Source organism: Globicephala melas, unplaced genomic scaffold (assembly GCF_963455315.2).
Source record: "Globicephala melas unplaced genomic scaffold, mGloMel1.2 SCAFFOLD_75, whole genome shotgun sequence".
Taxonomy (NCBI): Eukaryota; Metazoa; Chordata; class Mammalia; order Artiodactyla; family Delphinidae; genus Globicephala; species Globicephala melas.
Window position 1 is genome coordinate 694,044 of NW_027207251.1, and position 72,089 is coordinate 766,132.

General features: G+C 41.4%; 1 long non-coding RNA gene across 2 annotated transcripts; it reads right to left on the reverse strand.

Moving 5' to 3' along the window:
- Window positions 1-1,378: 1,378 nt before the first annotated feature.
- LOC115850592 (uncharacterized) lies at window positions 1,379-54,765 on the reverse strand. 2 transcript variants are annotated; one of them, XR_011377186.1, is made up of 4 exons: window positions 54,570-54,765; window positions 4,945-5,031; window positions 4,547-4,681; window positions 1,379-1,843 (listed from the first exon to the last, which is right to left on the reverse strand). It is a non-coding gene; the product is annotated as an uncharacterized lncRNA (long non-coding RNA). The 2 variants fall into 2 exon arrangements; XR_009561470.1 differs by lacking the exons at window positions 1,379-1,843; window positions 4,547-4,681; window positions 4,945-5,031 and adding an exon at window positions 53,330-53,815.
- Between the last annotated feature and the right edge of the window lie 17,324 nt (window positions 54,766-72,089).

The following is a 72,089-nucleotide window of genomic DNA, read 5'->3' on the forward strand; positions in this document are numbered from 1 at the left end:
ATGGATGGTCTAGAAAGTCATTTACTATTTTCTTGTCAACGTTTACCTCTTCCGGGTGGAAAAAGAAAAAGAGAAAGAAAGGAAGGAAGGCAGAAAAGAATGACAAGAGATGTCCCTAAGGGTTCACTGGTTCTCCTCCATAGGGACCTGGCAGGGACCTCAGCAGAATATGCCCTCAGGAGACCAGCACTGTACTTCATGGGGTCCCAGGGTGACTGCAGGTCGCAGGGCACTGCTTCCTTGTCCCAAGCACAACAACTTGCCTGGTGGCAGCTGCCCTCTTCACTAGAGTCTATCCATGTCCGGGGTTCTTTTTGCTACAATGAGGGGCACTAATAGTGGGGTCATGGTTATGATGGATGACGTTGGTGTTTCCAAGGAAGGGCAGCATGGCTGGGCTTGTGTCCTCTGGGCCTACTGGAAGCTCCAGGTGAGTGGGGGTATGTTGGGACCAGGCAGGGAAGCAGTACTTAATGTTAGTCAACTGTAGACTTTAAATGGTTAAAATTGAAAATATGGGGCTTCCCTGGTGGCGCAGTGGTTAGGAATCCGCCTGCCAATGCAGGGGACACGGGTTCGATCCCTGGTTCAGGAAGATCCCACATGCTGCGGAGCAGCTAGGCCCGTGTGCCACAACTACTGAGCCTGCACTCTAGAGCCGGTGCTCCGCGACGAGAGAGGCCACCGCAATGAGAGGTCCGCGCACGGCAATGAAGAGTAGCCCCCGCTCACCGCAACCAACAAAGAAACCCCTCGCGCATCCACGAAGACCCAATGCAGCCAAAAATAAATTAATAAATTAAAAAAAAATTGAAAATATATATTTTACAAAAAAAAAAAAAAAACTCCAAAAACCCTGGTGGCATGTGAATGTACGTAAAACCTTATGGCTTAAAAAGAAAAATTCTTAGGCCAAGCAAAGGAGTACATTACTGATACATTCTAAAGCATGAGCCTCAAAAGCATGATATTCAGTATAAGAAGCCAGACATAAAAGGCACATATTGTATGATTCCAGTCACATGAAATATTGAGAATAGGCATATCCGTAGAGACAGAAAGCAGATTTATGGTGGCCACGGCCTGAGCATAGGTGGAATAGAAGAGATTAATAGGGATGGGGTTTCTTTTTGAGGTGATTAAATGTTCTGGTATTAGTGCCGATGGTTGCACAACTTTGGGAATAGATTATAAGTCACTAAATTCTACACTTTTCAAAGGGTGAATTTTATGGTATGTGAATTATGTCTCACCTTAAAAAATGGTGATTAATAAATATGATTTTTAAAATAACATGGGAAACATTATCATGAGTTTTATTTGCTTCCTGCCATCCTAAGCTCTGTAGATATGAAAAAAGACACACACACACCCCAAATGAGAACAAGCACTATTTACTCAGAACTTGTCTATAGAGCACAGGAGTCAGCCACCACCACTCACATCAGGCTGAGACTCAGGGCACATAAGAGTGGGGACACTTTCTGGTGGCAAAAAAAGGAAGGCATGTGCTCCCCCGAGAGCTTGTGATGTGAGGAGGCTGGAGACAAGTTGATAGGAAGAGGGTCGTCCTAAGTGATTACTTAAGGGGACATATTTGGCTTTCCCCGCATTTGATTCTACATGGAAAGGACTGAAAATGATGAAGCTGTGAGTCACTGACCAAGTCCTGACCCTTGGGGTGCATTGTTGCGGTGGTTGGAGTCTGGTTTTCCAGATTGGTTGCTGCAGTGTGTGGGGCAGGGCCTTGTGGCTGGAGGGAGAGGTTCCCAAGCTTCCAGATGGATTTAGAAAATTCTGCATCCCAAAACCCTCCTTCATCATCTTCAAGCAATCAGATACTCTGTGGATAGAGAAACTTGAATCAATGTTTTTAAAATTAACTGCAGACAGAATTGTCAATGACTAATGGACAATATAATGACATACTAAAAGGCAAATATCAATAGAAGAATCAAACAGAATTTTATAAATTCCTTCCAAACAATGAATATGGTCAATTAAAATCACACACTCATGAACTTCAGTATTTGGTAGTACATATCTGTGTGAAAAGAATTTTCAAATATGAAACATATAAACCATGCAAAATCTCCTTATAAGTCAGCATTAACAATTGAAATTTTGATGATAGGAATCTGTAATAAGCTAAATGGCATCCCCCTTGCCAAAGAATTCCATTTTTCTCATTAGCAGATTTGTATCGCAAAAAAATGTACTAAATATATTTTAAATTTCATAGATAAACACTTTGTGAAAAAAAGCTGCAAACGATAGTAATTATTACAGTAATGTGGGTTTACTGTAAATCTGAGGATTTCTTATTTCACTAATGTTCACATTGGAGTGACTCTCACAACAAAAAGAATTTCAATTCATTGAAATTTCTTCTTGCCCCAATACCGAAATCTGGCCATCTGGTCGACCTTGCCGCTGCAGACGCCAAGTGACGTGCAACTGCTGTGAACTTCAACAGTAAGTATCCAGATCGCACACGGGCGAAGGCGCACCGCATCGTGCCTGACACCCATCCTCGACCCAGGCCACCATCGGTCTCATTTCTCCCCCTGGGTGGTCCTCCCCTGCGCCCACTCGTCTATAGGTCGTTTACTGTCTGCAGAGCTTCTTCAGAGAAGCTACCGACAACCGCGCCCACCCAGGACCGCGGCCTGGCTCGTATTTCCTCCCGACCATCACGGATGCCCCGGGCGGGCCCTGTTTCCCAAAGAGAAACGGCTACGACCTACGACCACGGAAGCCTAGGAAGAACTGCCGGCCCTCCATGAGCGCCCTACACGCTTGCCCTCGACAGTCCGCGGTGAGGGGACCTGAACATGTTGGAAACGCAAGCGCCACGCTGACGAGGCGACCAGAGTGGGGAAGGGAGCTCCCCGCGTAGACGTTGGTTCAATCTGCCGGGTGGATCCCGTCTGTTGACAAGCATCCCATGCCCCTGCCTCAGGGCGATACCAGCCCCCGTGACCGCATCGCGTGGAACCCGGAGAAACTGAAGTGGCCCCTGTTGAGCAGCCCCAACGCCAAGGCTGCAACAGTATGGACCTGGGCCCCCAAGTCGGCGAGGAGGCACCGACGGATCGTGACACACGGTGTACGACGCTGTTCACAGACAACCTCTCCTGGCCACACGTAACAGGACGTGAGGTCTCCGCGGGCCAAGGGGCACCAGGGAATGCTGGTCGACCGGCGCAGACCTCATCCACAACCTGCAAGAGAGCTCAGCCTCGGCCCCACAACATACATCTCTCCACATTCAATCTCTGGTGAGAACAGAAGGCGCCCACCACTCCGCAGCACCGGCATGGTCGCCGCCAGCGTCGCCGGCCTCCCGGAGCTCTGGCCCGCGCCTGGAGGGCGAGTCACATCCCTCGCGAAGGTCGCCAAAGCTCAGGAGGGAAGGGACAATATAAAAGCGGCCGCCAGATGGCTCCCGACAACGGGCTTGAACGTCAGCGCGATGGATTTTGATCGCTGGACGGCGACGGATCAGCTCCGACCGCCCAAACGCTCGAGTTCGTCTCGGCCCGTCCGCCTACGACCTACCGGCCCCCAGCAGCGGACGGGGCTGGGAAGATTTGGGCAGGAGGATGCCGCGAAGGAGATGCGCTCCTCACGCTAATGTGGAGAATTCTGCAGTCAGAACTCTGACTCTGAAGACTTGCGTTCCTTTAGTGCCCAGCCTCTTACCTCCTTACCAGGAGATCTTAGCAATTCACTTGGTTGCTCCAATTATCTCTGCCCACCCTACACCTGTGCAGCTCTTCTCTCCATGAGCCTAGAGCTGCTTTCCCAAGGAAGACAGCCCCATGCCATTGCAGGTAGGAGCCAAGGAGACAACTGAACATTTGCATCTGGACCTATGAGAGAAATTTTATGTATCCAACGCAGGAAGATACAAGACTGAGAGGGTCTTATAACTTTAGCACCACATGAGCATAGCTTTCATGAAACAGTGATGCACACTCGGCAAGTCCAGGGGTGTCCTGAAGAAGAAACACACACACACACGCACACACACAAGCACACACACACACACACATCCCCGGGTCTAATAGGAAAACTTACCAGGGCTGGCAATGGTGGGATCAGAAAGCCCATTGTTCCCACTTCTGGGGTTCCCTGGGCTAGAATCCCAGCTCATTCAGGCAGATCCTGGTTGTTTTACTGATGGATCTGTGTGGGAGTGAGGTCTTGGAGCTCCACAGACTGTCATTTGCTGTCCAGTGCTCTACACTTCGTTTTGTGTACTATGCCCCTTCTCGTCCATACACAGTCATAATTAAGAAAATAAGAATCTGCAGGCATTGAATTCAACTTTCTAATTTGAATGAAGGTTAAGAACACAAAGGAACAGAGTTATGTGAATAATTTTGCTAAGGAACTTACCTTTATCTTTTTGAAGCTATCAAAATGTTAATGAGTAGTCTGTAAAAGGTTAATCTTTTTAAAATTAGAAAAAATAAATGATCCTTTATTGCTGTCTCTCACCAAACCCCACTCACCCCAGCACCTATAACATAGGACTCACCTGATGAAACGTCTGCTCCCCACTGGCCTAGAGATTTCTGTTCTGAGTCATTCTCTATCCCCTGTGTTCACCGCATTCCTAAGTCCACTGCAGCCAGTAACATGATGAAGGAAGCCACTGAACCCAAGGGATGACCTTTCAAAAAAGAGAAGGAAAAAACCTCTCCTGTCTTCTGTGTGGTCACAGCCTTAATGGAGGCTGGAGCAAGTGAAAGTAAATGTTCGGAAAGAGAGTGTTTCTACATTGGTCCCTGACCTGCCATATCCCTAACAGGGTGGTGAACATAACTGGCGTTAATATTTCCTGGGTGCACTTAGAAGACCCGGACCCAAAGTAGAAACCTGACCATTTGGCAAAAGATGGATAAATACAGGAATCAAAGTAAGTTTTCTACTCACCTGTTGTTTCATTATCAGGAACTCTGCCACCATCTGCCCTCCTCTGCATCCTTATGCAGGGACAATGCGGAAATCAAGCAGATAAATCTGAGGAAAGAGAAAGCAGCCATGAGAACCCAGCCTTTCAGAGTATTGTTAGATATATCAGGCATCAATCCCCAACCACTCAGTTGGGAGTGACCCCTCCCACCTTACCCACAGGCATGCGCAGACAGAAGGAACGCTTTTTCCTCCCATGGTCAAGAACAGGGCTGCATTGGCTACTCGGCGTGTGGAGAGGATATAATATCCCCATTTTGCAGAAAACAATGCAAATTATGGGGTGTTATACTTTGATTCCACTTACTGTTCAGTTATTATTTTATTAATATTCAGTTCCTAGGATTAACACTTATTCCCAGGTAACCCTTACATGATCTCCTGGAGAGTCCTGTCTCCACATCAAGGACACCTCTTGCAAAGTTCTCATTTAATAATTCTTGGTGAAAGGCACCGTCATTTGTTCTCCAAAACCCATTCCAGGACTTTAGCGCCCCACCTTCCCTGTTGTGCCCCCCCACCACATTGGATACCCTTGCCCTCAGTCACCTTGGTTCCTCCCCATGTGGAAATCAGCAACATCAGAGACTCAACCTTAGCTCTGCCCTCCATGTCCTTGGACATGTGGCCAGGAGATTTTCTATCAATTTAATGGAGGATGGAACAATCTGAGGACCCATGTCTTTTGACATTACATGTCAAACACTAACCTGGGCTTCAATGAAAAGGTAATTGATTAAACATACCTCATGGATATAGTGTTTGAAACATAAAGAAGACCTAAATCTTAATCAGAAAGCTATGACAAGTGAGGGTTTACCAGATAGAAAATCTGTGTGAATTCAGCAAAGTAACATTACCTGTGAATGTAACTAACATGGGGAGATTTTCAATGAAGACCATCACTGAGGAAGCCGCCTAGAAGTCACATGTAGAGAAATGACTGAATGATTATTATGTGAGTAATTTTTAACAGCCTCTCTTTCCTTGTCAATAGCAGGGATTTCATGCTGGAGAAGAGCCCACTGAATGCAATGAATATGAGGACATGTCACATACAACAACCTTAACTCCACGTGTGTTACACTTTCAGCCCGAATGGAAGAGACTTCAGCCGTTATTCGTCACTGAATTAACATAAGCTAATTTTACTAGAGGGAAACCATGCAGATCTCAGAATGTGGAAGGTTTTTAGTCACCCTCCAACCTTAGACAACATGAGAGAGTGCACTCTGGAGTGACTCTTGCAAATGTGCTGAACGTGGGAAATAATTCAGCTGAAGCCTCGCATTTATACACCAACAGCTCACACTAGAGAAGACGAACCTTATCAAGGTAATGCAGAGACAGAGCTGACTTTTATTCACACCAATAAACTCACACGGGAGAGAAGCCCTATGTTTGGAATGACTGTGGAAGAGCTTTCAGTGACCATCCAACGCTTCAATAACATGAGCACATTCACACAGGAGAGAAACCACAAGGAATATCATTTATGTGAGAAAACACTTAGTCATAGCCATAACCTTAGTCATGGGGGAGAATTCACACTAATGAGAAAGCCTACAAATGCAATGAATGTGGAAAAGCCTTTAAACGCAGCTCTCATGCTTATACACACTAGAAAACTCACAGGAGAGCCACCCTATGTCTGGAATCCATGTGGTGCAGCCTTTACCCAGAGCTCCCACTTTTATCAACACCAGAGAATTCATACCGAGTAGACACCCTGTGTTTGTAATCAGTGATATTGAGCCTTCAGCCAGAAATTATCCCTTTTAAACCACAGGAAAGTCATGTGGAGAGAAACCCTGACCCTGTAATCATGGTGGAAGAGCCTTCAGTTGGAGCTCCAGCCTCAGAATACACAGAGAACTCAGAGTGGGCTGCATCCCTGACACAGTAGAGAAGACATCCCAAGGTTTACTACGAGGAGAGCCCTCTTGGGGTAAACCATCTAATCACTGCTGTAGAAGAAATCCGATGAAATGAATGCTAGAGTTCCATTAGTCATGGAGTCTTTAGACATGAGAGGGTTCACACTGAAAAAATAGTCTCAGTGTAATGAAGGAAAGACATTATTCAGTGATTCCTTATTCCTGACTGAACAAGAAAGTGCTCACACTGAGGAGATGCCAATTCTAAAGACAATGTGGAAAATCTTTCACTTGCTATTCATCAGAAAACTCATACTGGGAAAATAGTCTATAAAGAATGTGTTAGCATGCAATTGAGCCAATAATTCAGTCCTTCAGCAATTGTCTTATTATTAAATATACAATATAAATATATAGATGGTGAAAGGTCTTGAGAAGTGCTGCAAGCAATATTCAGTATCAAGTAAGAAGAAACGAAGCAAACCTGCTTCAGTAGATCAGGATTTGCAAATACATAAACACTACTGAGTGGGTATGTGTCATTCAAAATCATGAAATATTGTGATAAGTAAGAATGAACGCATTTTCTGTTAATACTCTGTCACTGTTGATCAGTTAGACACTTTCTGACTTTATAAAATTATAATCATAATTACAAAGACTGGGATCAATCAGGAAACAATGATGAATCTTAACTGAAAATGTAAAACATAGTATGATGTGTGTTAACTCGTACATTAGGTCCAAATATCTGTATACACATTCCGGACGAATGGCTTCTAGAATAAATACACACATACTTTGTGATTAACCTCTGCTGCTTCAATTAATTCTATTACTTAACGTTCACTTACTATTTCTCGTATGACTTTAAAAAATGTATACATTAATTATATTTAAAGAAAGGTGAATAACTGTGGGTACATGGACAGGAAGAACTCAAGAATTCAGAGTCAGATGGTGGTTTAATCCCTACATAGCATTTTGTAGCCAAGGGTTTCTTTGTTTGTTTTGTCCAAGAAGAACAGATAGATATCTTCAGGACTGAGAAAGATCTGTGAAAGATCTTTGCAGACATGAAAAGAGTTCTACTTTAAAAATGTATTAGAACAATGAGTGGTGCATATACTAAATCATGTAAACACAAAGGAGATCCCTCACAGAGCCATTGGTAAGTCTACCTTTAAAGCTTTACTCTTTGATGTAGAAAAATGGTATTAAAAAAAGTTCCGGGAGAAAGATCACCGTAGAGACAATGTCTATTTTGTCAATTAAACCTTCAAGAAGGCTAGCTAGAGAGAGCGTAGAGGCTGCATGATGAGTTCTGGGCCTTTTTCAGTTCAATTTCTTTTTCTTTGTTGGCCAAAACATTCGTTATAACCCTGAGGTCCATTGAAATCTAATGGGTTGAGAAATGGTATTCTAGGGCCTATAAAGCCCATCATGGGGACTTTCCTAGCATTCCAGAGGTTAAGACTTCACCTTCCAATGCAGGGAGTGTGGGTTCGATCCCTGGTCGGGGAGTTAAGATCTCACATGCCTTGCAGCCAAAAAACCAAAACATAAAACAGTAACAATATTGTAAAAAATTGAATAAAAATCTTTTAAAATGGTATTTAAATAAAAATAAAAATCTTTTAAAATGAAGAAAATACTTAAAAAAAATTCCTTTAAAAAACCCATCATGTTAGCTGCAACATTACTGTGTGTACGTGCATCTGAGTGCACACACACACACACCCATGCAAGGAAGTGACACTGTAACAACCATCTGATCAAAAGGGAAAATGCCATTTAGGAATTATTAGCATAAAGGATTCATGCAGGAGAAAAATAAGCTAAATCACCCTGTTCATTCATTTATAAACTTTTCAATTATTAAATATTTAAAGAGAACTTCCAACATTTCAGAACCTGGATTGTTATGATGATTAAACTGTAAATAGCAGAACGCCTTTCTCTTCATAGAACTTTATATTCTAATGCAGGTAATAAGAATCATTTGCCAAATGAAATTTCTGACGTTAAAAAAAAGACATGTTCATACATTGTGTAGTCACAAAATATCACTACTGGTCTACAATAAAAAGTTGGCACTTCATAAAATAAAATTGACATTTAAAACAGTCTCAATTCTGGAACTTTGAAAAGTTATATATTTTTAGAAAGACTGGTCAGTAAAAATATTTTACAAAATTCTCAATTTTGGAAAACCTTCTCTACGTGAATTGAGGAGAGCAAAGCTAGATTTCCTGTCTTAAGATCCAGGTTTGATCTTCTCTATATTCCAAAATAAGTATTTTTTAAATTGTTACAATTCAAAACTATACGTTTGAAAATCAGTAACGATTTTTATAAGGATAAAAATTCCCTGTACGTGCCTGTTAAAATTCCTTTCATTATCCATTTTATTCAAAATTCAACCGGATACCATTTTAAAGGATAACAGACAAGAGGATTTCTATCTTGCTCTTTATATTGGACTCTTAATTTCTTTCTAATTTTTTTGAAAACCCAAAGCAATCCAAAATAACACATTATTATCATAAAATCTAGAATTTCCCAGTGTGTTCTGTAGTGTATATAGTCCCAATGCGATTATATACACTATTGGTAAATTTGAACTTAAATGTATTCCTAAATACAAAATAAAAATCTAAAAATGCATTTACCTATATGTTTCATTATGCAATAATGCCATTTTAAGAAAGAAATGGCTTACCAGATGCAAGAATACCTGGAAGTTGCATAATCTGTTTTTATATTTAATAACAGAAAATAAGGTAAGAAGTGATTTTTTTGTTGTTATACATTTTTATATTCTTATGTAAATTACATATTCATTGTTTCATCAATGTGATTGTTTTCTGGTTTATTTTACTCCAGTGTGAATTATAGTGCATTTACTCTTGATAGTTTTCTATTAGAAAATGATTCTTGATGAAATTCTCCGTGATCAATTAACTTTGGTAAACACTGTCACAGGCAAGAGATGTCGCCAAACCAAAATTTAAAGTAAATACTTTTATGGCTTACAATGTTCTATTTTGAGGCTCAGAAATATCTAGCAGTTTATGCAGTTGATGTTAATTTGTGTGGGTGCTAGGTTTTAGTTACACTAATTTGTGATTATTTCTGAGATGAAAATAAAAATATCTGCAGGTGGATTCCCTTCCTCAGTACAGGAATAATTGTGAATTAGTGTTTATTCTAACTGAGATTACTGAGAGTAATTTAACATATTTACATCTACCTAAAGTTTGTTTCCAGGGAGAAAATTCGCTAAAAGTTTAACTGTTTTAAAAGTATAAATCCCAGCATATGAGTTTCAAAAAACATTTTTTCCCCGCTTTTCTGGAGCAGGGGTTGGCAAACTTGTGTAAAGGACCAGAGAGTAAATATTTTAGATTCGTCATAGGATGTCTGTTATTTCTACTCATCTCAGTCATTGTAGCCAAAAAGCAGCTACAGCAAAATGTAAATAAAGGAGTATAACTGTGTTTCAATAAAACATTATTTATTGACAAGGAAATTTGAATGCTATATAATTTTCGAGGGTTGCAAATAATCTTTTTATGAATTATTTTCAGCCATTTAAATATATAAAAACCACTCTTAGCTTGCAGTTCCTACCAGCACAAGCTGGGTGTGTAATTTGGCCGACGGGATGTAGGATGCAATGGCCTGTTGTCTCGAATTACAGTGCAAACATCCCTCCTTGGAGACCAACATTTCAAAACGAATTGATTGTACTAGCCCTCCCCCAGAAAATATGAAAACTACAATCAAAACAAAAAACAAGTTACCAAAATCTGCCCAAGATGGGAGGGGACTTATTCTTCCCCCAGGGTGCCCCCCCTGCTCATGTATGGTCCCCTCCTGTTGGCGTCACCATCCACCAGCAGTGAGTGAGACTGTCCTGACCCTGTGCTCTCTGTCCGGCCGCATGCATGGGACCAAAGAGTTCCGAGCAATAGTTATTTGCTGGGCACAGATCCTCATTCATCAATTCACCACTAACTTCTGTGGCTCCCAGAGGGACAGAAAGCCGCCTTTCCAGCCCCACCCCTGGCTTGGAGTCCAGCCGCTACGGGTCCACCTTCTCTGAGGGCTAATGGCCAGAGTCTGACAGCTGTTGTGGGTTCTGTGCACCCAAAAGTGGTTGCGGCAGTGACCTGCTTTTCAACCTCACGGCCAACACCAGCGGATGACTCTGACAGTTCAAGCCACCAAATATATTATTTTGGTAGGGGACAGAATATCTTCTACAAAACATTTATAAAGAACATTTCTGTTGCCCAGGATGGGAAATCTGGGCCTTTTCACACCAGAGAAAAAGATCAAACAAGTAGCACGCGGGGTGCACTGTGTAGTTGACCCCCGCGCTGTTGTTCCAATGCTGACCCTGCGCGCAACGTGCAGCCAGAGAAGCGACCCGGCGCTGCGTCCTTCGGCTCTTAAGCTACAGACCGGGAAGCACGTGGAGCCAGAAGTAGAAGCGGCCCGGTGTCCCGGGACGGGCCAGGAAAACCCGACGGCGCCTCTGGCGTCAGTGTCAGCTCGGCCTGCAGGTCCGGGAAGGAGCGACCGCGGGTCGGGCAGAGCACACGACAGAGCTCCGGGCTGGGGCGGCGATTGCGGCTGGGTCCATATCCGCACGAGCTCCCGCCCCCCTCGCTGACGTCACAGGTGCTGGATGCGTGGCGGGAGACCTGGAGGCGGCGAGGAGAGGAACGTAACGGCCTGCAGGCCCAGGAGATTGTCCCGCTCCTCTGCGCTCAGGGGAAGCGGCAGTCATGGGAGCACCACGGGCGGTAGAGCGGGTCCTCGGCCCGGCAGAGGGCTTCTCACCGGCCGAGATCAGCCTCCCGTGGCCGGAACCGCACCTGCTTCCCTCCCTAGGCGCACATCCCAGCCCGCTGTCTCTCCCGTCGCCGAGGGAACTTGGGGTCGGAGGACGGAGAGAAGGGGCGCGATCCCAGCATATCCTCTGGCACCCGGAGGCTGCCTTGTCCTCCGCAGACAGGGGCCTGTCCCTGAGATTGGCGGCGGGGCCCAGGGCCTCAGACGCGCCGGTGCCCTGGCCCTTCCCCAAGCAGAGGACCCAGTGCTCATTTTGAAATGTATAGTCATTCCAAATTACTCTGTTGTGTAACAAGAAGTAACATAGTGTTGTAGATCAGTTATATTTCAACAGCCAACCAACAAGCAAACAAACTCATCCAATAACAGTCCAATTTGTGGTCCACAGAGGCAGGGCGTGGGAAAGGGTGGGACTGGATGAAGGTGGCCCAAACTGCAAGCGTCCAGCCGAAAGAGAGGTGAAGTACCAGGGATGCAATATAGCACATGATAAAGATAATAAATACTTCTGTCTCCTACACATAAAACTGGTTAAGAGAATAAATTATAACTGTTCCCATCACAAGAAAAACACATTTTTCTATTTCGCTAATTTTGTATCTATATGAGATGATGAATGTTCACTAAATTTAGTGTGATAATCATTTCGTAACATATGTAAGTCAAATCATTATACACTGTAAAGTTGCTCTGTGCTCTATGTCAGTAATATCTCAGTAAAACTGGAAGAAGATAAATGAATAAATAAAATGATGCCGCATTGAATCTCGATTAAAATGGATGTTAAATGGAATTTTAGTGGGCATGTGCAACAGTTTTTTTATTCTAATAAATACCTTTATTGATTTTCAAAAGTGTATTTTGTAATTGAACAGTTAATTTAAAATACTTCTTTCATAATATTTTGAACAATTATCTTGGCTGTTAGAAATGGAAATCTATCTTTAATCTTCCCAAATCTTGCAGAATAGCTTTTCAAAGGTTCAGAATTTTGTAAAATATTTTTTTAAAGCCCAGTCTTTTTGACAATGTTTGGCCTTCCAAAGTTCTATCATGACACTGTTATAATCTCAATTTTATTTTTTAAAGTGGCAACCTTTCTTTGTAAATAGTAGCAAACATTTTGTAGTTACACAATTTGCAAACCTTTATGTATGTTTGATTTTCAATATCAGAAATTTTATATTGCAGTGTATTTGAATTGACTGCGTTAGAATGTAGAGTTCTACGAAGATAGGAACATTGTATTATTTACAATTTAGTCCTCATAACAAGCCAAGTTCTGAAATCCTGGAAGCTTTCAGTAAATATTTGTTAATAATTGAAAATTTGATAAATTAATGACTAAGGTATCTTGGATGCTCTCTCTCCTGATGACACATTTATACCATTGATTCCAGACTCACATTTTCTCTTTAGGTTCAAATGGATGCTATATGCTCTCTCCCTTGCTTGCACGTTTGTGTGTGTGCGTGTGCATGTACACAGACAGGAGCACAGACACACAAATGTTGCAGACAACATCCCATGCTTTATAGACCCCTACAATACCATGCTTTCACCCATTAGACATCCGTGGACTTTAGGGTTATAATGAATGTTTTTAGGCCAACAAAGTAAAAGCAATGTATCTGAAGAGGAGCCAGACCTTATCAGGAAGCCCCTACCTTCTCCAAATCTGAAAATGGAGCTCTCCATGTCTGCAATGATTTATCTTATTTTATCTTGCCTTATTTTATTTATTGGGGGTATAGTTGCTTTACAATATTGTGTTTCTGGAATGATCTTCCACCTTCTTGATTCTGACATATCTATCTGTTCTAGGTGGGGGAAAAACATTTTGGATAAAAAATTCTGTTGCAGGAATAAATCCCTACCTGACTGAATTCTTGGAATTTTCATGGCCGGGTCCACAAATTCTCTAGGACTAGGACTCTTGTGAAAAATTTAGTGTATTTGTAATTCAATTTTAAGTCATAAGAGGCACATTAATAGAAAAAATAAATAGAATAGAATAATTGAGGCACCAGATTTGACAGTGTTTTGAGACAGAGGCCTTCACCTTGTGAGTTCATCAGTGTGAATAAAAGTTAAGATTCTGCTGAAGTCTGTCCCACATTTATCACACTAAGCATTCTCTCTAGTGTGAGTTTTTGGTGTATTTAAATATGAGGCTCCAGCTAAACTATCCGCCACGTTTATAACATATATAGGGGTTCACTACAGGGTGAGTTTTCTCATGTCATCTAAGGTTACAGCATTGTCTACAAACCTTCCCACATTGATGAGACCTGCATGGTTTCACTCCAGTCTAAATTATCTTATGTTAGTTCAATGATGAATAAAGGCTGAAGGCGCATCCAAATTGATTGCAAGCATAGGGTTTCTGTCCTGTGAGAGGTCACTCATATGGCGTGATAGTTGAGTTCTTTGTGAAATCTCCTCATATTTGTTACATTCAGTGGGCTCTTCTCCAGTGTGAAGTCTCTGCTATTGATAAGGAAAGGAAAGACTGTTAAAAGTTTGCTCACATAAAATTCATTTCTTTAGTTCTCTACACATGAATTCTAGTCTGCTCCCTCAGTGATGGTCTCCACTAACTACCCACCCCACCATGTTACTGATATTCACATAGAGTCTCACTTTGCTGAATTCACATAGATTTTTCTGTTTTGTAGCCTCTCACTGCCATCGTTTTCTGATTAAATTTTCGGTCTTCTTTATTTTTCAAACACTATATACCTGAGCTACATTTAAGCAACTGCCCTTTTGAAACTCAAGGTACAGTTTTTTTTTTGGGGGGGGGAAATGGTTCCAAATGCAAACTATTCAAAAGCCTCTGCCGGGCCAGCGTTAAAGTCCACTTTCAGTCAGATGGTTGAGCTGAATTCCTCTTACCCTTATATCATGTCTCTAATGTGGACAGTGGGGTTTATCCCCATAAACTTACTATTGGCCTTCAGATAAATGGCTTCTTCCTGAAGCTACTGTCTGTGAACATTTTTAAAATGTTGATCTTTAACACAGAGAAAAAGTATGAAATGGAGCAATATATAAGAAATTGGAAACATATTATAGGATATTGACAATTAGAATATATCTTGAAGGGTAAAACAAATGAAAAATAAAATGGGTGGGATGTTGGCGAGATAAAGATGAGGAAAAGCACCAAAAGGGAGGGACTGAAACAATCGGTGCTGCGTTGACGTTTAGCACCAGTAGCCACAGAGCCATCTTTTCCTCTAAGGCCAAGGAATATGCAGAAGGTTAGATTAATAAGATTGATACGTTCACAGAATTGTGACACCATCGGAGGGAGTTTTCCACATTTACTTCAACAAGATTCCAGAGACATTTCACTCAAAGAAACCTGCAATTGACATTATCCCAGTTCTGGATGAAGTTCACAGTCACATGTCTTGAAAGTCACTGATTCCTAAAAACATGCAGGACATTCTGGTTCAGGCTGCCCACTTTCCCCAAATGTTCAGAGGTGATGGTCGAGGGTGACAGTACTGAGAAAAGGCAGCTGTGTGTATCAAAAGCTCAAACCTGTTTGACATCAAATCCAATGTTCTTCTGGGCTGACTTGGCATATGCCTTTCAGGTGCATCACAGAGATGGGCACACTCTGAATACAGAGTGACTTTCATGGTAAAGGAGCATCACATGAGGGGTAGTGTGAAATAACCTGCACAATCCACAATAGAATGTTAATTGTGAGCTGACTGGCAATTAAAAAATGTGTACTTGGGAATTCATAAATATCCCTGCTCCCCACTACTTTCAGTTAAATCTACAGACTTAGCACAAGACAGGCAATTTACATGTTCCGCCACTTATCAGCAGTGACTACAGGCAAAGTATTCCCCAATACAAACCTCACTGTTCTCATGTGGGAAATACTTTAATAACCTTTCAAGAGAGTTGAGTGATTAAATGAGCTGACATGACACGTTTGAACATAACAAAACCCAATAAATAAAAGCTACAGGTGAATGAGTCATTAAAAAGTCAGAGAGCCTTGATGCAATGTCCACAATTTTGTGTGAGTGAACAGACTGTATATACAACTTGGGGTCCGCAGTTGCTGCCTACCTAACCTCGACACAGACCATGCATTCATCACCAGATATGAGGACAGACGGGCTCAACTTTTCAAGCCAGCGGTCCCGGGGTTGCCAAACTGTAAGATGATCCCCAACTGACCTTTCCTGTGGGTTGAGGTCCCTCTTTCCCTCCTCGTTTCCTGGGACCTCACCACTTTGACTATCATGGTCTCTCCTGTAGCTTCCTCCTGTCTTCCCTGCTCAGAGACTAATCGGAGACTCTCGATGGTTCAGGTCTCTCCAGGGCTTCACATATGGCCACAGTTTTCTAAGTGTTCCTCTACCTACTATATCCTACTCAATGCACCAATTAAGGAAAAAATGCTTTCTGTATAGTGCTTCCAGTTTCTGAACAAAGGTTCCTAAACAGGGGGAAAATGGCTGGTTTGGAACAAGAATGAAAGGGCATATTTTGTTGTGACTTTTTAGAGTTTTCAAAATAGTCAATTGTATTCTCAGAAAACAGATTAAAAATTGGAAAAACAAAGAAAAAAAGGAAACTTGGCTCCACTGTCCTCTCTGGGCCAGTCCTACTGAAGGGCTTCTTCTCTTTCTCCTGCACCCTCAGCCCAGAACAGCCCTCTAGCTAGCATCTCTGACCCTGGATGTATAGATCTCACCTGTCCACACACCTCCTCCCCTTCCAGACCCTGAACTTCTGCTCTTGCTCATCCTTCCACTTGTGTCCATCACATGACAGAGCTCACTGCATCGCAGACTCGCTTATGGAGTGAGTCACACCCCCGTCAAACCCATGGCTGAGCAGAGGGAAATACAACCTCTCATGTGCCCACTTTACCATCACAGCCTTCATGGAGTCTGGAGCACGTCGGTATAAATGTTGGAAAGGAGATGGTTGCTGTATTAGCCCTTGCCCTACTCCACAATACTCACAGAGATGCCAGATGACAGGACTAGTGCTCAGAGCCTTGACTCGCACCAGGATACACTTAGAGCACTCAGTCCAAGTGGTGACACCTTTTTATCCACCAGAAAGAGAGTTACCAAAGCAGGAGAAACAGCAAGTCCCCACTCACCTGGAGACACATTGCCAAGAACTCAGCTGCTAGTATTCTCTCTCAGAGACACTGTTTACTCTAAGCAGGAAAATCCAAGGAAAGAGAAGAAAGCCATGAGACTTGAATCCTATCTAGAGTTTTCAGACCTAAGACTCATGAACCCATAAATCTTTACCTGGGAGTGAACAACCACCCCACCTACAAATGTGAACTGGCCTATGAGAAAAGAGGAGTAATCTTGTTTCCCACGGTCAAACTAAGAAGGCTTTGGCTACTGCTTCTCATAAGGGAAATATTAGTATCCCAAATTTATTTATTAGGAAATAAAAATCAAAGAGTTTTTAAAGGTAATTAACCCATGATATTCCAAGTTATTAGTCAGTTTCCTCCCTCGCCCCAAATGCTAGGAGAACCTCCAGTGCACTGACCCCACTCTCCTAACATGTGTGCCAACCGTCTTCATTTTTATTCCAAATTAATCAAATCAAGTAATTTCAACATATAGTTATGAAGACCAACAATTTCCATATTCCTCTTTCCATATTCCTTCCAAATTCATCACATTTGCTGGTCAAGATTCCAATCTTGGAGGGCTCCAAGTACCTGCTTCTTCCATGACTGAATCTAACTAGGATATTAAATCTGGTGGGGTTCACAAATCTCCCAACATCTTTCAAATATCGCTGGCCATTGTACTATATCTAGATGATTAAGTCTTATTCTATGCCTCACAAATATTTCAGACATTCTCCATATCTTTTGACTTTTAATCGTTCTCAGTACTTTTGCCACTTTCCACAAAAGGGACCACCTTCTACTAGACACATTAATCAGATAATTTGAGGAAATTCTTCAGCTCACTGTCACAAAATCTACAAATATTCCTCACGGTTTATTCCCAAGCCCATAGTAAAAATTGAAGAATCATCTCTTCCTTGGCCAAGCTCAATATCTCCAATTGTATTTTTTTCTCTCCTGCCTCCCTGGAAACTTCATGTAATTGATTATAATTTAATTATTATTTACCTTGGTATTAAAATACAAATGCTATAAAACCCTAAAAATATCTTCCTTGAATGTTTGATATCATCAAACAACACCAGTCCTTATATAAAGCCACACAAAACCCACAACCTGATGGGCTGTTTGTAGGTTAAACATATTTATATAAAGACTAATCCTCCAGCTGCAATTCTCTTCCCAGAACTGGCCACAATTCACAAAACAGTGAGACCTCCGGCCAAGGCATCAAGACTGCTTTTGGAGGTTTTTAGAATATTAGCAAATTAAAGGAATCTCTTATACTTTCCTTACATGTATCTAAGTGGTTAACGTGTCAAGAAGGAAAAGTTTGTGTTAGGGAAGTTGTTCCTTGATTAGATTTATCCTGATTGGCGTCCAGATTAAAGGAGTTCTTTATGATTATAAAATATATGAGGTTATCAGATCTATTAACAGGAGCCCACAGACAATTCTATGCCTGATTCTATAGAAAGAGACTAAAACTTTGAACTCAGGAGTGTGGTTGTTGCATACTTAAGTAAAGACACAAACACAGTTTTCCCACACATTTTGTTTCTGGTGATTACTAAATAAAATTTTCCCCAGGACGAATCAAAGTCATTTATTATTCAAAGAATTATTAATTTAAAGATAGTTATTTAATTTGATGAAAGAACATTGGTCACAGGCCATCTGAGAGTAGATTAGATTACTGTGTACATGGAATTTCTGTGCATTTACAATCCTTATGTAATAGTCAAGAGAAACTTGCTTTATGACTCTACGGTTTACTTTTCTGCAATTGGTGCAGAGAGGAAAACAGGAAAAAAAGAAAAGAAAAAATAAAGATGAGTAGAGATATCGCGAAATATTACGTGTGTTGCCTGTACGTTCTATTCAAGACAACAGAGAGAGGAGAGTTACTTAGCTAGTAATTTAAAGAAGGAATCTCTGAGGCACTGACATTTAACCTGAAAGTGAAGCAGTATAAGTGTAGCTGGAACTATATATGTGTATATCAGGGAGGAGATGAACAGAGACGAGAGCGCTCATTGTAGAGATAAAATCGATGCTTGGTTCTGTTTGTGTGGTTCTGGGACGTTGTGTCAATGACTGAGCCCCAAATAATTAGTGGAGCCGCTATCTGAAACTGCAGAAGAGAGGAGTAATAGTTTCTATTTGGGGAGGAAGTCCTGGCTTCTGTCTGATATACATTTCATTGTAGGTGTCTGCTTCCCATGCAATTATGGATGAGACCTCATAAATGAAATCTAGCATTCGTTTTTACGCATTATTATCATAGTGGTAACAGCCATAGACTGAATAATTATAACAGTTTTCGAAGATGGTGTATATAGTAAAAAGAGAGAAGAGGGTTACAATGGAGTCTTGAGATGTTGAAATAGTATTGTTTGAGGAGAACCGTGCAGAGTACACTGGCAGGAACTGACCAGTTTAAAGGCAGTGGGGAGTTTGTGATGTCAGAGGACCTTGGAAATATAAATTTCCTGACGGAGGTCATAGTCCAATTCTGCTTGGGTTCAAGTAAAATACTGAGAAACATTCATTGGATTTAATCACGGAGAGATAACTATAATGTTATAAAGGTTTATGTATACGCAAGTCAACAGTAACAGGGAGATCAACCCTAGTAAATCAAACTGTGGGAGGGGCGCCCAGAGATTGTCACTAATCCTGTACTGCTCTTTCAGTTTACTTTGGAAAGAGGAAATTCATTGGGCAGGAAGTAGAGATAAATTGGTTCAGAGATTTTGTTTCAAGAATGAAGAAACTGAGGGGCTTCCCTGGTGGCTCAGTGGTTGAGAGTCCGCCTGCTGATGCAGGGGACACAGGTTCGTGCCCCGGTCCGAGAAGATCCCACATGCCACGGAGTGGCTAGGCCCGTGAGCCATGGCCGCTGAGCCTGCGCATCCGGAGCCTGTGCTCCGCAACGGGAGAGGCCACAGCAGTTAGAGGCCCGTGTACCGCAAAAAAAAAAAAAAAAAAAAAAAAAAAAAAGAATGAAGAAACTGAAAAAGATGAAAGGGAATGGACTGGGAAGAGATGGGTGTTAGCTGGTAGAAGAGCTTCAGTTTACAATTAATAATAAAATATCCTCCAGAGAGCAGGAGGGAAGGGGATTCATTTGAGAAAAATGGGCTTATCCAGGAGTAGAAATGACTTTCAGTTTAAACAGGAGCGGCATCGCCAATGGGTGAAGATTCAGGAATAGGTGTTGACTTCATGACAGTGAGCTGACACGTTTCTTCGAATATTCTACTTCATCTGCATGGTAGGAGGTGAACACACTGTTGAAAGTGAGGGAAGGTGAGAATTTCAGGGATTCAAAAAAACAAGGGGAACATTCGAAGTGCGTGCAAAGCATGGGAGAATGGTTTATGATCACGTCCTGGTCGGATGCAGATATTTATAAAACTCATTGGGAGATACGTATGATAGATGCAGCCACAGGAAGCGGAGTCTTTTTGTCATCTCTGATTGGGGTCTTGATCATCAGCTGTGCTGAGAGGTCAGAGGGACCTGAGAATTGTTCCATAAAACTCAGGAGACATGGGAATGATCGGGAGGCTGGGTCAATGCACTGGAGGATTCCTGTGTTGGGAGACCCTAAGCACGGTAGTCATTGTGTGAACAGACTGGAGGGGAAGTGTTATGATAACAGGGAGGATTCCAACCACTGATTTGATAGGCGACATATCCAGGTGAAATTTGAATCTGGGATCCACACCTCAACACCAGCATATTTAGGAATTTGAGATTCAGAAACAGCCTGAGCTACGTTTGAATTCTAGCTCTGTCATTTTCTAGCTGCATGATCTTCTCACATAAGCAAAATTTCAGAACCTAGCTTATGTTACTTGTTAAAAGGTAACTAATCTATAAGTAACAGGGTTGTACGAAAGATAAATGAGCAAACGTAGGTAAATCTCAATCACAGGGTCTCAAAAGGAATGTTTTCTCTTTTCAGGATCTCAGGATCAAAGGGCTGTGATCCACCCCTCTTCCTGACACATTATCAGTATTTGTCTATGCAGTAGTTAATGATTAACATTGACTTAGGTAGCACTTGACAGTTGACACATACTTCCCTATAGAAAAATTATGAAGTGAAGAATGTTTCTCCCCATGACATTTAGTAGGACAGAACTCCACCTACTCTTTCACTAATGTATCTGAAGGTGTCGACTAAATTTCACCCCAAATTAAACTTCACTCTATATTTGATGAGCGTGTCTGCCCTGTGTGGATTGTGGTAGCCAACAGTGGGCTTATGATGTACGTACTCCTGCTGCTTTCCTGTGCAAGGGGTTTTTAGCCCTGATTTGTGTGACAAGACCTTCCAACAAGACATGAGTCCCTGGATTGTTTTCCCCACCATGAAGTAGATCCAAAGTGGCCTGGCCACATGGTCCAAGGCCATGGAGGGCAGCAATAGGGTTGAGGCCCTCATGTTGCTTGATTCCCACATGGGGAGGAACCAAGGTGACTGAGGGCAAGGGCATCCGGGGTGTGGGGAGAGGGCACAGCAGGGAGGGTGGGGCCTCTGAAGCACTGGGGCGGGTGTTGGAGAAAAAATCCTGGTGCGTTTGATCAAGAATTATTTCATGAAACATTTGAGAGTGGTGTTCTTTCTGTGGAGTCAACATTCCCCAACTGATCATTTTGCGGGTTTCCTGCAGTTTGGTGTAACTCCTAGGAACTGAACATTAATGAAATAACTCTGAAAAAGTAGCTCTAATAAAAGTACAACACCCAAGAATTTTCATGTTTTATGTGTAAATGAAAATATTACTGTCTTGATTATGTGCAGTAGCCTACACTGCCTTATTGTTGACCCTGGAGAGAAAGGGTTCACCATATCTACACATGCCTGGGGGTTAGGTGGTAGAGCTCATTCCCAGGTGAGTGGCTGGGGATTCATGCCTGGAATGCCTAACAATGCTTTAAATGCCTGGATTCTCTTGGTTGCTTTCCCTTTCCTCATCTTTACCTGCTCAGTTTTTCATCTGACCCTGCATAAGTATGCAGAGGCGGACAAGTGTTGGCTGAGTTCCTTACAATGAAACAACAGGTGAGAAGAGACTTATTTTTATTCTTGAATTGGTCCCTCTTTTGCCAAATGGTCAGGTTTCTCCTTTTGGCCTGGATCTTCTAAGTGCACCCATGAAATACTAATGCCAGTTATGTTCACCACCCTGTTAGGGAGACTGATGTGGAAATAATCTCCTTCCGTCATTCACACCCACTTGTTCCAGACTCCATTAAGGCTGTGACTTCACAGAACACATGGGAGAGATTTTCACTAAAAACAATAAATACAGCCCTTAGCCTCAGTAAAGAAAAATTCCCTAATTACCATGTGAATGACAACAGCCTTAGGTGTGTGGTGAACACAGGTGATAGTAATGAGAGAAACAAGTTTGCAGACCCAGGGTGGGGGTGGGGGAGTGGGGGGTGGAGCAGATATGAAAGGTGCTGGTGTGGAGGTGGATGCTGGACAATAAAGAGTAATGAGGAATTGTTTACTATTTCTAATTTTTTAAATATTAAGCTTTTTATAGACTATATTTGAACATTTTTAAGTCTACGAAAGAAGATAAATAAAATTTCCTTCCTTCACAATAACTCAATTATCCTATGTGTACTTTTCTTTTTAAAGAGTTTCCTATTTATTTATTTATTATTTATTTTTGGCTGTGTTGGGTCTTTGTTGCTGAGCACGGGCTTTCTCTACTTGCAGTGAGTGGGGGCTACTCTTCTTTGAGGGGCACGGATTCCTCATTGCCGTGTCTTCTCTTATTGCTGAGCACGGGCTCCAGGCGCGCATGCTCAGTAGTTGTGGCTCACGGTCTTGGCCATTCCGCGGCACGTGGGATCCTCCCAGACCAGAGATCAAACCCATGTTTCCTGCATTGGCAGGTGGACTCTCAACCACTGTGCCACCAGGGAGGTCACTCCCTATGTGTTCTTCACCTTTGCTCAAACTTGAAAATTGAATGTAACATATGCAGATTATTTTCTTAATTGTAAGTGTGTATTGAGGAGAAAGTGTATGATAGACAGAATGAAATGTAGGGCACTGGACAGCAAATGACAGATTAGGGAGCTCGAAGCCCTCACTCCCCGCCAGTAACATCAATACAGCCACCAGGGTTTGTCAGCACAGGGGACCCAAGAAGTGGCAACAATGATTTCTTTTCTGCTCCCACCACTCTCTGACCTGGCAGGAGTACAGATTACCTGACGATATGTGTGTGTGCGTGTGCGTTTCTTTTTTCTTGGTGCCACAGCTGGACTTGCTGATTGAGCCTGCGCGTTTTAAGAAAGCAATGGCCATGTTGCGCTAACAATACAGTGGACCCTCCGTCGCTCTTGTGTCTTTGGGAGTTGAGTGCACACAAAATTTGTATGATGGATCCAGGCGCGAACTTCCAGTTGTCCTCTTGGCTCATACCTGCTATGTCAGGGGAATGTCCTTCCCTTGGGAAATCAGCTCAAAGCTTTTGGAGAGAAAGGCTGCACAGGTGTAGGTTGGGACCAGCAACCCTTGGCATGGACGACTGGGCAAACCAAGTGAATTACTAAGAGTTCCTGATATGAGGAAAGAGGCTGAGGACATAGGGAGGCCAGGCCTGCAGAGTGTAAGTTCTTCTTGCCTGTAGGTAGCTCTGGGTGTGGGTGGAGGAGAGACATTGAGGGGCTGAGATGCCAGCTGCCTGTCCCAGGACTGCAGAAGGAGGGGGCAGAAAAGCAGGAAGTGTGGCTCATGTTTGTTTCTGACACACTCATTCTTCTGGTTCTTGACTCCAGGCTGTAAGGAGGAATTTACTCTTGTTTTGCAAAGTTGCTTTACCTATTCCAATCCTCTACTTTTCCATTTACTCTTTTCAAAAGATATATATAAACTCGCTATTTTCATTAAACAGCTGGTCATCAACATTTTTTCCAAGTCAATACCTATACATCTAGCTCATTTTTTAAAAAAAATCAATAAACCAAAGCACAAAGTGATATTACTGTATTGTCTGAATGTACTTGAAATTTACTTACCTGGTCCCTCTCATTGGCTGTTTTCTAAATGTTCTGTTCTTAAGTAATACTGATATCAATATTCTTAGTACACATGTATTTGCACAAATGTTCCCACCTACCCACTTCTTGTCATTTGACTTTGGAATATGTAAAGATCAATTAGGTGGTCAAGTTATCAATCGTTTCCTTTATGGTTTCTGGGCCCTGGTTTTTATGTTTTAGTAACATCTCCACTCTGCAATTACAGAATAAAATGTCGTCCGTGTTTTCTATTGGTACGTTCATGGTTTCAGCTTACAGTTCACGCAGTCCATCCCCCTGCAGAATTTTCCTTGTTTACAGCGGCCGGCGGCCCAGGAATAGCGTGAAGAGCGCGTCTCCTTCGCGGCAGCCTCCCGGCACCATCCTCCCAGCTCCTCGTCTCCCGTCTGCTGCCGGGGTCGCGCCGTGTCGTGCCGAGCCGGGCGCTAACTCCGAGGCGGACTCCCCGAGACGAGCTCGGGCGTTTGGGCGGCCGGCACTGCACCCTCGCCTTTCGGCGATCGGGATCCGGCCCGGGGACGTTCGAGCCGGTGGTCGGGCGCCACCTGGCGGCCGCTTTTATATCGTCCCTTGTCTCCGGAGCTTCGGCGATCTTCACGAGGGCTGACATTCGGACGCCGGGCGCGAGGCAGCGTTCCGGGAGCCCGGCTATGCTTGTGGCGACTGTCCCGGTGGTCCCGGGGCATGGGCTCCTCCTGCGTTCGCTGGAGATTGGGTGTGTAGGTTTACGAGGGTGTGATCGTTGTCTCGCTCCCTAGTGTGGTGTGAGGGCTGCCTAGCTTGGTCGACCAGCAACCGCCCGTGCTCCTCCAGCCACGAGAATTAAGCGGACTCGACTCTACCTGTGCCGCCCGCCGCGTTGTGTAGGGAGAGGTCTTGCGAGCCCTCCGGAGCGCCTGAGTCTTGATGGTCCGTCCTTCTGAGTCACTTTAGGAGCGTTCATTTTCTACCACTTCGGTCCACCAGCGTCCCACTCCGGACGTGGTGAACGCACCGGGCACGGGCGCTGAGGCTGCTGGAGGGCCCGATGAGCATGTTGGATGGCGCGCTTGGGTCCCGGTCTCCGGCGCATGGGCGCTTGCTGCTCTCGCGGGATTTGGACGGGCAGACATTCGTAGTGTGAGGCCGGCGCTGTGCTCCCTAGAAGTTCTTGAGTGGTGGGTCTGGGCGGTTCGACCGGCACTCCCTTGTGTCCCTTGCGCGTGAAACGCCCACATTGAAGCATGTGGTCAAGAGAGGGTATCCATCCCCGGAGTCGTCCGTGTGGCCCGTTGGTCGTACTTCCGCTTTCCAAGTGTCGCCTGAGAGTGATTCTAAGTCTCCTACGGACGTGGACGCCGCCAAGTTTCCCCCGGCCTTCTCTCTTGATCCCGTTCGCCCTTTTTCCCAAATATGTTTTTCTCCGCAGTGTGTAGGGCCCGAATGGCGTAAGGAGGAGGCACTGGAAGTGCGACCTCGGCCTTCACGTCCTCCTTCCCACGGGACCGCCACGCCCCGTCCAATAGGACGCCCAGTGCTGCTTCTTGGCCGCCTTGGGAAAACGGTGCGTCCCGGTCCCGTCGCCGTGGTGGAGCTCCTCCCCTGCGGCCACTTTCTCCGAAAACCGCAAGAAGCGGTCATGGGGCTCCGCAGACGGTATTCCCCTGCAAGCCGAGCTGCGTCTACGGGGGAGCGCCCGGCGTCCCCACTTCTGTTGGCCTCGTCGGCGAAGCGCTTGTGTGCATCAGGTCCTCTCACCACAGGTGAAAGCAAGGACAGTCGCGGCGAGAGGGGAGGGCGCTCCAGGCGCAGCCACGGTTCCGCCTGTGGCTTCGTGGTTGGAGAAGCCTAACAAATGGGGAAATGGGAAGGTGCCTGGGGCGTCTGGTGATGGTCGTGAGGAGGCATGAGGCGATGCGCGGTCCTGCGTGGGCGCGGTTGTCAGAGGCTCCTCGTGAGAATCTCGTACCGGAATTGCCTCTGAACGCGCGTGTGGACGAGGAGACAACCGGAGAGAGAAATGGGACCTGTGGTGGGCCAGAGGGGATGAGTTCGGACGGGTGGAGGCGCATCTTCTCTTCCGTGCCATCCAGATCTATCCCGGTGGTTTTTCCTCCATTTGGTTGTTACCTGGCGTCTGCTGCTGCAAGGAAAACTAGATGACCATACAGCGTTGTCGTGGCAAGAAACAATTTCAGTGACTTGAGAATTTGTTTTGAGATCCACTAGTGTAGACACTGGTGAAGTGAGAAATTCCGAGATCTACAGAACTGAAAATTACTATTGTTACTCAACAGCATTGTAATTACCATTGTTTGTAATTAGTGATAAAACAGTAAAGTTGAGTCACACAGAAGCTAATTCGGGATGATCAAAGAGGGGTTTTCAGTATTTCTAAATCCTGCTAAATGGGCAGAGAGCAAGGTGGAGACAGCAGGTATGTGCCAGCTAAGGCTGTGCCAGGTAAGGTTGTAACCTGTGTGAGAATAAAGAGAGGTGCTGAGCAGATTATGGAGGGTTTCTGAATGGTACAAGAGGCTGGAAAGCATTCTTAAAGATATGTGGGGGGATAGATCTGATAAGTTGCAGTTTACAGAAAGAGAAAGGCTCATTGCTAGTCTCCACAGAAGGATTCAGCAACAGAGTATCTTATCAAATGCTCTGTTAAAAACACTGCAGTTTATAAATCCTTTAGAAACATACCTTACACATTTGCTAGCAGCAGAATTATGCATTGCTGCATTGTTTGTAATATAAACAGATTATTGAATATCAGCGTGCATCCCAACGTGGATTGGCAAAGTGCATTATAGTACGTCATCCATTCAGTGCACTGTCGTGCAGGAAACGATGTCTTGATAGAGGATAATTTGCAAGATACTGTCAAATGAATAAAAGCAAGCTATAACAACACCGTGCCTAGTGTTCTATTTGTGTTTTTAATTAGGGTGCCAAGGAGAAATGTATATTCATATTTGCTTGTATGCACATAAAGACACTCTGGAAGTTTGCAGTGGGAAACCAGATGCATGGCTACCTGTGGAGGGCAGGGGCTCCTGGGCAAAGAGGGGGAGGCGGTGCAGGGCACAATGTAATGCAATTTTCAGGACCTTCAACCATGTACATGTATTACAACCTCTCTAGAAATCCAAGAAATTGAATTTTTTAAACCTCCAAGGATTAAAATGCATTTACTATTTCTACCAACTGAGTACATGTCAAGTTTGTTTCACCATGGAGCTATGCCTTCTCTAAAGTGTCTACTCAAGCCTTCCATGGTGATTTTGACTATTTTCCCTTACTTTGGAAGCAGACAAAGAAAACCAGGGGAATCAACGGATGTGTAGTTCATCAGCCCGTGCAGTGGCTCCCCTGCGTTTTTCTTTCAAATAGTTTATACACTGTTTTTTGGTGCTATTTTCATAAGTTTTATTTGCAAGATAGAGGAGAAATAAAGCTGTATTAGGGTTTTCCTAGGGTTGCCAGAACAAGATAGTGCAGACTGGGAGGCTTAATTTTCTCACAGCTCTGGAGGCTTTGAGTTCAAGATCAAGGTGTCTACAGGTTCAGTTTCTTCTGAGGCCTCTCTCCCTTGCTTGCAGGTGGCTGCATTCTTGCTGCATCCTCAGATGGACTTAACTCTATGAGCTGAGTGTGCATGGCTGTGTCTTAATCTTCTCATAGGGGCACAGCTCTGGGTTAGGGCTCACCCTTGTGACCCATTTTAACTTCATCATCTCTCCTAAGGCCCTATTCCCAAATACAGTCACATTCTGAGATACAAGAGTCTGGACTTCAATATGTGAACTTATAGGGTTTCAGTTCAGACCTTAAGGGAAGCTGCTCCCCGTTGGTTGAAGCAGAAATCTCAGAGGAGAGAGGAGTCTTCCCACATGGCCTAGAACTTCCTGACACAGCCAAGTCATGACCCATAAGCCTGATTCCATGGTTTTGCATGTCTCTGTGACAGAGAGCGGAGGTCAGGGAATGAATAAGGAATTATGTCCTCAGTACATTGTCACTAAATATTTCTGCCTTTTGGAGGCCAGATGTTCACAAAAGTAAAGAAGTTATGTTCTACTCAGCAAGTTTCGGCCTTGGAAGTACACAACACACTGAGGAATCAGCCTAAGTGTCTCCCATATCCTGATCAGGCCACGGACACAGGAGCAGGAGACAGCCATTAGAGGCCACAGCCTTGCTGGGAAGCAGGTGCATCACCAGTTTAGCTCAATCAGATCTGTGTTCTAGGTGCTGAGCTTGAGGAAGGTGTCAGTCCTGGGACACTGTGGACACGATGCAGAAAAATTACCTTAAACCCTGAGTCCTACTTAAATAGAAAAACTGTGAGATATTAATTCTTATTGCCTCCACTGAGCTATAAACTTGGTGAAGGTGGTTATGTTTTACGTTCCACATCTTAGTCTCCAGAAAATTCCACATGCTGGAATCCTGGAGACTCTCAATAAATATTTGTTACTTTAATGAGTGGTGTGTGAGAGAGCTACCTGCTTTTTCTTGAAGACTCTTGTCCTATGATAATTTACAAAATCCAGAACACTTGGGAGATATGTTCTCCCTTAAGTATCTGATGGATACTGTGGACCCTCCACCTAGTAATGCACATGCACAGACACAAACACATTGCTGCAGTCGGCCTCAAGTGTTCTATTTCCCTCTTTCCAAGCTCATAGACCAACCCTTTAGCATGCTATATATACGGGCTTTATACTCGTTTTGTGTGTGTGGGTGTGTGCGTACATCAAGAAAGAAAAAGTTAATGGATTTGAAGGGAGAGAACACATCATGTAGCTCCTGCCCTCTCTCAAGCCAACCCGACAGCAGATAAACTTAGGACATAGGCATTCTCCATGGGGACCATCTCTTTTCCCCAGGTCTTTATTTTTCTTTATTTTTAACATCTTTATTGGAGTATAATTGCTTTACACTGGTGTATTAATTTCTGCTTTTATAACAGTGAATCAGTTCTATAGCCTGGTCCTCATTGATTAGCACCATTCTCATTGGAGGAAGACTGGAACTCGGGAGGGGGACCAAGTCCCTCTGACTTCCCTGGCTCAGGGTGCAGAGGGTGGGAGGGGCGCCCCAGCCCCTGACCCTGCCTCTGTTTACTCCCTGAAAAGTAGGGGCCACAGCCTCAGCTGCAGAAGCAGAAGAGCCACTCCTCTTCTCTTTGCTTATTGTTCTCATGCAATATCTCTTCCAATATTTTCACTTTCAGCATATGAATGTCCTTTCTTCTGAGTGAATCTCTTGTAGACAACATATAGTTGGACCCTTTTTATGTCTATCTTGTCCATCTTTTTTTTTAATGTTATTAAATATTCACCTCTATTTTAGTATGAAACTTATAATTTTCTTTCTTTATATTTAAATCTTTAAGACCTACATAATTTATCTTAGTATCCAAATTTGTTTAAAAACAGCCACCCCTGACTCTGTATATTAAATAATTCAACCATTTCACACTTACTTAAAACGACATCCCTATCACATATTAAATTTTTGTTTTTCCTTTTCCTTCTATGTCATAAGAATGTCCAGAGGAACTGAATTTAGTTGACTTCTTTAACTGTATATAATACCTAGTCCTATTATATGAGAAGGCCATAGCAGGAGAGAAATATAATTCTACACACTAATATGTATTCTAGACTGACTAGTCTCTTTCACTGACCATCAGACTATTTCTACTTGGCTTTGTATTTCCAGTGAAGTTACACTTTCATATCCGCATGGATAGCATGGCTTAAAATGCCCTGTACATCCTCAATATACCTGTAAATTCATTTATTGACATCATTCAGTGCGTACTGTGTACCATGCACCAAGCTAAGGAGTGAACCAGACAAATACAACTCTTCCCACAATGTGGCACGAATATTATCTGGTAGAAGACAATCCTTAAATATTCACACCAATAATCCATCACACTGTGTTTGGTGCTACAAAGTATACCCTTTGCAGCTGAGAAGTCTCGTTTCCAGATCTGTTCACTTCTGCATACTTTGAGTGCACAGCCGATTTCCAATTCCCAATGGAAAATACCAGAAGGAACTTGGAGAATTATCTTCAGCGTATTTACAAGATGTTATAAGCTAATGAGAGGAGTAGGAAAAAATAATTAAAACAAACCCCTAAAATATTAGGCAACAAAGTCTCATCAGCTCAATGCACTTGGAGACAGTCCTTTAAATGCTCAGGTCTATATCCTGAGCAAAGCCAGGCCCATGGCAGATGAGGTCCCAAACAAGTTAAATAAGATCAAGGATGTGGCAGAAAGGCAACTCCAATACAGGATCACTTTGCCTTTTGAAAGGGAAAACCTGTTACTACCTCTTTATGTACTGTGCCCTATTTTCCTGGGATGTCCCTATTCTCTACAAGTAATAGGTTTCAAAACTGTGGGCAACTGGAAGGAATAATTTTAATAGCTGAAACAAACAAAAAATTCCTTTATGAGAAAAAGAAAACCAAAAAAAAAAACACAAAATTTTCCAACCAGCAAATTTTACATGCATTGAGAGGCTACAGAGTCACTGACAGTGATTAAACCACAGAGCACCAGTTTTCCAGCTCAAACTGGAAAGGATTTTTTTTAATTAAAGTAGATATGTCTGAGGGTACCTAAATATAAGTAATTCTTTACTTTATAAAAAATTTCTCCCTCGCGGTGTGATAGAGAGGGTGGAAGGGAGACGCAAGAGGGAGGGGACATGGGCACACATGTATACATGTAGCTGATTCACTCTGTTACAGAGCAGAAACCAATACAACATTGTGAAGAAACTATACTCCAATAAAGATGTTTAAAAAAAAAAGTTCTCCCTCAATGAACCCATTTTGATGGTAACAAATAAATGTGACTTTATAATAACCTAAAAAAAAAAACCCAACCTAAGTTTTTGTTGGTTTTGTTTTGTTTTTTCAGTACGCGGGCCTCTCACTGCTGTGGCCTCTCCTGTTGTGGAGCACAGGCTCCGGATGCGCAGGCTCAGCGGCCATGGCTCACGGGCCCAGCCGCTCCGTGCATATGGGATCCTCCTGGACCGGAGCATGAACCTGTGTCCCCTGCATTGGCAGGCGGACTCTCAACCACTGCACCACCAGAGAAGCCCCAAGAGGTCTATTTAAAACAAAAACAAATGGGTAACTTGTATTTTTACTTTAAAATAAGTTTGAGATTTCCGAAGTCTATGCTGATGAAAGAGGATGCCAACAAATTCACTCATCACCATACATAAAGTTAAGCTTTCTAAACTAAATCTCTTTAGCATGAGATCAAAAACAGTCTGCTCTTAGAAGATTCCCCAAATGCTATCTCTTCCAACTCTTTAAAAGCTAGCTTCTGTTTCTCCAAGAAGCAAAATACATTCATTTTTGCAAACAAACACTATAGATATCTGAAATGCAAAATAACCAGCAAGCCACATTCTTTTCCACAGAATTAGCGGGAACTATCACCTGTTTCTCAGATTGTTTATGTCCCTGTTTTCTTTTTCTTCACTGGCAGGACGGTCCAGAAACTCTATTTTGCCTTTTCCATCTTCTGAATGAGGAAGCTTAATTGTATCGATGGTGACTTCACCTTCAGAAGAGGTGCTATCATCTTCATCCTCAAATTCTGAACTGTCCTCTGAACTGTCTTGTGAATTCTCTTGTGAACTGTCATCTTCTTTTGAATCAGACTGATTCATCTCAAACAAGGCCACATCCATTTGCATAACTTTTCTGAGAGTCTCGTCAATATTTTCAATATTGAAATGACCAGGTGGTGCAGCTGCCATTTCTTTCCTTAGCTTTTCGTTTGCCTGAGCCATCTGTGGGAGAAAGCTTTGTACTTGGTCCAATAGGGGACTCCTCTCTATCCTGTTTGAAGAGTGGAATTCTTTCTGGAATTACGCTTGGAGTTGATGAGCAACCTGTCCCATATACCTCCGCGGCCGCCCCTGCCCTCCATCAGCAGCTCTCTGGACACCAAGACCCTGGAGCTGTCCCGGGAAAACGATGAACAGCTCGCATCGGGCTGGGATTTGCCGTGGGCCTCCCTGCTGCTCGCCCGTCTTTAGAGCAGCCCCTCCAGGCCCAGATGCCGGAAAAAGGCTGGGGACATCTTTGTTTTTTAACTGATGAGTTTAAACTATATATATATATATGTGTATATATATATATATATATATATAAATTACTGATATGGAATGACATTTAATTGCCAATTTGTTTTCTCTAATGTCATATAGCTTTTCTGTCCCACATTTTCTCACATACTGACGTCCTTTGTTCTTACATTTTGTACTCATTTTCAAAATTAATTTCTTTGGCTCTTCCAGGTCTTAGTTGTGGCATGGGGTGCCTTTGATCTTCTTTGCAGCATGCGAACTCTTAGTTGTGGCATGTGGGATCTAGTTCCCTGACCAGGGATTGAGCCCAGGCCCTCTGCATTGAGAGCGTGGAGTCTTCGCCACTGGACCACCAGGGAAGTCCACTGACTTGACTTACTTTTAATTTCCTTATGTGTATATTCTATAGATAATCAATTTGTGGATACCATGGAGGTTACATATAAAATCCTATCAAACTAGCTTAAACTGATACCAACATAATTTTAATCACACACAAAATCTCTATTACATCTCCAATTACATTACACATTAATTACATGTTATTAATGTCACAAGTCACATATTTACACATTAATTACATGTTAGTAATGTCAAAAGTCACATATGTATACATTGTTTTCTGTTAATGTAGATGTACGAATTCGTTATTTGGGGATGCTATAACAAAATGCCACAGCTTGGGTAGCTTATAAACAGAAGTTTATTTCTCATGGTTCTGGAGGCTGAAGTGTGAGATCAAGGTGGTTAGGTAAAGGTCTTTTTCTGAGTCATAGACTTTTCATTATATCATCACCTGGAGGAAGGGACTAGAGAGCTCTCTGAGGTCTCTTCTAAAAGCACACAAGAGACTTCCCTCGTAGACCAGTGGTTAAGAATCCATCTTCCAATGCAGGGGACATGAGTTCGATCTTTGGTCAGAGAACTAAGATCACACATGCCAAAGGGCAACTAAGCCCATGCACCACAACTATTGAGCCTGTATGCTGGCTCTACAGCCTGTCTGCCACAACTTGAGAGCCTGTGTGCTGCAACTACCGAGCCCCCATATCACAGCTAGATATGAAGCCTGTGCGTCACAACAAAGATCCCACGTGCTGCAACTAAGAGCGAATGCAGCCTAATAAGTAAATAAATACATATTTTAAAATAAATAAAAGCACACACATTATATTCATGGTGGCTCTGTCCTCATAACCTAAGCACCCCCCAAAGACCCTACATCCTAATACCAACACATTTGGAGGTTGTATTTTTAACATATGAATTTTGGGGGAAACAATCACACAATAGCAATAAATTTATAATTATTTTAATATTTTGGTTTAAAAAATATCCTAGAATAATAAAAAGTGTAGCTACAAGTCAAAATTATAATGTTTTCTCTATTTGTCCATTTATTTACCTTTATCAGAGACATATATATTTTCATATGGCCTCAAGTTACTGGTGTCCTTTCATTTGAACTTGAAGTACTCCCTTTAGCATTTCTTGAAGGATAGATATTATGGTACTGAACTCCTTCAGCTTTTGTCTGAGACTGTCTCTCATTTTCCTCATTTTTGAAGAATAATATTGTAAGATATAGAATTGTTGGCAGGTAGTTTCCGCCATACTTTAAGCATATTATTTCACTCTCTTCTGGCCTGCAAAATTTCTGATGAGAAAGCAACTGATAATCTTACTGACAATCACAATTAAGTGGATCATAATAATTGTCACATATAACTTTGTTTGTATATATTTCTTAATGCTAACCTACTTACAAAAGTACTTATTGTTACAAAATTTTGTATTTATCATTCTAAGATTACTTAACAAATCTATATTTTTATTCTACTTATGTATAAAATAAGAGGTTATTAGCCAAAATTATGAATTCATAGCTGAAATGTGTGGTAAAACATTCTTGATAAGCGTTTTTCCATGTCTGAGAATTTTGATATGAACTCCGGCTTTTCAGTTTGATTTTAGCATTGATAGATCCAGTGTGAGGATTCAATGTTGACTAAGGAATTAAAAGTCCCTCAGGGCTCTCCTTCATTCATTACAGTAAAAGTGTTTCCTATGCTGTGAAAACTCATGTGTATGTAAGTCTATTGAATGATATTCTCCAGTTAAAATGATCTCCATGTCAGTTACATACACATAGTATGTAAATCTTCTGCATGGACTTCCCCCCTTTGTAGCATTTCTACTAGCTATCATCAAAATTCAGTCTAATTTAGTCCATAAAGTGAACACTTTATGCTGGTCTAGTGTTTACACTGCACTGTAACTGAGTTCTATGAGTCTGCTGAATTCCTCACTTACCTCATTCCCAGGTTTCACATGTGGATGACCAGGGTTCACACCTGAAGAAATTTACTATTTTCTTACAGCTACATTGTTCCACCAGGAAAATAACTTGCCTGGATATCATTTCTTGCTTTTTTTTTTTTTTTTCATTTCTTGCTTTTAATGGTCACAGTATTTGCTTGAAATAAGACAAAAATAATAATTAAATTAAATAAATAAATAAGAAACGACACATGTGACATTTGGGGGTTAAATTGTTGAAAAGTACATTACATGGGGAAAGAACATGAATTTGAGGAATACACCAGTGAATAGAAACATGGTTTAGAAAAATGTTAATAAGATATTCAGTGTTTAGGTAAAAGAAAAACAAAATAAATTCAGACGCTACAGGGAATATGAGAGGAAAAATTATTAAAGAGACGGTGGAAAAGACAAAAACATGAAATTTTAACTCCCACGTGGACAGGAATTTTGCTTCTCTGAGGTGAAAAGTACAGGGGGAAACGTGAAGAGAAATTGATGTGTGATGCATAATGACAGAATCTGGATAATTTGACTCAATGGCTTCACATACATTTCTAAAAATATCCTTTAGTCGAGCCAACCTCCAGTTGACATTCCAAGTGTCCTGCTCTCTCCCCACACAGAGCACATGTGTCTGGAGCTGACTTGGACCCCAGCCTGGGGAAACCCTCCTCTTCCCTCCACACCTACTCTTCTTGCTCCAACTGGGAAATTACATCTGGTTTGCAGAGCTGATGCCCTGATACATGTGGGAAATGCTAGATGGATTTAAAGTTCTGTGCTGAGAACAGTGCATGCAATGCAAGTGCAGGACAACATGCCAAGGCTCAAGTGTGGGGGTATCAATGGCAGCGCAGGTTCAAGCACCCTGAAGAAGGGAAACACTGAAGGTTGTCACCCGACACTTCACTCAAAGACAGTAAAAGTCTCTGGATGCTGCTGTTCTTGCCCAAGAGGAAAGACAGTCTGCAGGCTGCCTAGATGTCTCAGCCAGGAAGGAAGCAACGTTTTCATAATATGGTTAACACTGTTTTCTAACAGAATCCAATAAACATAAGACCCATGAGATTATTACTTGGAGTTCATGTAGAAAGGGTGATACAAGCTGTTATGTGTTTTTTGCTGTGTTCAAACCTCATAGTAGTCCCCCGAGCAGAAGAATTACTTAGCAACATAAAGTCACTTGTCTGTTAGATAAAATAGCCCTTATCTGTGTCCAGCATTATTATGTGTGTTGGTGGCAGACTAGTATGGAGTACATGCGATTGTGGTAATGGAGACTGTATCTCCATGAATGGGCACATGTGCTGTGATTAGTAAAGGAACACATTCGTTCCAGGTTGCTCTAAGTGCTACAGAAGCATGAGTTAGGGCCAAGAGTGCAGCAGCATATGTGGAAGCTGCAGAGCCTATCTCAATAAGACATGCATAAGGAAGTAAATAAGTATTGAGAGATGCACCCAGAAGATGAAACAACGGGCGTCCTCCAGCATCACATCTGTGTACATCTTTGTCTGCAATGTGTCCAGCAGGTCCTACTCTTTATGAGTGAGTTCTACAAACACGTGCTCAAAGGTCACTGATCTCTAAAGCCCCGTCAATGGCTCCTCTGGGCTGATACGGCATGTGCCTTTCATACATATTCAGAAATATATATACTGTGAACAAATATTACTAAAGGAAACATATGAGGTGTTGTGTAAAATAACCTATCAATTTCCCAAGAAAGTGGTAATTCAATTTCGGATAGGTTATTATAAAAATTTTACATGCAAATTCATAAGTAATCTTCTCTTCCTAATTCCAAGTAAGTCTGTAGGTGCATCAAAAGGCAATCAATAGCCCTGATCTGCCACTTTGTCAATTGACAGGTAGTGGGAGTAGTGATAGAGCTGAAGCTCCATGTACATTTTACGTGTTTTTTTCACGTATTGAACGTGTATCTGGAGTCTTGCTTTTCTTTCCCGGGTTAGAGCCTCAGACACCAGTCGTCAGAACTCATGAGATTTGCTGGCTCCATGTGTCAGGAAAGCCCAGGATCAACTTTTCTCTTCTACATAGTTCTCTCCTCTGGGCTTGCAATATGAGACTTAAGTCAGCCCACACCCTCCCATGGATTTCTTTTACCTGCTGCTGTTTAGTTTTGCTCTATTTATACCTTCACTATGAAAACCTACAAATTTGGCTCCAAAGCCTGTGTTAACCTAGGACTCTGACTCCAAAATACCCCAGGAAACTTGTCATTCAATTAGGGAAGTCTATAATCCCTCAGTCCTTAAGTTTATTAGTATTATGATTGGTAGTAGTACAATTAATATCTTTATGATTGTAATCACTATTGATATTATTATTTATCACTATTGTTGTTATTGCATTTCTTATTAAGTTTCTCTGCTCATGAATGTATCCAATTTACTGAAGAGTATTGTGGAGGGTTTTCAACAGACTTACATACACATGGTGCTTCCTGGTTCCTGCTGTACTTATGGGTACTTGTGGGTCAGAGAGCCTCCTGACATATTCAGACATACCCAGTGGAGGAAGGGACAGTTGTTACTGGTAAGTGAACCCCAGAGAGGACACTCTTGACTTTATTGAGCCTCTAGAACAATGTTTAAGTCCTCTTAAGTGACCAGAAAGTGGTGCCAGTGCAAGAGCCCTGGAAGACACCCTTGTCCTGCCAGACTCAGCACAGGATTTTCCACCTCAACTCTGTGCCAGGAACCACTATCATGTCTCCTGGGAAGGCTGGAGAGGGTGTCCCTCCTGGAGTCCAGTCCTCCAAATTAGAAAAGTCAGCCCAGGAGCTGACATTGTGACAAGTGAGAAGTAAGGAGAGTATCCTTGGCATGCCTGAACCTGGGGACATGTTTTAAATTCACTCAGGGGTCCAGGAAAAGCTGGTGCAGCACTGGCAGACATAGAGATGGTGACTTGCCTGCTCAAGTAATCATTTCTTTTTCTAAGTCCCCCAGGAAGCCCCTGCACTGTTTGTGCCAACATATCATCCTCCCTGCTGACCCAGGATCACCTGCTTCTTTTCTCCTCTCAGAACAAATTTCTTTGTGCAAACCTAGCATTCTGACTCTAAAATATCCCAGAGGACATCTGATATAGGTACCCTGAAATTTACTTAGAGGAGTCTGCACGCAAATCTGCAATCTTTCTATGTTTACTTTTCTCTTTAACAGTAGTAATGGTAATATCATCATAATTCTCACTATTATTGTTTTTAGTCCATTTTATTACCTTTATTAATATGAATTATCTTTGTGGTTGTTTCTACATAACATTGAGTAGACCTGCTCTATGCTAAAGATTGTCTGATTTACTGCAGATCATTATGGAGGGTTTCCCAACATACAAAATACGTACACCTAGCTACTCCTGAGCTCCCACAGCACTTAGCTCGGTTCCCTCGACTCAAGGTCTCTATGAAGCTGGGGCTGAGGTCTCAGCTGTCGCTCCACAGGGGAGGATTTTTTCCCAGACTCACTGAGATGGGTACTGGCAGGATGCAGTCTGAGCTGAGAGCCTAGTGCCTCTGCATGGAGGCCTGGTACTTCCCTGTGTTCTCTCCTATGTGGGCCTCTCCATATGGCAGCTAGTAACACCCATGCAGGCTTCCCCAGGTCCAGGGATAGGAGAGAGAGACAGACAGAAACAGAGAGAGAACACAGGATGCAGCAAGTGAGATGTAAGTGACAGAGGTTCTGTCAATGAATCTTAACACTGACCTCCCCTGATTTGCTATATTCTGTTGGTCAGAAGCCAGTCACTAGCTACTTAATACTTGCACAAAGAGTGGAGTTTCCTCGCTGCATGTGGATCACAGCCTGTGACTGGGAACACCCGGGAAGGCATGTTCAGTGGTCTCCCCAAGAACTGGGAAAAGTGGCTGCATTCTGGATATAACTGAAAATGACGAAAGTCCAGCCTCAATCATCAGAAGAGAAATGAAAAGAAGACAAAGGGTTACGTGTCATTTCTCATCCACTAAAGCAGCAAAACAAAAGCTCCCCAAACTCCTGAAACTGGAACCCTTGGTGTGAATGAGGCACAGGACCACTCATTCCTCAGTGGTAGGAGGGGCACCGATTCTTCCTGGAGGGTGATGGCTGCCGCATCCCCAGATGCCACCCACTTGATTAAGGAGGTTACTTCTAGAAAGCAAAGGCGCAGTGGTCAGAGGTGTTCATGAAGAGTCCACGTGGGTGGTGTTGTCTGTCTTATTTCTAAGAGCCCTGCATGGACACCTGCTTCCAGAGGTGAGCTGGTTCCACTGACAGTGAGAACACGCTGCAGCTGTTTAAAATGACAGTGTCCGTACTACCCAAAGCAGTCTACAGGTTTAATGTGATCACTATCAAATTACACATGACATTTTTTCACAGATGTAGAATAAATAAGGCTAAAATGTATATGGAACCATAAAAGACCCAGAATTGCCAAAGCAATCCTGAGGAAAAAGCACAAAGCAGGAGGCATAACCCTCCCAGACTTCAGACAATGCTACAATGCTAATCAAAACAGCCTGGTATTGGAACAAAAACAGACATATGGATCAATGGAACAGAATAGACAGCCCAGAAATAAACCCACAGAACCATGGTCAATTCATCTCTGATGAAGAATAGACAATGGGGGAAAAGATTGTCTCTTCAGCAAGAGGTGTTGGAAAAGTTGGTTCATGCAAATCAATAAAGTTAGAACACTCTCCCACCATACACAAAAATAAACTCCAAATGGCTTAAAGGCTTAAATATAACACATAACACCATAAAACACGTGAAAGGGAACATAGGCAAAACATTCTCTGATATAAAGTGTACCAGTGTTTTCTTAGGTCAGTCTCCCAAGGCAATAGAAATAAAAGCAAAAATAAACAAACGGGACCCACTCAAACTTGTAAATTTTCTCACAGCAAAAGAAACCATAAACAAAATGAAAAGACAACATACCGACTAGGAGAAAATATTTCCAAATGATGCAACCAACAAGGGCTTAATTTCCAAAATATACAAAAAACTCATACAACTCAAAAACAAAAAACCGAAAAAACAAATCAAAAAATGGGCAGAAGACTGAAACAGACATTTCTCCCAAGAAGACATACAGATGGCCAATAGGCACATGAAAGGTTGTCCATCATCACTAATTATTAGAGAAATGCAAATTAAAACTACAATGAGGTACCACCTCACACCAGTCAGAATGGCCATCATCAAAAGTCTGCAAATAAGAAACGCAGGAGGGGGTGTGGAGAAAAGGGAACCCTCCTACACTGTTGGTGGGAATATAAATTGACACAGCCACTATGGAGAACAGTATGGAGGTTCCTATAAATAGAGTTGCCATATGATCCTGCAATCCCACTCCTGGGCATATATCCAGAGAGAACCATAATTCGAAAAGATACATGCACCCCTATGTTCGTAGTAGCACTATTTATAATAGCTAAGACATAGAAGCAACTTAAATGTCCATCAACAGATGAATGGATACAGAAGATGTGGTACATATGTACAATGGAATATTACTCAGCCATAGAAAGAATGTAATAATGCCATTTGCAGCAACATAGATGCAACTAGAGATTAGCATACTAAGTGAAGTAAGCCATGAAGAGAAAGACAAATGCTATATGGTATTACTTATATGTGAAATCTAAAATATGACACAAATGAACCTATCTACAAAACAAAACAGACTCACAGAGATAGAGAACAGACTTGTGGTTACCATGTGGGAGGGGGTTGGGGAACGATGGACTGAGAGTTTGGGAATAGTAGCTGCAAACTATTGCATATAGAATGGATAAAAAACAATGTCCTACTGTATAGCACAGGGAACAGGATATTCAATATCCTGAGATAAACCATAATGGAAGAGAATATAAAACAGATGTATATATGTGTATAACTGAGACATTTTACTATACAGCAAAAATCAATACAACATTGTAACTCAACTATATTTCAATTAAAAAAAATCAGTTGATGTGAGCAACACTAAAGGCCAAATGATCCTAAGAGTCATATACAGAGCATTCTATCCAACATATGCTGAATACACAGTCTTCTCAAGTGCAGAAAAAATATTTTCTAGAAAAGACCACATGATAGACCACATATCAAATCTTAGTGATCTCAGGAAGACTTAAATTATACCAAGTATATTGTCTGAGCATATTATTAAACTAGAAATCAATAACAGGATGAAAACTGGAGCACTAATGAATACAAAAAAATTGATCAACACTCTCCTGACCAACTAATTTATCAAAGAATAAATTTAAGAAGAAATAACACATTATCTTGAGACAAAGTGAAATGGAAACACAGTATACTAAAAACTATGGGATGCAGCAAAAGGAGCGTTAAGAGAGAGGTTTATTGCAACAAATGCCTACCTTACGAGTTAAGAAATATCTCGAATAAAAAACCTAACTCTTCTGTTCAAGGACCTGGAAAAAGAACAAACTGAGCCCAAAATTAGCAGAAGCAAGAAAATTATAAAGATTACAGCAGAAATCAATGTCATAGAGAAGAGGAAAACAACAGAAAAGATTAGTGATACTAAGAGTTGGTTCATTAAATGATAAAATTTCGAAACTTTTGCTAGACTAACCAAGGAAAAGGAGAGAAGACCCAAATCAACAAAATTATAAATAAAAGAGAAAACATTACAACTCTACTGCAGCGATAAGAAGGATAACATGTTACTTTGAACAACTACATGCTAACAAGCTGGGCAACCTACATAAATGGAAAAAATTCTTAGAAACATACAACCTACCAAAAGTGAATTAGGAAGAAAGAGAAAATCTAAATGAAGCAATTAGTAGTATGGAAATTAAATCAGTAATGAAAACTCTTCAAATGAAGAAAAACTCAAGATCAAATGGCTTCAATGGTAAATTTTACCAAAAATTTAATGCATTAATGCCAATCCTAAGTCTTCAAAAAAGAAAGAGAAAAAATGGATGAGGAGGAATATCTCCCAAACTCATTTTACAAGGCCAGCATTACTTTGATATAATAATCTGAAATGGACACTGCCAATTACAGGCCAATAACACTGATGAATATAGGTTTAAAAATTCTGAATAAATACTAGCAAATCAAATAAATGGGATGCATCATATTAATAGAACAAAAGGAAAATATAATATCAATAGGCACAGAAAAAGCATTTAATAAGTTAGGTATAAAATGAATGTAACTCAACATAATAAAGGCTAAATATCGGGACTCCCCTGGTGGCGCAGTGGTTAAGAATCTGCCAGGAAATGCAGGGGACATGGGTTCAAGCCCTGGTTCTGGGAGATCCCACATGCCAAGGAGCAACTAAGCCCGTGCACCACAACTACTAAGCCTGCGCTCTAGAGCCCGTGAGGCACAAATACTGAGCCTGTGTGCCACAACTACTGAAGCCCATATGCCTAGAGTGCATGCTCTGCAACAAGAGAAGCCACTGCAATGAGAAGCCCACGCACCACAACGAAGAGTAGCCCCCACCTACTGCAACTAGAGAAAGCCCGCATGCAGAAACAAGGACCCAATGCAGCCAAAAGTAAATAATTTTTTTAAAAGGCCAAATATGACAAGGTCACAGTTCAAAGCACACTCAAGAATGAAAGTGTGAAACTTTTTGTCTAATATCAGAAACAAGACAAGGGAGTCCACTCTCACCACTCATTCAGCATAGAAATGGAAGTCTTAGCCAGGGCAATCAGTCAAGGAAGAGAAATAAAAGGCATCAGAACTGGAAATTAAGAGGTAAAAATGTGTCTATATTAAGATAACATGATTTTATATATAGAAACTCTGAAAAACTTCACCAAAAATCTATTAAAACTAATCAACATAATCAGTAAAGTTGCAGAATAAAAACTTAAAATGCAAAAATCAGTCATATTTCTATATACTAACAATGATCTGAAAAAAGAAAACCATTCTATTTATAAGATCATCCAAACTAATAAAATAATAAGGAATTAATTTCTCTAAGGAGATGAAAGATATCTACAATACAAGCTACAATACACTGATGAAAAAAATTCGAAAAGACAGAAATAAACGTAAAGTTATCCCTTGTTCATGATTGGAAGAATTAATATTTTTAAAATGTCCATACCACACAAAGCCATCTATGGATACAATGTAATTCCTATCAAAATCCAATGGCATTTTTTAAAGTAGAAAAAAACAACAGAGAAATGTATGAGGAATCACAAAAGAACTTGTATATGCAATGCGACCATGAGAAAGAACAGCAAACCTGGAGGTATCACATTCCATTATATCAAACTGTATTATAAAGCTATAGTAATGTAAGTAGTATGGTACCGTCATGTAGAAAGGCATACACAACAATAGAATAGAACTGAGAATCCAGATATAAACCCATGCATATAAGGTCAACTAATATTTGATAAGACAGTCAGGAACACTCGGTGGAGAGACAATCTCTTCATTAAACAGTGCTTGGAAAACTGCATAGTTATATGCAAAAGAATAAATCTAGACTCCTGTCTAACACCACTCATGACAAATAGAAATAAGATAAGGTAAAGACAACTGTAAGACGGGAGGCTTTTCTTCCTGGAAGAAATCAGTAAAAATCTTTTTAACACAGGTCTTTAATATTATTTTTGATGATACCTTAAGCACAAGCAACAATTTAAAAAATTAACAATGTAACAATATCAAACTAAAAGTCTGCTACACAACAAAATAAAATAAATAAATAACGAAAAGAACCTATGTAATCAAAAATAATATTTGCAAACCTTACACGAAATAAGGGGTTGATATCCAAAATACATCATAGAACTCAGTAGCACAAAATAAATTAAGCCAATTAAAACCTGTTGCAAAGACCCCAACGGATATTTTTTCAAAGAAGATATGTGAATGTACAACGAATACATGAAAATGTGTTCAACGTCATTACACATCAGGGAAATTAAATCTAAACCACAATGAGACATCACTTCAGGACTGTTAGAATGGAATTCATCAAAGAGACAAGAGATCTGCTAGCAAATGCTAGCAAAGATGTGGAGAAAAGGGATGATTTCTGTGCTTTTGGTTGTCTTATAAATTGGTTCAGCCTCTATGGAAAACACTAGAGAAGGCCCTCAAAATTTAATACGACTACCATATGGTCTAGCATTTTCATCTATGGGAATATATTGAAAGAATTAAAAACACTATGTTGAAGAGATATCTGCACCTCCATGTTCATAGCAGCAGTGTTTACAATAGCCAAGATATGGAAAAAACGTATGTCTATCAACAGATGAGTGGATATAAACCTTGTGGTATATTTAGAAAATGGAGTAACATTCAGCCATAAGAAAGAAGGAAATCTTGCCATTGGTGACAATATGGATGGACCTTGAGGGCGTTATCTTAAGTGAGAGAAGTCAGACCAAGCTTATATGTGAAAAAAAAAAAGCCACCCGAAACTCATAGAAAAAGGTCAGATTTTTGGTTACCAGAGGAGGGAAGTGAGAAGAGGAAGAATTTGATGAAGTCCAAAAGTACCAACTTGCAGTTATAGGATAAATAAGTATTGAGAATTTTATATACAACATGATGAATAGAGTTAACACTGCCATATGGTATATTTGAAAGATGTTAAGCAAGTAGATCTTAAGAGTTCTCATCACAGGAAAATATATTTTCCTTATTTTTCTTTTCTTGCATCTATATAAGATGATGTATGTTAACTAATCTTACTGCAATAACAATTTCACAATATATGGAAGTCAAATCATTATAATGTGCTTTTCAACTTAAATAGTACTGTGTTCAATTATATCTCAATAAAACTGGAGGGAAAATTACAACAGCTTTACAATAATGTCTTTGAAATTTAAAAACAATCTTAAAAGGAAATTGAAACACAACTTGCTAAAACTTATGGGCTGCAAGAAAAACAGTAATAAGAGAGTTTATTGAAACAAATGCCTACAATAAGAAAAAAGAAAGATCACAAGTAAACAACCTTACTTCTCACGGGACTAGCAAACAAAGGAAAAACCACTAAGCTCACAAGTAGCAGAGCAATGAAATAAGAGATATGAGAACAGAAATAAAACAGAGACCATGCAAACAATAGAAAACATCAATGCAAGAGGTGGTTTTTGAAATAAAACAAAATTAACCTTTTAGCTATACTAATGAAGAATAAAAGAGAATACTCAAAATCAGAAATGAGAAAGGAGACATTACAACTGATGCAACAAAAATACCACAGCTCATGAGAGGTGACCATCAACACATATATACCATCAAGTTTGATACCCTAGAAGAAATGAATTCTTAGCAACATAAAAACTACCAAAACTGAATCATGAGGAAATAGACAAACCAAACAGACCAATGATGAGTGAAAAGATTGTATCAGTAATAAAAGACTTACAAAAAAAAAAAAAAAAAAGGCTAAGACCAGATGGAAATTTTCCAATTTCCATTGGGAAATTCAACCAAACATTTAAATCGAATTAAAACAACTCCATGTCAAAGTTTTCTAAAAAAACTTTGAGGTACATTCCCAAACTCATTTGATGAGTCCAGCATTATCCTGATACCAAAGCTAGATAAGAACATTACAAGAAAAAAAAACTGTCAAGTATTACTAATATAGATGCAAAAATTCTCAGTGAAATACTAGCAAAAAGAATTCAACAGTATATTGAAAGGATCATACACCATGATCAAGTGGAATTTATCCCTAGAATGCAAGGGTAATTCAACCTATGTAATTCAAACATGTGATGCACCACATTGAGAATGAAATATGAAAATCAGACGGTTATCTCAATAAATACAGAAAGAGAATGTGAAATAATTAAAGAACGTTCTATGATAAAAAATACTCAACAAATTGCTATATGTAGAATGTACCTCAACAGAATAAAAGTCATATTGAACAAATTCACAGCAGACATTAAAATCAATGGTGAAAGCTTGAAAGGTTTTCTGTTAAAAATATAAACAAAATAAGTTTTGTGCACTCTCACCACTCCTTTTCAGCATAATACTGGAAGTCATAACCAGAGCGATTAGGCAAGAAAAATAAATAAAAGAAATACAAATTGAACAGGATGAAGTAAAGCTATTTCTTTTTGCATTTAATATAATCTTATATAGAGAAAATCCCAAAGATTCCAAAAAAATGTGTTACTAATTATAGACAAATTCAGTCAAGTTGCAAGATACAAAATCAACATGTGAAGAGAAATTGTACTTCTATATACTAACAACAATTTGAGAAAGAAATGTAAAAAGCAATCATATTTAAAATGGCTTCAGAAATAAATAAAACACTTAGGAATAAATTAAACCAAGTAGGTAAAATATCCATACACTGAAAATGACAAAACACTGATGAAAAAACTGAAGATACAAATAAATGAAGAACATTTCCATGGTTATGAAACAGAAGAATATTGTAAAAATATCTATACTACCCAAAGCTGTCTATAAATTCAGTGCAATCTCTATCAATAGTCCAATGATTTTTTCACAGAAAGAGAAAACAACACTAAAATTTGTATGGAACCACAAAACACCACTAATAGCCAAATCAACCTGGTCAAAGAAGAACAAATCTAGTGGCATCACAATTCCTAACTTCAAACTTTATTACAAAGCTATAGTAATCAAAACAATAGATTCTGGCAAAAAATAGAGACTTAATCCAATGAAACAGAATCAAGAGCACTGAAATAAAACCAGTCATTTACTGTTAACAAATATTTGACAAGGGAGCCAAGGAGTTGCAGTAGGGGAAATACAGTCTCTTCGATAAATGGTGCTGGAAGAAAACTGGATAACAACCTACAGAAGAATACAATTGGACCCCTTTCTTGTACCACTCACAAAAATTAACTCAAATTGGACTGAAGACTTAAATATAAGACCTAAAGCTGTAAAACTACTTGAAGAAAGCATAAAGAACAAGTTCCTCAATATAGTTTTGGCAAATATTTTTCGGATATAATACCAAATGTGAGAGCCACAAAAGCAAAAAAAAAAAAAAAAAAAAAAAAAAAGTGGAACAGCAAACAAACAAACAAAAAACAAAAAACTTTGCATAGTAAAATGAACAATCAGCAAACTGAAAAGGAGCTATAGAACTGGAGAACATATGTGCAAACCATTTTTTGGATAAGGGGCTAATATTCAAAATATATAAGAAGTAACATAAAATAATAGCTGTCAAAAATTAAATAAAAAATGGGCTAAAGGACTTGAAAAGACATTTTTCCCCAAAAAACACATACAGATGGCCAACAGGTACATGAACAGATGCTCAACATCAATAATCATCAAAACCACAATGATACATCAGCTCACGCCTGTTAGAATGGCTATTCTAAAAATGAGAAGAAAAAACAAATGTTTGTGAGAGTGTGAAGAAAAGGCAACTTTGTGCATATTTGGTGGAAATGTAAACTGGTACAGTCTAATGAATGTAAAAGAATTCAATTGGACCCCTATCTCACACTACTCACAAAAATTAACTCAAAAGAGATTAAAGACAAACATGTATGACTTGAAACCATAAAACACCTAAAAAATTCCTGGGGGAAAATCTCCTTGACCTTGGTCTTGGGAATAGTGATTTTTTGGTTATGACCCCAAAGGACAGGTAACAAAGCAAAAGCAAAAATAGACTGGGCCTAAGAAAACCTAAAAATTCTTCTGCACAGAAAAAAATAAAACCACACACAAAAGCAAAACAAAACAAAAAACAACTGGTTAAAAATGGAAAAAGGATATGAATAGATATATTTTCCAAAGAAGATATACAAATGTCCAACAGATATATGAAAAGTGTTCAATGTTTTTAATCATCAGGGAAATGAAAATCAAAATCACGAGATCATCTCACTCCTGTTAGAATGGCTACAGCCAAAACATAAGAGATTTCAAGTGTTTGAAAGAACATGGAGAAAAGAAAATCCTTGTGCATTGTTGGTAGAGATGTAAATTAATACAGCCACTATGAAAAAGAGTATGGAGGTTCCCCCCAAAATTATAAGTCGTATCCAGTTGTTCCAGTACCATTTGTTGAAGAGACTATCCTGCCCAGTGAGTGTGCTTTATTCCCATCTCAAATATTAGTTACTTATACACTGGGGTTTACTTCTGGGCTCTCTATTCTGTTCCTTTAGTCTATGTGTGTATTTTAGTGCCAATATCATAGTGTCGTGTAACTACAGGATTTTAATATTGTTTCTTTTTGTTTAAAATAAATTCATTTATTTATTCACTTATTTTTGGTTGTGCTGGGTCTTTGCTGTTGCGCGAGGGCTTTCTCTAGTTTCAGCGAGTGGGGACTACTCTTTGGTGTGGTGTACGGGCTTCTCATAGTGGTGGCTTCTCTTGTTGCAGAGCATGGGGTCTAGGCACACGGGCTTCAGTAGTTGTGGCACGTGGGTTAAGTAGTTTTGGTTCGTGGTGTCTAGAATACAGTCTCAGTAATTGTGGTGCACTGGCTTAGTTGCTCCGTGGTATGTGGGATCCTCCCAGACCAGGGCTTGAAACTGTGTCCCCTGTATTGGCAGGCGGATTCCTAACCACTGCACCACCAAGGAAGCCCCTGTAATATAATTTTAAATCAGGAAGTGTGATGACTCCCAATTTTTTCTTTCTCAGGATTGCTCCGGTTATTTGCGGTCTCTGTGGTCACGTACAAAATTTTAAAATTGATTTCTCTATATCTGTAAAAGATGCTGTTGGAATTCTGATAGAGATTGCGTTGAACCTATAGATGCCTTTGGGTAGTATGGACATTTTAACAACAATAATTCTTCTGATCACAGAACACAGTACTGTATATCTTTCACTTGTTTTGTCTTCTGCAATTTTTTTTGATCAAAGTCTTGTAGTTTTCAAAGGACAAATTTTTCATTTCCTTCGTTAAGTTTATTTCTAAATATTTATTCGTTTTAATGCAATTTTGAATGGGGAAAGGATAGTGTCTTCACCAAATTCTGTTGGGAAAACTGGAAAACCACATACAGAAAAATGAAACTGGACACCTATCTTATACCACTCACAAATACTAATTTGAAGACTGAAACAAAAGACCAGATACTATAAAACTCCAAAAGAAAACACAAAGAAGAATCTACTTAACACTGGTTTGGGCAATAATTTGGGGATATGATCCCAAAAGCATAAGCCAGAAAAGTAAAAACCAACAGATGGGGTTATATCAAACTAAAAAGCTTTATATATATATAGTCTACATACAGATTAGGAGAGAATATCTGCAAATCATACATTGCATCAAAGAGTATAAACTTTCAGTTTTAAGATGAGTAAGTTCTGGGAACTTTAACATATATTATGGTGGCCATAGCTAACAACGCTGTATTATATATTTGAAAGTTGCTAAGGTAGTAGATCTCAAAAATTTTACCACACAAAAAAGTTAATGATGTGAGTTTATGGAAGAATCCTTATTGCGGTAATCATTTCACACTATATATCTGTATCAAATCACCACACTGTACATCTTAAACTTACACAGTGCTGTATATCAATTGTGTCTCAAGAAGTCTGGAGGAGAAAAAAAAAAAAAGAATTTCAAGATGGATACAAGAGCATGAAACCAAGCATGGGCGTTTCTGAGTGAAGAACCTTGTGTCATATCCATGTAACTGGCCCCAGTTCTACCTGCAAAACCACAACGAAAATCTGACCACTGGTCCCCATCACCAGGGCTAACAACGTGCCTGAGCTCCCACCTTGGTTACTACAGCAGTCTCCTAATTGGCGCCCCAATTCTGCTTTTGCCCCTTCAGTCAGTTGGTAGGACAGCAGCCAGAGGAAGTCAGATGATAGCCCTCCTCTGCTTACAACCATTCACTGGTCTTTTATTTCACACAGATAAAAGCCAATGTCCTTTAAATGGCCGACAATCTGTTGACAACACCAAGGGCTCTATCCCTTGCTCACTTAACTTCAACAACCCAGCATTCCCAACTTTCCTCAAACACGCCAGCCATGTTCCTTCTTTACAGCATTTTACCTTGCTCTCCCCTCTGCCTGGAATCTGCTTTTGCCACCTATGCACACTATGTATGCCCTCCCTCATATCTTTTAAGTCTTATTCACAGGTATTTACTGAGCAAGACTATGTGATGGACAGTATTCAAGGCACAGATGTTTGGAACCAGCATCTCTCTGATTCTTCTGAGATGGAGCATCATTTCATAAACTTACTGGCTATTTTTTCTGGAAAAAACAGATACATAAATATGGGAGTGTAGGAATCGCTCAGGCAAAATCCCAAATAATAGATACAGATGTTTAACTATCAGAAAGGTGGAGCATAACTTCCCAACTCCCTAAATGTGTCCTGCACGCAGTGACATCCTTCCAAACGGTACACACTGAATGGAAGGGAGAAAAGTTTGATGTTACAGTGAGGAACTTGACAAACTCCACCTCAGCCAGGTGATCAAGGGCAACATCAACAGTAGTAAGTCATCTGCAGAGCATGTGCCCTTGATATGAAGTGAAACACAAAACCCCAGGCTAATCACGAGGGAAACAACAGGTAAATCCCAATTCGAGACTGTCAAGGTCATCAAAAGCAAGAAATGTCTCAGAAACTATAACAACTAACAGTGTCCTAAAGAGAAATGGCAGCTAAATGGAATGAGGGTGAGATATCCTGAATGCAATCCTAGAAGAGAAAAAGGTAAGTCTACGAAAATTTGAAGAAAGTGTGGGTTGTAGTTAATAATCAGGTGGCAACACTAGTTCATTAACTGTAAAAATGTACCCTAATGACATGAAAGTGTAATAAGAGAGGAAACTGAGTCTGGGCTACTTGTGAAATCCTGCACTATTCTTGTAAATTTTATATAAATTTGAAACAATTTTAAAATGAAAATGTATTAAACAAATTTTTATTTTTTTCTAACACATATTATTTTTAAATTGTCCTACCAGTAATTACTATTAATTTCCCCTGTCACCTAGTTGTACTGTTTCATCTTGTTAAATAGAATTTATCACAGAGAGAAGTAAATTACCCATGATAGTAGAAAATTTCCAATAACACCAATTTTACATATTTTATGTTAAATTAAGAATGCACATGTGTATAATCATTTATTATATATTATGTTACTTGGGAGTTTTTGTTTTTTTTCTTTTGGCTGCAGTCATTTTGCTGGTATGGCTGTATCCTGAGTCACTTTCTAAGAAGTCACTCACCAGAGATGTCTGTCAGGACTCAGAAGTGAGTCTACATGTCACTTCATGGCTGAACATATTCAAACAGCCCATTTATAAAATAAAAATAAAATAACTAATAATTCATTGTGACTGGTTCATTTATTCCAAGAATGCTTTTTAAAAATTTTGTTTCCATGCTTACATTTCATACTAATGGAACAAAATCAAATTATGTGCCAACTCAAATATTACATTAGAATAATGAGAACAGAGTTGTGACCACAAAAATTCAATGTTTCATCCTGATATTTTCTAATCAGAAGTGTTTTTTAAAATATTCAGGGCTTCCCTTGTGGCGCAGTGGTTGAGAGTCTGCCTGTCGAGGCAGGGGACACGTGTTCGTGCCCCGGTCAGGGAGGATACCACATGCCACGGAGTGGCTGGACCCGTGAGATATGGCCGCTGAGCATGCGTGTCCGGAACCTGTGTTCTGCAACGGGAGAGGCCACAGCAGTGGGAGGCCCGCGTAATGCAAAAAGAAAAAAAAAATTCAAACTCAGTTCCTAGGGGATAGCTGAAAGTGACAATATCAGAAAGCCCAAATGGCACACAGACTTGCAAGTGATTGTAGATGTTGCCATATAATGTGCCAGAAATAAATTACCTCTTAGAAGATTACATAAAATTACTTGAAGTTCAAACCCTTGAATGCTTCCCAATTTTGTCAGACTTACATGTTATTATAATGTCTATATCCATTTAGCTCATGAGGTAGGTAAAGATAAAAAGTGATCTGTTCTTATGTGTTTAATACAGTTTAAAAAAGTATATAATCTTCCTAAGAAATCAGGTTAGATCTGGAATACAGATGAAACTATGAAATGAAAGTACTTTGCTTTGTACAAGAGCAGTAGCCCATCATGTACAAATATGTCAGATAATAAGTACCTTCATGTTAAAAAAGAAAAAATGCCATCACTGCAAAAGAAAGCTTTATTGATGGTACTGACATAAAAGTAAAACCTAGATATGATATACCTCAGGTAATTACGAGTATATTGGGAAAAGATAATGTTGACATAAAAATGCTCATGCTCAGATATTATACAGGTGTAACTGTGGCAGATTTACGAAGACATAGAACCCATGTTCCTCCACTGAGTATGACGATGCCAAAATTGTGACCTGATCATTTCTTAACCTTAATGGACAAAATTTCTGCTCCCACAATTTAAAATATGATCTTTAAAATACTGTATAATGAGACGATGTGATATTTTAATGTCTGTTCTAAGTAGTACTTTAAACACACATAACTCTATCCAATTGTCGGTCAGAAAGATCAGATACAATCAGCTATCATTCTATGCAAATGAATGGCATGTAGCAAATATTCATATATGTGTGTACCTATATAAAACATGTTAGCATATATGAATAAAATCAACTAAGTTATATTAATATTTAAAGTAAAATCATATTAGCAAATGCACTGTGGTGAAATAAGAAGCATCTGGGTATAAATAGATTACAAATTTTTATGCAGTTGTCACAATGGGATAATATTGTGAGCAAAGTGGAAATTGTAAAGAAAGTCGTCCAAGAAAAACATCTTGACTATAGGAAAAATCGCATGCTTATTATAAGGCCTCTCCCCTTGTTTACAACCAATGTCAGAAAGTAACCTTCAACTAGGTTAGGAGAATAAAAACTTTAACAAGACATAGGAATACTCTTTCTGTTGTAGAAAATAAACCAAAATAAAAAGTAAATGAATAAGCTATGAAGAGTCTACAGATAGAAATATCAATTCTTATGGGAAAGAGGCTTAAAATAAATAATAAGGAAATTATAGGTATCCTAATTTCACCTTTTGAATGGAGCTATAGAACATTAAGCTAAAAACCTTCATATTCTCTATTAGGAGAAAATTTATTTGCTATGAATATATTTAATTTACAAAAAGCAGCCCCTGTCTTACTTTTTAAGTATTCTGTTGAAGTTTTAAATTTTAATATATTTCATCTTAAATGGTCTTATGAAGTATGCAATGGTTGGTATTTTAAAAATCGTCACTGTGCCTGGAACTTCTAAAAGTGATTCACAATTTTTTAAATTACATTCCTATAAAAATTTTGTATTGACATGAATATTATGATTTTTAATAATACGAGTCACATTGGAATATTGCAGAAGAGTTTTCAATGAGCTTATGTGTATAAATATTTAAGACTGTCACTGTATTATGAGAAAATTTCAAACACAGCAATATTTTGACTTGAAAATGAGAAAAAAGCTAAGAACTACATCTTAAATATTGCTCATTGTGGGGCTTCCCTGATGCTGCAGTGGTTAAGAATCCACCCCCCAATGCAGATGACACGGGTTTGAGCCCGAGTCCAGGTAGATCCCACATACAGCGGAACAACTATGCCCGTGAGCCACAACTACTGAGCCTGCGCTCTAGAGCCTGCGAGCCACAACTACTGAAGCCCACGCACCTAGAGTCCGTGCTCTGCAACAAGAGAAGCCACCGCAATGAGAAGCCGCGCGCCACAATAAAGAGTAGCCCCCACTCGCCACAACTAGAGAAAGCCTATGCAACAACGGAGACCCAATGCAGCAAAAATCAAATAAATTAAATAAATTTTAAAAAGAATGATTTGTAAAAAAAATAAATAATAAATATTGATGACGTAGAGAAAATAGCACAACATGAAAGTTATGAGTTAAGTTTTATTGGGGGAAAAATAAAGACTATATCCTGGGAAACAGAATCTCAGATGGCTCCAAGAAACTGTTCCAAAGAGGCAGGGGGAAGGTCAGTGTATATGTAATTTTGGTGAAGGGGGAGTACACGCAATCGAGCACATATAATTTTTGCAGAAGGTTTCTGCTCCTCTCATGCAGGCTCCGGCTAGTGACGTCACCATGAAGGATTTCAGTGCTTCTCTAGACACGAGGAGATACAAGAACTGGGCTCATAAAATCAGCTCCTGAAAGTATCTAACTCTCTGAAGAGCTGTCCTGCCAGCTTCCCCCGAGCACAGAGCACGTCATTTCCGCTCTCCACCCTGAACTCCTTTCAGGGGGTGTTGAAGGTCAGCGGCTGCAGCAGCTGCACCAGCACCTGATTTAATCCTTGTCGAGGTAGAAGGCAAGTGCCGATCCATAGCTGACAATACGCTCCAAATAATTTTATTCCTTTAAGACGGAAAAGTAAAATACAATAAATTCTGATTCTGACATGTTTAAACTATAAAACTTAACATAGTGTATTTTACTACACTTTTTTTTTTTACTCTTTTTTTTTTTTTGCGGTACGCGGGCCCCTCACTGTTGTGGCCTCTCCCGTTGCGGAGCACAGGCTCCGGACGCTCAGGCTCAGGGCCATGGCTCACGGGCCCAGCCGCTCCGCGGCATGTGAGATCTTCCCGGACCGGGGCACGAACCCGTGCCCCCTGCATCGGCAGGCGGACTCTCAACCACTGCGCCACCAGGGAAGCCCTGTTTTTCTACTCTTTCAATACGTTTTCAACTAGATCCACGTTACCTGCACATCATCCGTGTATAGTCTGTTAGTTAAGGTCTTTGAACAAAGGAATAAGTGGATAATTCCGTGCGGTTGAGGACAAGGGGCGGAAACAGTTCTCTTGGCCACTAAAAAAAGGGGACATTTTTACAACCATCCGGGGGCGTCTGAGGAAACCCAGCAGAGTCTGTCCGCGAGGGTGAACTCTCCTGGTCGCCCGCGCCCGAGCTCCTTCCCCGCGGCCCGAGGGTCCGGGGCTCAGCCGCGCCGCCCGCGAGGACACGCAATTCCCGCGCTCCGCCTCGGGCGTGGCTCCTCCCGCCAACCGCCCTGCGTCTGGAACAGACGCCCCGCCGGGAACAGCCTCCACGCCGCCGGCCCCTCGGAGACCGGATCCGAGGGACAACAAGCGACATCGAACGTTACCTGAGAAGGTGGGGATACACCGCGCGGGACGGCCGGAAAGGAAGACGCGGAACCTCGAGGAGCGGGCACAGCCCCATTGCACCGGCCGGGGCGCGGGTGGGGAACGTCTTCCTCCCGCAGACCAGCCAGCCCCACGCGCAGGCCCGCAACCGCCCTGGCGCCTCCACTCCGTCCTCAGGGAAGACCGCCCATCAAGTCCGGGTGCAGTTGCGCATGCGCCCCATCGCCTGTGACATAATGGCTTCGTGCCCCCCCTGCAGGCCCTTGGGGGAAGTGTAGGATGCTCGAACTCACTGGAGAACATGTGCCCCCTCCCAGCCAGGATGCTAAGTTACTCAAAATCTCAGTGCCCCAGCCTCTCTGCTGATGGCACTGGTGATGCTCTGTTCCAGCCATGTCCGCTCTCTTGCCTGGGATGTGCCCCACTCTTTGGAGCCATGTCATCTGGTTTTTAGGTCATCCCCCCAAAATGATAATAACCTCTATTCTATGCCACAATGACAGTATCAATTTCAGGTCCCTAGAAAAGAGCCACCAATTTCCACCATCAGATTCTCCACTGGATCTTCAACCTGTTAGACACAGAGGACAGCTGCTCTGCTTGGAATAAAATTCTCTATAGTAATATACAGGGTTGATCACAATCACAAATAACTGAAACAGAAGATGAGTAGAAAATCTATGGACTTTTCCTCATTTGAGAATAGGAGTCCACAGTTAATTCCAAGAAACCGTTAGCTATCTGAAGCAGTGGAATACAGCTGACATACCTTGGAGCTTGTCAGGGAGGGAATCAAACTGTGTTTTCCCTCATTTAGCAAATCCTCAAAAAATAAGGAAACAAGAAAAAACATTCTGCTTATGACCACCTTTATTCAATTATATTTTTATGCACAAGAAGGTAATGTAAAATACGTTAAATATAAAATATCAGAAAACAAAATGATAATGTATTTAAGATACACATTTCTAATATCCAAAATTATTTACAAAATTCATAATCAGTTTCTTAAATAAGCAAACTCATGAATTACATTCTAAAACATCCTTTCAGAACTTCATGTGGGATTTTCTGTTTTCAGACTTTGGAATGTAATTTTTTTTGAAAAAATTTCTTCAGAACATACTTTTGTTACAGACTTTAAAGTTAGCTGCTAACAGATATACATGAAAATATCAGTTGTTTGAACCTTTCATAAACTTACACTCACATCATATAACAGCTCAACAAAGGCTTTGAAATAGCAAATGATTCTGCTTGTTGATTTTCTTCCAATAAGAGATTCAGGGACCCAGCAACCTTCGATTTGTGGATTGTCAAACAACAACATGTGCTCTCAACTACGGGCATGTTCCTTGGGTTTATTCCACTCAGTTGTAAAGGGAAAATGTATGGCAAATCGGGGAGCGTGTTTCCAGGGCCTGCGCCTCTACAAAGAAAATATCACTTCCATCCCCAATTTACTTGCTGGGAATCACTCCACTGTGAATGATCTTCGTCCTTAGGGCTCCAGAGAATGTGGACCTTTTAGACACAGCAGGTGGGGGCATCAGACAGAGCTCACCTTTGAGGAGAGCCCTTCTTCCAGTGTTCATGCTGGTGCAGGGAGGTGGGGTACAGGTGCCCTGTCTCTTGCTTGTGCTAGGACATAGACAGGTATCCTGGTCGCTCCTGTTACATGTCCGCCTACATCTGCCCATGTTAGGAGGCCTGTGTACCTGTGCCTGCCTGAGCTCACTCACGCCAACAACCCATCTACTGTTGCTGGAGCCTGAGAACCTTTCTGGCTGTGCACGTGCCTATGCAACTCTGCATCGAAGCCCTCTTTATATAATTTGAAAACTGAAGCCCAGAAAGAAGCAGGGACTTGTCTAGGACACCATATGTGAGCAGAGGCCGGAATAAAAATGAGGAATCCAGCTCCCTAAGCCAGTACTCAGTCCCTCCCATCATGTTTGGTTTTGAAATAAGAACCCTTAAGATCCTGGTGAATTCCTGCCAACTCGGCTCAGTTTGGGCCATTACTCTCTCCGCATCTCCATGCAGACACATGTATGTACAAATAGAAATAGGGTTAACAGCTGGGGATGATGCGAGGGTGGTTAAGGAATAGAAAACAATATGTAAGTGTTGAGGAGAGCAAGAAAATGTTGGAGAGAGCTCTGCCATGGATCAGGGGCGTCCACCCCTCTGGCAGTGTGTCCAGAGGTCGAAAGAATGAGGGGGATTCTCCAAGTTCCCATAGTCCTGCCTGGGCGTGGGCCATCTCCCTCGTGTTCTCCAGCGGACAGGGCCTGGGGTCTTACAGTCCACCATTCTGATCTTCTAGACCCAGGCTGAGCACACACCCCATTCCCCAGTGCAGACAGTGCTGCAGGGGAGAAGGGCTTTCTTTCTCTACAAATTGTGTGCTTGCCGTGGAGGATTGCAAGTGTTCTGCATGCTGGAAAGACTGCTGAGAAACTTGGTTCTCCACCACTGACCACTGTGTTCTGAGAGTTTGGCAAAATGCTTTCCACTTCACGGAGGCCCTGCAGAGGAGGGATTAGCTGGGGAAACGAGGCCTTGTGAGCACAAGGGGGCAGAGCCTCAGACCCGGAGCCAGGGTTCTAGGAAGAAGACCAGTCTTAGTTGGGGCCTCGTGGTCCTCATTTGAATGTGGAGATATTGTTTTGGCTGAGGTCGTCCCTCACGAGCAAAGAGACACCACACTGATGGACAAAACGGTGAGGAAAAGGAAGCTTCTGGGGCCACTTTCACTGCACTGCCCTGGAGCCTGTATGTTCTACTCTATGCCCCTGTGACTCTGAAGAGCTTCTGTGTTGAGGACACCCAAATAAAGGTACCAGTTTTTGAGGGGTGTGCAGGCCCAGGACCACAGTTGTAGTTCTGGACAGGCTTTTGCATCACTGATGCCCACTGAGGGCCACATAGAGGGCTTTGTGGTTCCCCCTGTTACACATACAACTTTAAACTCTTGTCAGTAGTATTCACCTCCACAGTCCAGCTGGTTAAAAATGAGGAGGGCGCCAAGATAGTCACACATATTCCTTCAGCAACTATGTACCTTGCACTCTCCTTCTCTGCCAGGTGCCCTTGTGTGGGGCACAAAATGACCAAGAGTTCCCTAGTTTCCAGGAGCTCACAGCCTGGAGCAGAGATGGCCAAAATTACAGGAGCAAGACATATGAAAGAAAAGAGCAAGTGTGAGACTGGAAATGAAGACTGTGCTCTGAGGGAGGTTTGGGGAGTGCCTGGGCAGGAGGGTCTCAGAGGCCTCCCTGGAGTGACAGTTATGGGGACCAGAATGACAACAGCGAACCAACCCTCACACATCTGGGAGCAGCATGTCAGGGAGAAGTCACCACTGCTGCAGACACCTGTGGGCAGAGGTGAGTGGACCAGAGATGCTAGAAAGTGATGAGTAGAACTGGAGAAAAAACTGCGGGGGTTAGGGGGAGTCAGGAAGTCAGGGCCATATCCTGGGGTCTGCTATACTGTTGGGTATCTGTTTCTTTCTAACAACATTTACCCCAAACCTTGCATCTTAAAATTACATACATTTAACAGCTCGCAATTTTTGTGGGTAAGAAATACGGGCAGAGCTTAATGGACTCCTCTGCATCAAGGTGTCTCACAGGCTGGGGCTGCAGCCTCAACTGAGACTCAAGTGACAGAGGATTTGGTCCCAAATTTACTCACAGTGTTCAGGATGTAGGTTGGATTTGGAGTTTGAGTTTCTTTCTGTGTGTTGACTTGGGCAATGCCTCGATTCTCTCCTTTGTGGGGCTCTTTATATGACAGCTCAAAACATCTGTGCTTGATTCCTCAATTCAGGGATAAGAGAGAGAGAAGTGGAAAATTAGAGAGGGAATAAAATCAAGGTGAGAGATTTTTGAAATTAAAGCGTACACATGACATTCCATCACTTCGGCTAAAATCTACTGATTGGGGTATTTGCTAACCACTTAGTAGTTACACAGGGATATGTATAGGAAAGGTGGTGTCACTGGGTGCCATGTGGAGGCTGCCCACCACACAGGCCAATTTGAGTCACTTGAGTCTCATTCAAATTATAACAGGAAACAACTGAACAGTTTTACTCCAAAGGGTGACAATGTGTGAATTTCCATTAATTTCAACCCCCTCATGCTGCTGACCTAAAAATGAGGCCAAAAGGGGAAGTGACAGTTCCAATATCACCTTCCTGAGACTCAGATGTCTTTTGAGTTATTTTATGCTGTGTCCCACCCCTTCTTGTAATTTTCCAGTCTCTCCTTTGTGCCTTAGACACACGTGACACTAGCCACAGCTGTTATAGATATTATCTCAATGCACATGGTGATGCTCCTAGAAAGGACATTCTAGCCCGATCTCCACTGTGCAGGTTGGAAGACTGAGGAACAGCTGAGAGGAGCAGGGTGTTTTCCAGGACACAGAACTGGTGAGAAAAGGGACTGATTTCAGTTCTATCTCCTGAAATTTAGGACCCTAGTTACATTTCCAGACAGCTGTGGCCAGGGCTGTGTCACCTCATCGTGTACAAAAAAGAGGATGACATTGTGTGTGGGGGGGCAGTTAACAGCCTAGAAGCAGATTTGGGTAGATTTGATGGAAGGGAGGACCCCAGGTAATAAAATCTTGAATAAGTGACCTCACTTCCTTGGTGAGAGGCCCCAACAAAACTTAAACACTGGTAACGAGACACCCACATTATAGGAAGAGCCCCCCAAGAGCTCACACGACTGGAGACTCTCAAGAGAACAATCTATTCTCCTGTTGTTCCCCACTTTTCAGCGCCTCTGGGCTGAGGGACTTTTCGGACGCTGTGGACATTGCTCATCCCTCATCACTGATACCTCTGGCCATTTGGCAGGAGGCACTGAAAGGTAAAACAGGGCATCCCAGCATTGTTTGTGTGTGAAGGGGGTGGCGGGGCCAGGGAATGAGGGGTACGGCCTTCCAGGACAGGAGCGTGTTGTCAAGTGTCGGCAGCCTGGGGGGGTTCTCTCATGCCCAAACCCCAGTTCGTTGCTGGCAGGATGAGAGGTGAACGCTGGAGACCAAGGTCATCTGCGCACATGTTAAACCTGATCCCTAGAGCTTTCATCTGCTTTCCCCCCTGGCTGGGGGATTTGACAGACGCCTCTCTGTTCCTGAACTGAGGAATAGAAATTCTCATGGGGACTCTCCCTGTGGCAATGTTCAGATAGGCTCCTGATCACTCCTGGCCCAGCTACCAGACAGTGTCTTTGCAGAGTTCCACCCAGAGATCTTTGAGGAGCTGGTCAATGGGTTCAACTCTCCACGTTTCTAGGCAAGGGGCAGGCCACCAACAACATCAAATTCTGGTCTTCAGTGAGAACAGGTGCAGAAGAGTCTCAAAACCCAAGACTTACAGGTGATCAGGGTTGGCCTAGAACCCAAACATGAATCTGGCAAGTGCCTGGGGTCCTCTGAGGAATGTGGTTTTCCAGGGCCTTCTGCTCCACATGAAGAGCAGACCAAGCCTCAGGCAGCTTAGAGAGAATGTCATGAAGCCCGTGCTTTGGGCAGTTCCCTGTTTGACCTGCATGATCTTGAGTACTTGTTTGTAATTCCTAACCGTCTATTTTCTCATGTCTACAGTGGTGTTTACTGATGACTAACTAGGATGATGCACTTAAAACCGGGAGGTGCTGGCGTTCCACAGAGAAGAGAATGCCTTGAAGGGGTCAACGGTCTATTACCCCCTTCCACTTAAATTGTACTTTTAAACATAGAACCTTTTTCGGGGTGGGCACTCAGGTCCTCCTCTTGCACCAGTTCCTGCTATGCTACTAGTTTCTGGTCTGTACTCCACATCCTGATCCTACTGGTGATTTATGGTGTTGCCATTGTGTATATGTCCTTCCTTGTCTACACGGTGTGAAAAGAGACAACCCTGTCCCCAGATGATGCCTGAATAATGCTGTCCCTCAAAACAGGCACAAGGAAGAATCACGGAGAGTCCCTGGTACCAGCTTTCCCAGGTAGAAACATCACCTACACCACGCTGTTCCTGTGTTCCAATCAGGCCTTCACTACTGCCCAGCAGGTCCTGCATGATCAGTTTCATAGGCGAGGGCTGCGCCAGCCACAGCATGGTGGGGAGTGCCACACCTTTATCTGTGTGTCTTTGGAATGTCACCGCACCTCTCTGAGCTTCACTTTGCTCTTCTCACAAGTAGGTGGATAAAAGTATGAACCTCCTAGTGTTACTGTAGCAAGTCATGGTAGATGCTTGCCTGGTGGCTGGCTCTGAAGAGAAGGCTGCTGGCCATGCTGTGTGTCTTCACATATATATTTCTCTCTCCCCAGTGAAGAAACTCTCTGCCTCATCCAGCACCGGCCTGTGGTCTTTGTGAGTTTGGAAAAGCACATGAAAATCACCCTGATTTCCTATTTGCAAAGTTTTGTGTTTGCAACCATCTGGTTCTGGACCTAGTCCTTGGTGTGGACAGATTAGGAATTTCTGGGAGCAGGCAGAGGAGCTCAAGGTCCACCCAGATACCTGGGATGGTTCTGGTTGGCTTTCACTCATTCAGCAATATAGATTAAGTACCCAGTACATGCAGGCATTTTCCTAGACACTAAATTTGAAGAATAAAACAGACACAATCCCTGGGGCTAAATTATAAACTGAGTTTCAGATCATCTCTCTAGACATCTTAAGTAGTCATGTCCAGAGTGCATGAGAAGTGATGCCCCCATGGCTGCCTCTGGATATGGGTGCTCCTCCCATATTACAACACAAATATGAACCACAGGACCAACTAAAACTCTGAGTGGTCTTGGGCTCACAGGCTCCTCTGTCGACCCAAATACCACTGTGCTAGGCCTCAGCACAGAGTGGGGTTCTGGAGGCTGTGCTGGGCAAGGACAGGCAGAACACTGGAGCTCACACACCTTTCAGTTCCCATAGGAATGCTTATGTCTTGGGGCTTCCCCTGAAGAAGCAAATGAGTCAGAAATCTGTGGATAGGGTCCCAGTCTCCCTGGAATCAGAGGGGTTGAGTTAGTCCCTGAGAGACTCATCCCCTCCATAGCCCCGTCTCACTCCACCTGCCCTCCCTACATCTACCTCCTCTGGCACCCATAACTGGGGACCAGAAGAGGAGGTGAGGTGAGCAACATGTTCACAAAGCTGTCTCAAGCTCAGTTCTATGCTCATGTGCATGGAGGATGGAGTATGCTGTGCTCATGACCTTGGAGAGGAGTGTCAGTAAGAAGACCAGACTCACACAATCTCTGTCGGGCTCAGGCCTTCCAGTACAAGGATAACCACAGTGGGGTTGGAAGTGGGCTGAGACCATCATCTGGGTCCAAGAGCCAAAGGAGGGTGCTTCGGGTGCACAGCATTGAGTGAGGCCAGGCATCCAGCTCTGTTATACACGTGACTCCCCCCACGCTGTCTCTCATCTTAGGCACCTGGTTGTGTTAGTACCTGCAGCTTACCTGGCAGCCCCTGCTCTGCCCCTTTTTTAGGCTAAAGTTGGCCTACATGCAGGTCAGTTTGCCTGCCTCAGACATGAAACACCATGCCCCATTTTCCTGGTCCAGAAGGAGATTTTAGAGTCCACTGAGGCAAAGCCAGAGGGTAAGAGGGACTGCAGGCAGGGAAGATTCTCTGCCTTAGGGTTTAGGGACTGGGTATTCCTTTTAAAGACGTAGATGTTTCTGTTTGGGGGAAGGCACAGGGAGTCAGTTACGTGGGTGAACCTTTCTCTTTATCCTGCTCTAGTGCCAGCTCCAAGGTTCTTGCTTGCTGAAGGGTCAGAAGAAGGGTCAACGCAGTGTTAGAGACAGCTGCACCAGGACCATTGGCTCTGATGGGCGTGTGGAGTAGGTGGGCGCTCATGGTGGGCCTGAGGCCCCACACCTGCCTTTCCATGGCCTGGACTCCTATGATCAGGGTGCACATCCCCAGCTCCATCACTTATCAACCACGTAACCTGGGCAAATTCACTTTCCACCTGAGATCAGTAGAGATGGACAATGAGAGGACTTCCCACACAGTGGCTGTGCAGATTAAAAGAGGTAGAACAGGCAGAGCCTGGTCCATTGTTTGGGGGAGGAGAGCTCACTGTGTGCAGCCAGATACCCGGGTCACCCCACAATCTGCCCAGAGACTCAGCAGCCTCAGCACCTATTACACATCTGAAGTGCACTTAACCTCAAGGGACAGAAACAGACAAAGCCTCTGGTTGCAGCTGCACAGAGGAATGTGCATTTGAACAAGGAATTAGAGCAGAAGGGTGACCGGGGTGGGTGGAAGATGCTCCCTTGGGTTGGCCAGAATTGAGCTGCCTTGTGGAGCTGGCAGTTAGTGGAGATGGGCAGGCTTGGCTATATCCTCCACTTCTGAGCTCCCACTGTCAGTGATGCCCCTGCCGGGCATGCAAAGACGGGGTGTGTCAGACCCATATGACGTTCCCCCTGCTCCCCAGGCCGTGTTCAAGAAGGTGGCTCCCGCTCAGTGCCTGGGCTCCATCTGGTCCCAGAAAACACATTTGGAAATGAGCACATGGCACCAACCATCCATGCCACTGTCACCCATTTCAACAGTGTGGCCAAGTGCGTCATCACCACCTGCCTCAGGGACCTGGGCATGATGGCCCAGGAGAGGGCCTGGGTGGTGAAGCACTGTATGAAAGTGGCCAGTGTCTGCCATTGGAGGTCCAACAGAGTAGCTCTCCAGAGTCCTGGAACTGCCACTTCCAATGTAACAGATTTCAGGATTGAAGTCTGTGGTCTAAACCCCTGCATCATCCCTATGAAGCAGGAGATAGCTGGGTCCCAGGATGAACAGCTGGAGTTTCTCCCCTGTGGACAGATACTCCAAAATATCAGGAGTGAGAGAGGAGGCTGGGCCCTGCCCAGATAAGAGATAAAAGAGCACATATTCCTCATTCTCGAAGTCAAGGAGACCTTCCCAAATACACACATGCAGAAAGGCTCATTGAAGGTCAAAAAGGGAGGGTAAGGGTTAGGGTTAAGGTTAGGGTTAGGGTTAGGGTTACGGTTACGGTTACGGTTACGGTTACGGTTGGTGATGTCTGCATACATCCGTGTTGCTCCCAACCTCCAGGCGAGTTGGAAAATATGAGAATGTACGACCAACGGGACACACGGAGGAGGACGCCAGGCACGGACACACTCTCCTGGTCACACAAAACAACCCCGTGGTCCCCGTTACCCGAGGGGAACCACGGCGTGCTGGTCGACCCATCCAGTATAACCAAACCTTCCCAGAGCTCAGCGCCAGCCTCAGAAGCTATAGACCTGCTCGACCAATCTCCGGCGACAGCATGAACCGCCCACGTCCCGGCGCCACCGGAACAGTCGCCGCCAGCGTCGCCGGTCTCCCGGAACTCTGCCTCGGGCACGGCGGCTGAGTCCCAGTCCTCACAATGGGCACTGAAGCTCCGGATGGAAGGGATGGTCTCAAAGCGGCCTCCACTTGGCGTCCGACAAGCGGCGGGAAAGTCTGAGGCATGGATCCCGATTGCCGGCCGGCGAGGGTACAGCGCGGGCCGCCCAAACGCCCGAGTTCGTCCCGCGGCGTCCGTCTCGGCGCTAGCTCCTGTATCAGTACGGCGGGAAGCGACCCCGGCCACAGAAGAAGAGGGCGGGGGACTGGGAAGAGGTCGCCGGGAGGCTGCCGCGGAGAAGCGCTCCCCACGCGATTCCCGGCCGGGCGGGCGTACTAGCGGCCCACAGCGCTCGGGCGGGTCCCTGCTCCTGGGAGCACTTAGGGATTTTGCGGGGACTTGGGCTGCGTGGACTCTAAAACTGAAGCCATGAAAGTACACGTAGAAAACATGTATGAATGATTTTTATTCTGTGGTTTCAAAATGGAGTCCTTGTAAAGCATTTTTTTTGCATGTTTTTTAAAAGTGCAAAAATCATCCAAGAAATGAATGATAAACTTGACCACAAATTCATCTTTACATATTCCACAAGAAAAGTCCAATGATAAGAAACCGGTGTGTGAGCAACATTTGTGCAAATACATGTGTAATAAGATTACTGATATCAGAAATATTTAATATAAAAACGGAACATTCAGTAAACATAGCCATTAAGAGGGATCAGGTAAGGAAATTCTAGTATGTCTACACAATGCAATATTATTAATTTGTATTTAGTTTTTGATATTTTTAAATGAAGTAAATCTATAGGTGTAAAGATGTTGACTTGGAAAGATGTTGATGATGGACTGTTCAATGGAAATAGCAAGTTGTAGGACTTCCACTGGTGCTAAAAATAAAAATTAAGGCATACACACACAAAGGAGAGACTATAGCATCCATGTGATCCTACGGGAAAATATGACTCTGGAATCAACCACATAAATGTGTCATTCAGGAGAAAGATCATCTAAATCACCTTATTCATTCCTTAATCAAATTTTCATTTATTAACAACTATTTTCTGAGAACCTCCAATATTTCAGAATTTGAACTGGTATGAGGATTGAAAGATAAATAACACTATGGCCTTACTTTCATAGACTTCTTCTTCCTAATACAGTAAATTAAATTACCCTGCAAAATAAAACTACTGATATTAAAAACTAAATGTAAATAAGGGTTTACCCATTGTATAATTCCAAAATTTTGCTACTAATTTACAAAGAAAAGTTGGCACTTTACAAAGTAAAGTTGACATTTAAAACATTGTCAGTTCTGGATCCTTGATTAGGCTGTATATTTTCAGAAAGGCTGGGTTATTAAAAATACTGTCTAAAATTCTGGACTTCTGTAAAGTTGCACTGCAAGATTTAGAAAGAGTAAAGCTAGATTTCTTTTCCTAAGAGCCAGGTTTCCTGTTTACTGGATCATGAAATAAGTATTTTTTAAAATTAATTGTTTGGATTCGAAAATAAAGTTTTGAAAATCAATAATGGCTTTTATTAGAATAGAAAATCTGCTGCACATGTGCCTTAAAATTCATTTATCTGCCATTTTATTTGAACATCCATGGGCCACCATTTTCAAGAATACTGTACAAGAGGATCTCTATTTAAATCATTATTTTGGGCTCCTAATTTTCTCTTAGCTTAATTTTAGAGAATCCAAAACACCCCAAATAACACAGTATTGTCATATAGACATTTCCTGAAATGTGCTATAAGCTATATACATTATTGATAAATTTGAAATGAAATGTATTGATAAATACATAATAAAAAACAAAATGTATTTTGTTTGTGTAATTATTATGCAAGAATGCACTTTTAAGAAAGAAATGTTATACGACATGCAACAATCTCTGGAAGTTGCATGAAAATGCTTTTGTATTTAATAACCGAAAATTATGTAGTCCTAGACTTTGGTTATTTTTCTTAAGTTTTCAGTAGCATATTAAATTATGTATTCATTATTTCATCAATGTGACCATTTTTAGAGTTTGCTTTACTCCCAAGTGTAAATTAGAACTCATTAACTCCTGATAGTTTTCTATCAATAAAGTATTCTTTTCTAAAAAATATAAATAAATTTATTTATTTTAAAAAAAGGATCCTATAATGAAAGAAATTTGTCTTCTAAAAAGCAGTGATGTACAGGGTTAAGAGTTCTTGTGCAATGTGCAGATAAAATAAAAATGAAGTTGGTTGCTATTGTCATCCTTAGTGCAATTTCACTACTCAGGTTTTTTTCAGTATACCTGGAAAATTAAATCTGTGATCACTCTTAAAGTCATATCTTTTTTAAAAAAATACATCTTTATTAGAGTATACTTACTTTGCAATACTGTGTTAGTTTCTGTTGCACAACAAAGCGAGTCAGCCATATGCATACACATATCCCCATTTCCCCTCCCTCTCGAGGCTCCCTCCCATCCTCCCTATCCCACCCCTCTAGGTCATCACAAAGCATCTAGCCATCTCCGTGTTCTGTGCTGCTGCATCCCACCAGCCAACTGTTTTACATTCGGTAGTGTAAATACGTTGATGCTACGTTCACTTTGCCCCCCACCCTGTGTCATCAAGTCCATTCTCTATATCTACCTATTTATTCATGCCCTGCAACTATGTTCATCAGTACCTTTTTTGTTTTTTTAGATTCCATATATATGTGTTAGCATACTGTATTTTTTTTCCTCTCTCTGACTTACTTCAGTCTGTATGACAGACTATGTCCATCCACCTCACTACAAATAACTCAATTTTGTTTCTTTTTATGGCTGAATAATATTCCATTGTATATATGTGCCACATCTTCCTTATCCGTTCATCTGTCGATGGACATTTAGATTGCTTCCATGTCCTGGCTATTGTAAATATCGTTGCAATGAACATTGTGGTGCATGTCTCTCTCTTTTTTTTTTTCATGTCTCTTTTTGAATTATGGTTTTCTCAGGGTATATGTCCAGTAGTGGGATTGCTGGGTCATATGGTAGTTCTCTTTTTATTTTTTCAAGGAACCTCCATACTGTTTTCCATAGTGGTTGTATCAATTTACATTCCCACCAACAGTGTGGGAGGGTTCCCTTTTCACCACACCCTTTCCAGAATTTATTGTTTCTAGCTTTTTTGATAATGGCCATTCTGATTGGCATGAGGTGATACCTCATTGTAGTTTTGATTTGCATTTCTCTAATAATTCGTGATGTTGAACATCTTTTCATTTGCCTCTTGGCCATCTGTATGTCTTCCTTGGTGAAATGTCTATTTAGGTCTTCTGCCCATTTTTTAATTGCATTGTTTGCTTTTTTGATATTGAGCTCCATGAGCTGTTTGTATATTTTGGAGGCTAACCCTTTGTCTGTTGCTTCATTTGCAAATATTTTCTCCCATTCTGCGGATTGTCTTTTTGTCTTGTTTATGGTTTCGTTTGCTGTGCAAAAGTTTTAAGTCTAATTAAATCTGATTTGTTTATTTTTGTTTTTATTTATGTTACTCTAGTAGGTGGGTCAAAAAAGATGTTGCTGTGGTTTATGTCAAAGAGTGTTTTTCCTATATTTTCCTCTAAGTGTTTTATAGTGTCTGGTCTTACATTTTTAAGTCTTTAAACCATTTGGAGTTTATTTTTGTGTATGTTGTTAGGGAGTATTCTAATTTCATTCTTTTACATTTGCCTATCTAGTTTCCCCAGCACCAATTATTGAAGAGGCTGTCTTTTCCTCATTGTATGTTCTTGCCTCCTTTGTCATAAATTAGGTGCCCATATGTTTGTGGGTATCTGTACCATCCTGTACCATGGATCTATATTTCTGTTTTTGTGCAAATACCATACTGTCTTGATTATTGTAGCTTTGTGGTATAGTTTGAGGTCAGGGAGCATGATTCCTCCAGCTCTGTTTTTCTTTCTCAAGATTGCTTTGGCTATTCGGGGTCTTTTTTCTTTCTATACGAATTGCAATTTTTTTTGTTCTAATTCTGTGAAGAATGCCATTGGTACTTTGATAGGGATTGCATTGAATCTGTACATTGCTTTGGGTAGTATAGTTATTTTCACAGTATTGATTCTTCCAATCCAAGAATATGGTATATTTCTCCATCTGTTTATTTCACCTTTGATTTTTTCATCAGTGTTTTATAGTTTTCTGAGTACAAGTCTTTCACCTTCTTAGGCAGGTTTATTCCTAGGTATTTTATTCTTTTTGTTGCAATGGTAAATGGGAGTGTTTCCTTAATTTTTCTTTCTGATTTTTTGTTGTTGGCGTATAAGATTGCCAGAGATTTCTGTGCATTAATTTTGTATCCTGCAACCATACCAAATACAATGATTAGTTCTAATAGTTTTCTGGTGACATCTTTAGGATTTTCTATGTGTAGTATCATGTTATAGGCAAATAGTGAAATTTTTACTTCTTTTCCAATTTGGATTCATTTTATTTCTTTTTCTTCTCTCATTGCCGTAGTTAGGACTCCCAAAACTATGTTGAATAAGAGTGGTGAGAGTGGACATCCTTGTCTTTTTCCTGATCCTGGTGGAAATGCTTTCAGTATTTCACCATTGAGTATGAGGTTTGTGGTGGGTTTGCCACATATGGCCTTTATTATGGTGAGGTAGCTTTCATCTATGCTCATTTCCTGGAGAGTTTTTATCATAAATCAGTGTTGAATTTTTTCAAAAGCTTTTTCTGCATCGATTGAGATGATTGTATGGTTTTTATTCCTTAATTTCTTAATGTGGTGTATCAGATTGTTTTATTTGCGTATATTGAAGAATCCCTGGGACCAATCTCAATTGATCATGGTGTCTGATCCTTTTAACATGCTGTTGGATTCTGTATGCTAGTATTTTGTTGAGGATTTTTGCATCTATGTTCATCAGTGATATTGCCCTGTAGTTTTCTTTCTTTGTGATATCTTTTTCTGGTTTTGTTTGGTATCAGGGTGATGGTGGCTTCATACAGTGAATTTGGGAGTGTTTTTCCCTCTGCAAATTTTTGGAAGAGTTTGAGAAAGATCGTTGTTAGCTCTCCTCTAAATAGTATTCGGTAGAATAGAATAGAATAGAATTTGAGAGAATTCCCCTGTGAAGCCAGCTGGTCCTGCACTTTTGCTTGTTGGAAGATTTTAAATTATGATTTCAATTTCATTACTTGCGATACATCTGTTTATATTTTCTAATTCTTCCTGGTTCAGTCTTGGAAAATTGTACCTTTCCAGGAATTTGTCCATTTCTTCATGGTTTTTCATGTTATTGCCATATAGTTGTTTGTAGTAATCTCTTATAATCCTTTGTATTTCTGCAGTGTCAGTTGTGAGTTCTACTTTTTCATTTCTAATTTTATTGATTTGCATCCTCTCCCTTTTTTTCTTGATGAGTCTGGCTAAGGGTTTATCAATTTTGTTTATCTTCTCAAGGAACCAGCTATTAGTTTTATTGATTGTTGCTATTGTTTTCTTCATTTGTATTTCATTTATTTCTGCTCTGATATTTATCATTTCTTTCCTTCTACTAACTTTGGGTTTTTTGTTCTTTTTTCTCTAGTTGTTTTATGTGTACGGTTAACTTGTTTATTGGAGATTTTTCTTGTTTTTGAGGTGAGATTGAATGGGTATAAATTTCCCTCTTAGAACTGATTTTGCTGCATCCCATAGGTTTTGGGTCAGCGTGTTTTCATTGTAATTTGTTTCTATGTGTTTTTTAATTTCTTGTTGGATGTCTTCAGTGATATCTTGGTTATTTAGTAGTGCACTGTTTAACCTCCATGTATGTGTGTTTCTTACAGTTTTTTCTTGTAATTGAATTCCAATCTCATAGCGTTGTGGTCAGAAAAGATGCTTGATATGATTTCAATTTTTGTAAATTTTCCGAGGCTTGATTTGTGACCCAAGATGTGGTGTATACTGGAGAATGTTCTGTGTTCACTTGAGAAGAAAGTGTATTCTGCCACTTTTGTGTGTCATGTTCTACAAATATCAATTAGGTCTATCTGCTTTATTGTGCCATTTAGAGATTGTGTTTCCTAATTTATCTCCTGTTTGGATGATCTCTTCATTGGTGTAAGTGGGGTGTCACAGTTCCCTACTATTATTGTGTTATTGTTGATTTCTCCTTTCATGGTTGTTAGCATTTGCTTTATGTATTGAGGTGCTCCTATGTTGGGTGCATAAACATTTATAATTGTTACATCTTCTTCTTGGATTGATCCTTTGATCATTATATGGTGCCACACCTTATCTCTTGTAATACTCTTTATTTTAAAGTCTACTTTATCTAATACAAGTATTGCTACTCCAGGTTTCTTTAGATTTATATTTGCATGGAACACCTTATTCCATCCCTTCACTTTCAGTCTGTATGTGTCCCTAGGTCTGAAGTGGATCTCTTGTAGACAGCATATATATGGGTCTTGTTTTTATATCCATTCAGCCAGTCTGTGCTTTTTGCTTGGGGCATTTAATTGATTTACATTCAAAGTTATTATTGATATGTATGTTCCTATTACAATTTTCTTAATTGTTTTGGGTTTGCTTTTGTGGGTTCTTTTCTTCTTTTGTGTTTCTCACTTAGAGGAGTTTCTTTAGCATTTGTTGTAAAGCTGGTTTTATGGTGCTGAATTCCGTTAGCTTTTATTTGTGTGAAAAATTTTTCACTTCTCCATCGAATCTGAATGACATCTTTGCTGGGCAGAGTAATCTTGGTTATAGGTTGTTCTCTTTCATCACTTGAAGTATAACTTGCTACTCCCTTCTGGCCTGCCGAGTTTCCACTGAAAAATCAGCTGATAACCTTATGGTGATTCCTTTGTATGTTACTTTTGTTTTTCCTTTGCTTCTTTTAATATTTTTGCTTTGAATTTAATTTTTGTTAGTTTGATTAATATGTGTCTTGGTGTGTTTTTCCTTGGGTTTATCCTATATGGAACTCTCTGTGCTTCCTGAACTTGAGTGACTATTTCCTTTGCCATGTTAGGGAAGTTTTCCGCTATAATGTTTTCAAATATTTTCTCAGACACTTTCTTTTTCTCTTCTTCTTCTGGGACCCCTATTATTCAAATGTTGGTGCATTAATGATGTCGCAGAGGTCTCTGAGATTGTCTTCAATTCTTTTCATTCTTTTGTCTATCTTCTTCTCCTCAGCAGTTATTTCCAACTTTTTGTCTTACACCTCACTTATTCTTTCTACTGCCTCTGTTATTCTGTTATTGATTCCTTCTAGTGTCTTTTTTATTTCAGTTATTGTGTTGCTCATCTCTGTTTGTTTGTTGTTTAGTTCTTCTAGATCTTTGTTAAACATTTTTTGTATTTTCTCAATCCATGCTTCCGTTCTATTTCTAAGATTCTGGATCACCTTTACTATCATTACTGTGAATTATTTTTCACGTAGGTTGCTATTTTCACTTCATTTATTTGGCCTTGTAGGTTTTTACCTTCCTCCTTAAACTGTGACACAGTTTTTTGCTATGTCTTTCTTTTTGTTTTTTTTTATGATTGGGATTGTGATACTGTTATACAGCATTTTATCCCTGAGCCTTCCAACCCTGCAGCCTGTACGCTCTTGGCTAGAGCTGGGTCTTGCTGCTGAGATGAGGACCTCTGTGAGACCTCACTCTGAAAAATATTCTCTGGGGCCTGAGGTTCTCTGATAGTCCAGTGGTTCGGACTTGGATCTCCATCTGCAGGAGTTTCTGCCCAACACTAGGCTCAAGAATCAAGATCCTGTAAGCCACGTGGGGCAGCCAAAAAGAAAAAAAAAGGGAGAAAAGAACTATAACAAAGTAAAAAATAATATTAGACTAGGAAAATAACAGATATGTTAGAAATAATATAAAAATAAATATATAGATGAATCAACAACTGGAAGGTACAACAGTACCACAATAGTAAAAAAGAGGAGGGAGGAAAAGAAAAAAAAAGGGACGGGTCGGAGGGGGAGGACTTGGCTGTGGAGAGCAGGACATAAGCAATAGTGACGTTTGGGCGGTGGGTGGCGCCAATGCTCAGGACCCACAGAGCTGGAAAGGGCTCTGGGTGTTGTGGAAGGTGGGGCTTAGGCTCAAGTAACAAAAGGGGCCCACGCGTGCCCGCCATCCCT